General features: G+C 37.2%; 4 protein-coding genes and 1 long non-coding RNA gene across 7 annotated transcripts; 3 read left to right on the forward strand and 2 right to left on the reverse strand.

Annotated features, from left to right (window-relative positions):
* Positions 1 to 2,113: 2,113 nt before the first annotated feature.
* Positions 2,114 to 3,532, forward strand: LOC130988329 (uncharacterized). Of its 2 annotated transcripts, none has more exons than XM_057912143.1 (3): positions 2,114 to 2,435; positions 2,591 to 2,658; positions 3,007 to 3,532. In XM_057912143.1, exons 1-3 carry the CDS (start codon positions 2,243 to 2,245, stop codon positions 3,046 to 3,048), a joined length of 303 nt encoding a protein of 100 aa, XP_057768126.1. In that variant the 5' UTR covers positions 2,114 to 2,242; the 3' UTR covers positions 3,049 to 3,532. The 2 variants fall into 2 exon arrangements, with proteins under 2 accessions (XP_057768126.1, XP_057768127.1); XM_057912144.1 differs by having other exon boundaries at positions 2,132 to 2,414.
* Positions 3,533 to 12,073: 8,541 nt separating this feature from the next.
* Positions 12,074 to 22,639, forward strand: LOC130988332 (protein tesmin/TSO1-like CXC 5). Of its 2 annotated transcripts, none has more exons than XM_057912148.1 (8): positions 12,074 to 12,791; positions 13,682 to 13,792; positions 14,090 to 14,267; positions 14,877 to 15,233; positions 16,342 to 16,445; positions 16,517 to 16,611; positions 17,073 to 17,468; positions 20,886 to 22,639. In XM_057912148.1, the coding sequence occupies exons 1-8, from the start codon at positions 12,493 to 12,495 to the stop codon at positions 21,026 to 21,028; spliced, it is 1,683 nt and encodes a 560-aa protein (XP_057768131.1). In that variant the 5' UTR covers positions 12,074 to 12,492; the 3' UTR covers positions 21,029 to 22,639. The 2 variants fall into 2 exon arrangements, with proteins under 2 accessions (XP_057768131.1, XP_057768130.1); XM_057912147.1 differs by having other exon boundaries at positions 12,075 to 12,791; positions 22,150 to 22,639.
* A 263-nt stretch (positions 22,640 to 22,902) lies between these two features.
* LOC130988331 (tyrosine-sulfated glycopeptide receptor 1-like) lies at positions 22,903 to 25,592 on the forward strand. Its single transcript, XM_057912146.1, is given in 3 exon segments — positions 22,903 to 23,558; positions 23,560 to 24,389; positions 24,392 to 25,592. Coding segments are annotated over 3 exon segments (2,178 nt in total). The 5' UTR covers positions 22,903 to 23,121; the 3' UTR covers positions 25,303 to 25,592.
* A 260-nt stretch (positions 25,593 to 25,852) lies between these two features.
* LOC130988330 (peroxisomal fatty acid beta-oxidation multifunctional protein AIM1) lies at positions 25,853 to 34,388 on the reverse strand. Its single transcript, XM_057912145.1, has 18 exons — positions 34,045 to 34,388; positions 33,876 to 33,947; positions 33,126 to 33,188; positions 32,959 to 33,015; positions 32,805 to 32,872; positions 32,616 to 32,697; positions 32,456 to 32,511; positions 31,070 to 31,372; positions 30,800 to 30,886; positions 29,678 to 29,852; positions 29,423 to 29,544; positions 28,871 to 29,034; positions 28,190 to 28,444; positions 27,865 to 27,986; positions 27,659 to 27,780; positions 27,408 to 27,556; positions 26,765 to 26,903; positions 25,853 to 26,231 (listed from the first exon to the last, which is right to left on the reverse strand). Exons 1-18 carry the CDS (start codon positions 34,136 to 34,138, stop codon positions 26,187 to 26,189), a joined length of 2,175 nt encoding a protein of 724 aa, XP_057768128.1. The 5' UTR covers positions 34,139 to 34,388; the 3' UTR covers positions 25,853 to 26,186.
* Positions 34,389 to 62,061: 27,673 nt separating this feature from the next.
* Positions 62,062 to 63,705, reverse strand: LOC130988334 (uncharacterized). Its single transcript, XR_009090052.1, has 2 exons — positions 62,833 to 63,705; positions 62,062 to 62,424 (listed from the first exon to the last, which is right to left on the reverse strand). It is a non-coding gene; the product is annotated as an uncharacterized LOC130988334 (long non-coding RNA).
* Positions 63,706 to 72,089: the final 8,384 nt, after the last annotated feature.

A 72,089-nucleotide genomic window follows, 5' to 3' on the forward strand; every position in this document is an offset into this window, starting at 1 on the left:
CTTAAAATCTTTGGAGGGAAGTACGCCTTCTTGATCTCCTTGGATTTGTATTTGATTTGATGACTTTAATTTGGCTTTGATGACGTCGATCCAGAGGGCTTCCGCCTTATTTCTGAATCAAACGTTGACTTGTTGAATTTGATGAAGAACTCGTTGACTTCCTTGTAGAACGCCTTGATTGTTGGAGATGACTTCGTTGTAATGAATTACTCCTTCAATGCTTGAGTTCTCAAATGATTTTTGTGTGTGTCCTAATGAGCTTCCTACATCTCATATTTATAGTTGTAGGAAGAGCTAATTAAGGAAGTTTAGGGTTAGGCTTCAAAGCCTGAGCCCGTAAATCTTGGGCCTAAGGCTGAGGTGGCACAACATGATTGGATCTTCTTGATTTATTTCATTTTATGCAGAATTTGACACATGTCAGCTTCTGATTGGCCAATAAATCCACATAATTAAATATCAATTATATATCTATTTAATCTTGGAATTATATTTAATTTAATTCCAAAATATAAAATAAAATATTTAATTTATGATTTCCACATGGCACAATTTAATTGGCCATAAATTTTAATTCCCTACAAATTGCCCCATCGAGACTTGTTCATGGACGCTTTGACTTTGTAAATGGACGAGTCTCGAAAATGTTTTGAATTTGAATTTGTAAATAGTTTATACTCGTATTTAGGAGTTCTTGAATTTGAATTTGTTTTTTGTAAATAGTTTATACTCATATTTAGGAGTTCCTTGAATTTGAATTTAAATTTATAAATAGTTTATACTCGTATTTAGGAGTTTTTTGAATTTAAATTTATAAATAGTTTATACTCATATTTAGGAGTTCTTGATTTGAAATCTTGAATTTGAATTTGACTTTGTAAATAGTTTATACTTGTATTTAGGAGTTCTTGATTTGAAATCTTAAATTTGAATTTGACTTTGACTTTGTAAATAGTTTATACTCGTATTTAAGAGTTCTTGATTTGACTTTAATTGAGATATTATGATATTAATTTGATTTAAGCAGCCCAGTTTCACATTGACCGAATTTTTCATAGCTAAAGGAATGCCCAAAATTTATTTATTTGGACTTGGCGTATGATATGTGGCCCAAATGAATTATTGGTTATTTAAGGCTATGTAACTTAATTAGCCCAAATCCAACGGGTTTTCCTTAGGATGAGAAATTCCAAGAGCCCAAACCTGACACCAATTTTCTTCATCTTTTCGAATTTTCGTAAGGAGCTCGTTGCATGCGCATAGTTTCAATAGGTAAGTTTCCATTCTCTTTGTTTTGCAGATGGAAACTAGATTTTGGCAAAGTATTAATAATCCATATTTACCTTAATCTCTTGAGGGCTGGCAATTTTCGACACGACACGAAAACACGACACGGAATCGTACAAAATTAATGGGTTAGTAACACGCACGATAAGGTTTGGGTCCTTATCGGGTCGACCTGATAATTTCGGGTCGGGTTGGGTTGGGTTCGGGTCGGATTCAGGTAACCCGATAGTGATATTATTATTTTTATTAAATATTTATTTTAATTTTTAATTTTTGATTTCTAATTTTTTATCTTCACTTCAGTTTAGGGTTTCAATATCTTCCATTCTTCCAACTTCCGCCGCACACCCAAGTTTATCTTCACTTTAGTTTAGTTTAGGGTTTCAATATCTTCCATATTTTAACTATTGTTTCTTTTATTATACTTTTATGTTTCATTCTAAATTCTTCCTATGTCGATTGGATATGTTGAGCATATGTGACGAATCTTGTATTTTTTTTATTATTATTATTGTTGTGAATGAATCAAATCAAATTCGTGTTGTTATCAGGTCGTAATCGGATCATGTCGTTATTTTATCGTGTCAATCCGATTCAAATCGTGTTGTTATCAGGTCGTTATCAGATCGTGTCGCTATCGTGTCGTGTCAACCCGGTTCAAATCGTGTTGATATCAGATTCGTGTCGGGTTCGGGTTTAGGTGTATCAGGTCGGGTTCGGGTTGGGTTCGAGCATTCCCTTATCAGGTCGGGTTCGGGTTTGGCCTTATGAGGTCGGGTCGATATCAGGTCGACCCGATAACGACCCGACCCGCACGATTTGCCAGCCCTATCTTGACCAAATAAGAATTTCTCTTCCCCAAGCAACTCACGAATGAAAATTTCTTTCATCTTCATGGCAGCGAATTAAAATCAATAATTTCTTTCCTTCTCACTTTGTCTTGGAAGGAATCGAGATGACAAATTTTGTTTCCATAAGATTTTCTCTCCTCCCCAAGAAACTAAAGAAAGGAAACATTCCATGTGTGAGTAAATTGCTTCTACTATTTAAAGGGGTCACAAGGCTCTTTCAATGGCACGAATTTCAGCAGTGGAGATCGACTTCTGCCTTTGTTTCTCTGTCATTGGGTGTGTTTGACCGAAATCTTGGTAAGCTCAACCCTCCATAGATGCAAGAATTCAGCTTTATGGTCTTGCACACCATATGTTTGCCAGAATGCTTGAGAGACTTTTTCCTTTCTTTTACCTTGCTTTCTTCGACTCTGCTCTTCATTCCTGACCAGGCTCTTTGTTTGTGCTTGCAGGGGATCGTTTGATCAGAGATCGATCGTCATCCTCCATAATAGCTAGAAGCCAAATTCCACACCTTTTGGTATGTGTTTGACAAAGTGTCTGTGAGAGAGTTACTCATTTTGCAGCCTTCCTTTTTTGTTGTGTTTCTGACCAGACTTTGATTTTCATCTTGCGATTCATGTAGCTAACTTCTGGAGTTTATGTGGGTGGAATTCTTTGTTGTTGTTGTTTCCCCAAGGATATCAGCTTCTCTCTTTTTTGCAGGAATTTTTTTGATCGAAGAGCTTAACTTGTCGGCCCAAGCACGACACTTCGAGTGATTATACCTTTTGAAGCTCCCTCCTTCTTTGTTGCACCCTTTCCTTTTTGAATCAATTGCTTTGATTGATGGTCTCAATCCCTCTTTAATCATACGTGTCTTGTGCAGGATACTACTGATTGGCCTTCTCTCCGGAGCACTTTCTTTTAGCTTTAATAACAGAGCAAACAAAAGTTTTTTGCTTAGTTTGTCGTCTGGGAATGAGCCGTCGGACTAGTTGTTGATAGCCCTGGACACCCTTTTCTAAAAGTAGATGAGCTTTGCACAATCTCGGCATCCTGATCGAATCCATCCGAATTCAGCAGCAATGCTTGCAGTATTTTGAAACTCTTCTCCAACAACACGAGAATCCAGAGTCGAAAATCTGGGAGCTGAGACCCGTTTTCTTTTCAGAGAAAAATAGGACGCGACATCAGGCGGCAATTTGTTGAAGAATTCAGACTTCGATTTTGCAGCAGTCATTGGCTTCTTTTTAGCGGGCGCAGCAACAGTCGGAACCGGCTTGGAGCGGGGTGGAGTTTAGAGGCTTCTCGCCGGATTTCAGGATGTGGGGACCGAAGTGGAGAAAGTATGACAGCGAACCATGGCAGCGGTGCGACATCTATCCGAGGCAACAGCGGCGTCGACATATTTTTTTAAAAAAAGGAGAGAAGTGGAGAGTGCAGACTCGATTATGTTTCTATGGCGACCTTCAGTTTGAGTGCGAGCGTTGGAGAAGCAGGGACAACTTGTGGCAATCACCGACTTCTTCGGAATGGGCGCAACAGCAGCAGGAACCGGCTTTGAGCACGGAGGGATGGAGTGGGGTTGTACTCGGTGAGGGAGTTTCTTTGCATGATCACATTCGAGCGTGAAGAGAAGCGGCGGCGGGAGTTGGAGGCAATCTTTAATGGCTCCTCAATCAAATTATGCAGATAGATGACAGCAGCAACAACATGATTATGGTCAACCATCTGTTTCACCATATTCTCAAAGTTATCCTGTGCGACATTCGTCTTCTGTGGGATAGCTACACTCGTCAAGATTATGTTGTGACTTTCTTCTTCTTCTTCTTTTTGTTTTTTTTTTTGTAGGAATTGGTGATTATGCACGCATCTATTGAGAAGCTGTGGAGTTTTTTTTTCATGTAGAAGTTTTATGTTGCCCCAACTTCAACTATTGATCGAGCGCATTCAACCGAGGAATTTTACTGATACAAATTGATGGAATGCATTCAATAGAAGAATTTTGCTGATACAAATTGAGGGATTTCTTCATCTACTCATCGGAGCTTCTCAATATGGATTGGATGATGTTTACCTTGCACCTTTAGGTGGCTCTCAATTGGCATTTATTCAGATTCTGGGTGCGCTCGAATCTGGGCCATTGCGAGTTTGACCTTTAAAGATTGCTTGTTACATCTTCTCTTAGCGTGCTTCTATGTGGACTAGATGACTCAATTCTTTAATAGGTCTTGGGTGCGCTCGGACCTAGGATTGCTCGAGTCTAGTTCCAATGGAGTTGTTACTTTTGGCGAGCGCGTGCTTCCACTCCACTACTACCAGTTCAAGGAGTTGTTACTTTTGGTGAGCGCATGCTTCTACTTCATTCCTAGGCGTCATAAAGCTCAAAGTTTGACACTTACTTTGGAAGCAAGGTGAAGCCCTCCATATCGATGCATACTTTGGAGGCAAGGCGAAGCCCTCCACATCGATGTATACTTTGGAAGCAAGGGGAAGCACTCCGCATCGGCGCATACTTTGGAAGCAAGGCGAAACACTCAGCATCGGCGCATACTTTGGAAGCAAGGCGAAGCCCTCCGCATCGGCGCATACTTTGGAAGCAAGGTGAAGCCCTCCATATCGATGTATACTTTGGAAGCAAGGGGAAGCACTCCACATCGGCGCATACTTTGGAAGCAAGGCAAAGCACTCCGCATCGGCGCATACTTTGGAAGCAAGGTGAAACACTCCGCATCGGCACATACTTTGGAAACAAGGCAAAGCACTCCGCATCGGCGCATACTTTGGAAGCAAGGTGAAACACTCCGCATCGGCACATACTTTGGAAGCAAGGCAAAACACTCCGCATCGGCGCATACTTTGGAAGCAAGGTGAAACACTCCGCATCAGCGCATAAAGCTCAAAGATCAAGTTTAAGAAGATCGAAGACACAACTCTCAAAGGCTGCTCAAAGACCATCCAAGAATCAACTTGAAGATTGGAGAGAGCTCTTTCAAAGTGTGTTGAAGCTAGATATGGAGACGCGGAGTTTAAATTTGATCAAGAAAAAAGCTTTGAAGGTTTGGACCCGTTTTGTCACTTGCCTCTTCACTTGTATTATTTCATAACTTTCAAGCAAAATTCATTGTTTCTTATTAATGTACCATCAACTATCCACCATTCATTTTATTCACCAACTTTGAATGATAATAATCCAACTTGAAAAGATAATTCCAAATCATGACTGAACTTAGAAATATCTAAGCTGTCTACGTACCCTTTTGAAAGGAATCAAGTCAAAACGTAGTTCAAAGATCAATTTGAGTTTTGATAGGGGGCGCCGTACACAGTTTATACTCTTGCGGGCCAGGAGTGACTATTTATTTTACCACTATATAGACAAAGTGGAGTGTATATAGTTTAACCACATAAATTTACTTTTTGGTGGGAGAAGTTTAGCAGTTTAACCACATACACTTTCTTTGGTGGATGTCGTACATAGTTTATACTCATATGGGCCAGGAGTAACATGCAGTTTAGGCTCATGCGTCACGGAGTTGTCTTCATATGCTCCATTTTTTTCTTGCTTTCTGGCTTGATTTTTTCTCTCTATTTTTTTGGCATTTCCATTTTCTATTTTTTTTAAATATGCACATGCTTCAACTTTCACCACCTTTCAAGGATAGTAGCGCTTTAAGAACTTGCCGTTGAGAGTGATGACCATCGATCTCCTTGCACCGAGGACAAGGTTTCCAACTTGAAAAGAGCGCACTCGCGCCGCTTTGTTGAAGGATCTTGAAGGATGAGCTTGATGGTATTCCAATTTCTGTTGTGTTTCTGGTCTCTCCATATCCAGGGTTTCTAGTTCTTTGATGCGCAAGTGCAGATTCTCCTCTCCAGCGACTACTTTCTCGCAGGTGATGTGGTTTGATGTGACAAAGTTTTCATCTTGCTGGCAAGGACCCTTGAAATCAATACACATCTTTATTCCTTTATTTTTCTGGCGTATGAAGATTATATTATCTGCAACGCTTGTTGTGATAACGCCACTTCTAATGAAACTTGTAATTTCTCGGCGAACTTGACTTTGAGAAGTATGAGGAACTGGATTACTAGCACTATTAGTAGTGTAGTAAGATGAAGTTATGCTTTCTCTCTCTTCTTCGTTTTCGAGCATCTTTGAATCGGAAGAAGCCACACTTTCTCTATCTTCTTCATCTTTGATCGTCTTTGTAAGGATAACAGTCTCCATTCTGGCTTTCAATTCTCTCCCACATGTCACAAGTAAAGTGGTACATCTTTTCATATGAGAATGAATCGAACTCCTTAGCTTCTCTGTCACGTGCAGTCCATCACTCCCTTTTGTCTTGCCTCTTTTCCATGATTTGCTTTTGCCAAGTCTTTTAAAGACATATACTCGCTGAACTTCTCTTTTACCCATCCTTTTGAAAACATAAACTCTTTGAATGCTTGAAGATTCCTGGATTTGTTGGGTGCCAGCATAGTTACTAGTAGCTCTTTTGATGGCGATACGAATGGGACTCTGCACTTCATACCCCAAGCCTGCTTTGGGGTTTTGGCTCGTGTTACTAGTCTTTGACATAAAGGTTTCTTGAGGATTGTATCCAGCAGTCACAAGAAGTTTATATGCATTCGGACCAAAGTGCTTTGAAAGTTCTTTATCTGAGAGATCCCCATGCTCTGTGAGGCCACTTTGCTTTTGTCGGACAAACCCTTCAAACGGTTGGAGAATTGGCTTCTTGGCATCAATCTTTGTTAAAGGCATGGTGAATCCTTCCATCTCTAGAAAAGATTCTACCTTCTTCTTCTCCTGGAAAGATCTCGACTCGTCATGCGGTGTATCATCTTTCAGCATTGTTACTTTGATTATTTCCAAATAAAATTTTGCGTCGGCAAAGTGTGACTTTGCTTCCGTAAACGGCTTTTGATCACCAACCACTTTTCTTACAACACCGTTTTGATAATACTTGAAGCATTGATGTAATGTTGAAGGAATAACACCATTCTCATGAAGCCATGGTCGACCGAGAAGCATATTGTAGGAGGTCTTAGCGTCAATCACATGAAGAAGCGTCGTCGAATCCATATCCTACATTAGCAATCACAGCCTTATAGTACCAAGAGCTCTCTGTCCTTCATGGTTGAAGCCTTGAATCATCAATCGGCTATTTAATAATTCGTCTACTTGAATCCCCAATTGCTTCAAAGTCCTTAGTGGTAAAATATTGACCGCCGAACCTCCGTCAATGAGAATTCGATTGACCTTCTGCTCCTGGGTGTAGCAACTCACGAACAATGGTATGTTATGAGGTTCAGATCCAAGCTGCAAATCTTCATCGAAGAATGTGATTGTCAATACATCGTCATCTTCATTCGTATTTAGCTTGAATTCTTCATCTACTTGATTAGATGTATCATACAGAGCTCCAACACCTTCCATTATGTCACTCAAGTCACTGGTGGTGACATTTTCAGCAACACAATCTTCTTCAAGGGATATCTTTCCTTCTCGAGCCAATCGCATGACTTTATCTTTGAAGATGAAGCAATCATGTATGGGGTGTCCAACCAACCGATGGTATTTGCAATATTTTGGGTCATCCGTTCGTCTTGCTTCATTTGATCGCTTCATTTCTGTCAAATCGATAAGTCCTTCCTTGAGCAAGTCATCAAACATTCCTGAAACATCAGAGTCTAAGAATGGGTATTGTTTTCGCTGCATTTCCTTCAAAGTAAGCTTTCTTTGCCCCATATCTCAGGAAGAATTTTGGTTATCCCGGGAGGTGTTTTGGTTGTACTCCTGACTGGTTTCTTTCTTCAAAAATTTCACAGACGTTGCCTTCACTGCCATAGATTCTTTTGTTGGTGCTTTGGCTTTTAATTCTTGCTTAAATTTGTGAGACTCCTGAATTGGTGGCCCTTCGATTCCGCTTGCCGCCATACTCAATTCCATGTCATGAGCTCTAGTGGCTAGTTCTTCGAATGTTCTAGGTTGGATTCCTCGCAAGATGTATTGCAAGCCCCAATGCATCCCTTGAATGCATATTTCAATGGCAGACGATTCAGACAATCGATCCTTGCAGTTGAGGCAAAGATTTCTCCACCTATTGATGTAGTCAATCACTGGCTCTTCTTTAAATTGACGAGAACTTGTGAGTTCCACCATGCTAACAGTTCTTCTAGTGCTATAGAAGCGGTTGAGGAATTCATGTTCTAGTAGCTCCCAACTATCAATTGAGTTTGACTCCAAGTCCGTGTACCAATCAAAAGCATTTCCTTTGAGTGAGCGAACGAACTGCTTGACCAAATGATCTCCATAGGTGCCAGCGTCATTGCACGTTTCAACAAAATGAGCCACGTGTTGTCTAGGATTGCCCTTTCCATCGAATTATTGAAACTTGGGAGGTTGATAGCCAAGAGGCATCTTTAATTGATCAATTCTTTTAGTATAAGGCTTAGAGTAGATCATGGATGACTTGGAGCTGCTGCCACTAGCCTTTATTGTCCCTTCAATGAACTCCTTGAGTTGATCAATTTGAATGAAGCCATCAAAAGAGACTTCAATGTTCTTACGAGGTGTCTTTTCTTCACGGTGCTTCTCGAATGACTCTGAATCATCGCTTTCCTCATCATTTTCATCATTCACTCGACTTCCTTCTCCTTTCTCTGAGATGAGCTTTGAAATCTTAACGTCTTGCTCCATTATATGCTTGTTCATGCTTTCGAGGAGCTTCGCTATGCTAGCAACTTGCTCTTCCAGGGTAGAAGCATTTGTTACCATGACGGGAACTTCAAGGGAGTAGCTCGCGGTTGAATGATTTTCCATCGCTGAAACAGACTTGGAAATCTCCTCCAATTGCCTAGCTTTTCCTCGCGTGATAACACTAATATTCTCCAAAGTGATGTCTAGGTCAGCGCTTGAAGTTTTGTTCTCTATTTGAATTTGCTTGAGTTTTGTTGAAGATGGTAGATGAGAGGTAGAGAGGTCCCACCGAGCGTGCCAAAATTTGTAAACACAAATTTTATTGTATTCAATTTAATGAAATACAAAAAAATGTGTACAAATCCAAAATATATGGATTGAGATGAATTTGTTGCGGGTTGCGAATCTCTACTTGATCATCTGATTATCCTCTTCGAAGTTTCTTAAAATCTTTGGAGGGAAGTACGCCTTCTTGATCTCCTTGGATTTATATTTGATTTGATGACTTGAATTTGGCTTTGATGACGTCGATCCAGAGGGCTTCCACCTTATTTCTAAATCAAACGTTGACTTGTTGAATTTGATGAAGAACTCGTTGACTTCCTTGTAGAACACCTTGATTGTTGGCGATGACTTTGTTGTAATGAATTACTCCTTCAATGCTTGAGTTCTCAAATAATTTTTGTGTGTGTCCTAATGAGCTTCCTACATCTCATATTTATAGTTGTAGGAAGAGCTAATTAAGGAAGTTTAGGGTTGGGCTTCAAAGCCTGAGCCCGTAAATCTTGGGCCTAGGGCTGAGGTGGCACAACATGATTGGATCTTCTTGATTTATTTCCTTTTATGCAGAATTTGACACATGGCAGCTTCTGATTGGCCAATAAATCCACATAATTAAATATCAATTATATATCTATTTAATCTTGGAATTATATTTAATTTAATTCCAAAATATAAAATAAAATATATAATTTAATATTTAATTTATGATTTCCACATGGCACAATTTAATTGTCCATAAATTTTAATTCCCTACACTCCCTATCTCTCTTCCTCCCCGTCACCACGCCGCTTCAGATCAGGCGATCCACACCGAGTTTCCGGCGAGTTCCGCCGCTCCAACACCACCCTCTCTACACCAGCACCCTCGATTAACCGAAAATCGGGGCTAGGGCTGCGATCGACTGCGTGGCGGCTCATTTTCTCCAGCCACACGATTTTGGGGGTTAGGGCTGCGATCGAAGTTATCTCCCGCGGCAATTCTAGCCACGGCAGCGCCGCTTCTTTCGGGCTCGATGAGGACGACATGTCGACATCTGATCTTCAATTTTGGGGGATTTTACATATTTGATTTTGGGAGAAATTTTGAATTACTAGGATTTGGAGATTGAGAGTGGTGGTTGTTGTTTTCAGATTTGAGGGTGGTGCTCTTGAATTTGAGGGTGGTCGGTGGTGGTGTTCCAGTCGCCAGCTGCAATTCCAACCACGGCGCCACCGCCTCCTTCGGTACAATGATTCTTGATTTGAATCGGCTGATTTTATTGAGGAAATCACTGATTTTTCTTGGTTTGCATGTTGGTGAAAATTGGAACAGAAAATGGTTGGAATGGTTTGGCTTCTGGTTTGGTTTGGTTTGGTTTCTGGCTATGCGTTGATTCGTCTGAATAATCTGGTCGCCGACGTCTCTGTCGCCGGAGTTGGCCAAATTTTTGGTGGAGGTTGAGAAGAAGACAAAGATTTAAGTTGAAGGAAATTTTAATTAATTCATTAATTTTGATGGACCACATTTAATTAAACACTAACTATCTCTTTCTTAATCCCATGCCGAAAAGAATGTGGCCAACTTTAATGGGACCGAGGGAGTATTTTAATATTTGCCTCTTTTAAATAATATGCTCTCACACAATACATTTATCTAAATATATACTGCATTGTTCATCAGTATATATGTCTTGTTCATTACCAATTTTTTAAATTTTGTTTTTTTCATCAGTATATACATCTTGTTCGTTAGATCATCTTGTTCATTAGTATTATATGTCTTATTCATTTGTCCTTAGTGTTACACGAAAAATAGGTGGGCAATAACAAAATTTAAAATATTCTGCTCCCTCCATGATTTGAACCCTGCGAAAAAAATTATCCCTCCAAAGTCCAAATACAATATTAGCCATATGATTGATAAAATAAACGCACTAGATCGTGCCCTAGATCTCACTAAAATTAGGGGGTCTCATTGGAGCGCCCCCTTATATATATATATATATATATATATATAAGCGCTCCAATGAGACCTTTATATTTCGTGAGACACTGAGACCCTTATTTTTCAACGAACAAGGCAGTATATACTGATGAATAACGAAATTTAAAATATTTCTCTCCCTCCAGGATTTGAGCCTTGAGAAAAAAATTCGCCCTCTAGATACAATATGAGGCATAGGATTGAAAAATAATCGCACGAGATCGTGTCCAAGATCTTATTAAAACTATGGGGTCTCATTGGAGCGCTCTCCTATATATATATATATATATATATATATATATATCTATTTATAATCGAATATCATAGTTTTCGAATCTTATTTGATAGCTAATTGAATAAAAAAAAATATTTGTATTAATATTTGAATCATAAAATTTTTATATTAGAATATAAAAAATTCGAATCAAATACTAAACCAAATTAAAATGATTTGATTCATTTACATCTCTACTTGTAAATGTTCTAGGACATGGTAAAAGCAAAGCTAATATGAGGGCAACTTCAAAAATTGTATAGTTTTTGAGAAAACCATTTTTATATATTTACACTTAGGTATAAATATATTTGAAGAAAGTAATAAATGACTATAGCAATGATTCAAAATTTCTCCCTATATTAAGAACTACTCCATGATATAGAATATACCTAAAAAAATTATTGTAGTTGAAAATTAGTATATTAGTATTCCCTCCAAAAATGATATACATGATAGTGTCATTAAATAGTTACAGTAATGTTACTAGACTTAACGAGTAAAAAACTATAGATTAACTTCAATAAAAAGAAGAAAAAGAAAGAAAAAGAAAAAGAACCATAGATTAGCTTCAAATAGTTTAGATGGAAGGATGAAATAGTACGTTAACAATAAACATAGGTATAAAGTGAGAGACCTTAAAGAGTGTAGGGGGTGAAATGGTATTAAGCTAAAATAGTGGGGGTAAAGTGAAATTAAATATTTAGAAAATTGAATTTCAAAAGCTAAGCTAGAGAGGGAGGAGAGACACTCTCTCTTTCGGAAAATTCCACCATTTTTTCCCGATTTATGCATTCAGCAGATAGGCGTTGATGCATCTCTGTATGTGTAAAGATTGATTATTTTTTCTGATTGAAGCTGAATAACGGCCACGATTCTTGGCTGTATGATTTTATTCTTTTGTTTGAATCTGAGTTCGTGCATAAATTATTCAGAGTTTTGAATTTCGAATTTCGACATTTATGTATTCATTCATCTTCATTTCGATGCTTCGAGCGCGGAATTAGTTGAATAGGGCTGATTCGTTGAAAGGAAAATCAGTGAATTGGTTTCGTATGCCTGATTTTCATTTTTCTCGGAGAAGTTGTTTGGTGGATTGCTGTCTAGCTTTGGCTCGTGTGATTGTTTTTGTTTCAATTCGAATTTCCTAATGGAGCAGAGAGAGGGAGACGAATTCCCTCCAAATAAGCAGCCGCCTCCTCAATCAGAAGCTTCTTCTCCGGCGCCAGCGGATTTTCCGGCGAGGAAGCTTGTGAGGCAGCTGGATTTTACTGGCTTTAGCGCCTCCTCGAGTGTTGAAAGCCCGCAGTTAGCACAGGCGATGCAGCCCGCGTTACAGCAGCCACAGTTGGCGAAGACGAGCCAGCCGCCGCAGATGCTGTTCATGACGATGCAACAAACTCCGCAGCCAGCTCTGCCGCCGGCTCAACATTCGATACGCCCTCTTTTGTGAGTCCCTTCTGCAATTCTGGAATTCTATATGATTGTTCGTTTCATGAAGGTAGAAATTTTCTGGGGAAACACTAGTCTTGAGAACTGAAGGGATCGGATTTCTGGTAGAGTTTAGGTTTTTGGGCTGGTAATTTTTATATTCCATTAATTTTTTTTATCTTTACATAATTTGTTGAAACGTATAGAAAACATCATGGAATGGTAGTTATCCATCATCCTCTTATACTTTCGTGATAGAGGAAGGTGACTTCACCGAGTGCTCTGCATTGAAATCTGTTAAGTTGTTTATATATGAGAGGCTGAAATGTTAAATCTTAGAAATTCATTGCCGAGTTTTTACAGAAATATTTGCTGTGAAGTTTGAGTAAGTGTAAATGTGGTTAGGTTTGTCAAGTCAATGGCTGAGACATTTATCTAGGGATTAAAAAACGATTAATGCTGCGCTGATCAGCGCTTTAGTAGTGTTGTTTGACATCTTTCTATTCTTGGGGTCTTTGTTCTTGGTGTCTTAACATTAATTAAGTTTTTTGCATGGAGATATGCAAGGTTATTTCTTCTCATTCATTAGATGCTTCTGTGGCCTTTTTGGACTAGGAAAAGATAAATTTGTCAGCATTACTGAGATTGTGTCCATAATTTCTTGCAACAAATACACAAAATAAGGATTTTAATTTGTTAAGTAAATAGAGCATGGCTCCTTTCTCAAGCGCTTATGTATGCAAAGATCCGATGTTAGGTCACACATTCTTCCCTATCTTATTCGTTTCTTTTCTGAGAGTGAAAGTGTCTCTGCATTAGAACGTGAAACAAACTGATGTTTATTTAGTAAATGAATTTGTAGTCCTCTTGCTTCTTTGTATCTAATGATTTAATACTCCTGCTTCCAGGAAACCTGAATCCCCTAGAATGCGTCCAAGACAAAATGTTCCTGAAGTAAAAGATGGCACTCCAAAGAAGCAAAAGCAGTGTAATTGCAAACATTCACGTTGTTTGAAGTTGTAAGCTGCTATTGCACTTCATGTTTTTGTTGTATATAAATTGACTGAACCAGTAGATCCCCCAGAACGTACTTTGTTAACCATGCCAGGCAATTAGGTAAATGAGCAACATTAACAGATAATCTGTAGCTGTGGACAATTTTATGTTATGAAGCGCTTTATATTTTATTTCCACGCACTTGGATTTTAACTACAGTTTACAAATTGTAATCATTCTTTGCCTGGTTGATAGTCCAATGCTTCTGTTTTATATCTCTGGCATGGCGTACATAACACATATTTCACAATTATGATCAGGTATTGCGAATGCTTTGCTTCTGGAGTATATTGTGATGGTTGCAACTGTGTCAATTGTCATAACAATGTCGAAAATGACGCAGCCAGAAGGGAAGCAGTTGAGGCAACATTGGAGCGAAACCCAACTGCTTTCAGACCAAAAATTGCTAGCAGTCCACATGGAGCTCGGGATAGCAGGGTAATCTGAACTCAAATGCCATCTCACCATACTTCTTGTTTTGGATCTAATATAAACAATGGTTTCTATATAATTTTGGTAGTAACATATCTACTTGTCTCATTTTGCTATTTCATCCACTCAACTATCAACTATGTTGCTCCTAGATACTCCTAGTTGGCATTTGAAGTGCATGTTTAACGCCTTTTCTCTAATAGGGACCTTTGATTTTTTTCCGAGATGACAGGAGTTACAGTCTGACTAGTATTGTACATTACTGCAAATGCTTTGGGAAACCTCAAAATTTATTATGCGATTGATACTTGCTCTTTGTTTTTCTGAACGATTCTCCATGCACTTCATTATGTTCTATGGCTGAGTTACATATATTTGTCATATCATAATAGTCCCAATCCCATGAAGGTTGCACTTAATTTACTTAATTTCCTACTTTTTGTGTTATATAATCTCATACCTGTATTTGCATTATTTGACCTGACATATTTGTTAACGATTTTTTAATACCTTTGTACCAAACTCTTCCGTTCAAGATGAACGAGAGTCATGCATGTTTGTCTGTTTGCTACTTATGATGGCATTATTTGATTCTATTACTCTATGCATATGCAGGAAGAAGCTGGTGAAGTTTTAATTACAGGAAAGCATAACAAAGGATGCCACTGTAAGAAATCAGGATGTCTTAAAAAGTACTGTGAGTGCTTTCAAGCAAATATTCTTTGTTCTGAAAATTGTAAATGCATGGACTGCAAAAACTACGAAGGAAGTGAAGAGCGACAGGCTCTCTTTCATGGGGATCATGCCAATAATATTGTATATATCCAGCAGGCAGCAAATGCTGCCATCACGGGTGCTATAGGATCTTCCGGTTATGGGTCTCCTCCATTAAGTAAAAAAAGGAAAGGTCAAGACCTCTTATTTGGGCCAACAGTGAAAGATCCTGCACAACGGCTTGGACAGTTACAACAGGTACTGCTCTGTTCTTATGTACAGAAGTGGCAAACTTTCAGCCAGTTGAAAGGCAAGTAATAGATCTGTTCTTGTTGACAATGTGTGTGTACTTAGTCCACTTCAAGTATAGCTGGACTGGGCCTAGAGTATATGTCGGCTGACTTGAGCTTACGATTAGGTGAAAAATCTTAATCAAATGCCAGTTATGGTTGGATTTATTAGTTTTTCTGGTATCAGGGTTAAACCAAAGTTAGTTCCCGATTATAAGATTTTAGCCCCATTAAGACACTAGAAATTGGAATAGTATGAATGCGGGCATACTATATGGCTTAGTTCTATCTTTTCAACTATAGCTGAATGGTATTCATCAGATTTAATTGTGATGGGAGAAGTGAAAAGGAGTTTCTCTCTCCAAAAAGTATTTCTTTTATGAATCTTGATTTACTTGTTCTTTAATTCAAAAGTTATTAGACTTTTCTGTTATAACTGCTACACTTCCACATTTTTGCATGCTTCAAATATCTCTTCGAATACATCAAACGTGCTGTAAACAAATAAAATGTCATTTGAAGTGAAGGCTATCATTACAATGTCCTAATTTTGAGATTCAGGGCTCCTGAGGCCTGAGGGGACTTGCACTAAACAAAATTTTGCATTTCGTTAGAAGTATTGAAAATCAGAATGGAGTGCCTAGTGAGCACATTTTACAGTAGTTGGCAAAGACATGCTAGGTTGGATGAAGTGGACAAATAACTAAATTTTCGGGCTTTCTTTTTTTACAGACTTAACAGAGATCTTTCAGATGCGCAAAATTTATTAGTCTCTTTCTCATGAAATAATTTCTGGATTTGAGCATAATAACTCCACAAGTTTCTTACTGGATCCTATTCGTTATATTGTTTGCCAAAAGTTTGAACATCAACTAGTTTATCTGTTTGAACATCTAATTATAGGTGTAGTGGTGAGACTTATTTGCTTCCTGATTCAATAAATCTTGTGTACTTAAGCTCATGCTCACCTCTTTTTCCTCATAAGTATCTTTATAGATGGGTCTTTGGAAAACACTTCATTCTGTGCTTTTGAATTGCATGAGTTATATCTGACAGAGCCAATTCGCTAATGACAGGTGAATCAAATTAAGGCTTCTGTGCCTTCCTCCTCATTGCCTTCAGTTCCTGGTACTGGCCCTGGTAATTCGCCTGTCCTAAATCCGTCCAAGTTTACTTACAGGTTACACTCCTTCCTCTCATTTCTTTTTTTTCAGTTTCTTCAGAGAGCTAACTTTAGTGCATTTATTAAAGGTCTCTGTTAGCTGATATCATTCAGCCCCAAGATTTGAAGGAGCTCTGTTCGGTGCTTGTTGTATATTCACGAGAAACTGCAAGAATGCTTGCAGGTATAAAGGGGCATGTATATTTTCATCCAATTTTCTGCATTTTGAAAAGGGTATGCGCTTGGTAAAAGCATATCAAAACCAGAATCTTTGTACGAATTGCTACCATAACGAGTGGTGTAAAAAGATGGGTTGTTTTTTGGGTATTTTGGTTCAATATCAAGTTCACCAAATTTTAAACATGAAGATATACATTTCAAAGTAATGCTATATTATTTTAAAAAATTGAACTAAGTAATTAACAGATAATTCCAGTTAAAGTTCATGCCATGTAAGGTACAAAATATGAGACCATATTTTATGAGAAGTTCATACTTAATGGGCTTTTCACCCAACTCCTGGTTTGTTGTACCTTGAAGTTCTCAAAACAGCTAGGTTCCAAAATCGCAAACATTTAAATGGTGATACTAAAGTCAATGTGCAAATATCTCTTTTTAAGTGAACTTACAAGGATCATGAAACAGAAAAGCAAGAAGAAGATTCCAGAGAAAGCATATTGGTTTCTTCAACACAAGATCAGTCTCAAAGCCAAAAGCATATTTCAGATGAGAGAGCTCAAGCTAAAGATCCCTCATGCGAAAGCCAGATAGAGAGGGCCAAACCAGAGGAGTCTGGTTCAGATGGAGCAGATGTTTCAAGAGGAAGGGCAATGTCACCGAGTACATTAGCTCTAATGTGCGATGAAGGAGATACAATGTTCACTTCCGTTGCTTCCTCTAGTGGTTTAGTGGAATGTAATGAGCCATCACAGTTGCCCGTTGAGCAAGGACTGACTGAGGCTTACGCTGAACAAGAAAGGATTGTCTTAACAAAGTTTCGAGAATGTCTTAACAGGCTCATCACGTTAGGAGAAATAAAAGGCAAGTCTCATTATCTTTCCTTTGCATTATTTAGCTTATTCTGAATTTGAGCACTCATGCTAGTTTGATTGTTTTTGTTAAGACCCATATTGTGTTTGAGAACACCATAGCTCTTTCCTTATTCAAAGATAATATGTTGTATTCGAGAATAATTCCTCAAATATGTAGGAGATTGTTGCATCATTGCATGCAATATCTTTACGAGGTGCCTGGGGGTGGGTGAGTGGATTCAGTCTGGGTTGATAGGACACTATGAATAAATAGGAATTATGCTTTCAACTAGAACAATTCTGGTGGTAGAATATGACGAGCTTTGCTTCCTTTTTGTTGATTACTGTGTCACTTAGGTGTATTAAATTTTACCACAGAGGTGTTTGATTATCTGCAGTTAACTGTTTGTTCGACAATTAGATAGCTGATTTTATTGTGTATGAAAAAAAAAATCCAATTTACATAAGATTTAGTAGAGCTTCAATGGTGGCGTTATACACCCTCTCTTATTCCTTAAGAGTGAACATGTTGAAACTCATGTCTCAGATCCAATTACTTCAAGGAGTACAAAAGGATAGCTGACATCTGCGTAACATCTCTATCTCAAAAAGTTATTGAGAAGAGACCTCCAATGCTTTATACGAGATATATATATTTAGAAATTTGATCTCTTTGAGAAATGAAGATCCAAGTTAGTGGGAACAATTGGCTAAATGAATCAGATGAAAGAGGTCATGTGAAACCAGTCGGACACTCTTGAGATTAGGCCTGCAGGAACCGAACCACGCTGAAAAACCGTCCGAACCGATAGGTTTCGATGCGGTTCGGCTTTTAACTTGGCTGTTTTCAGTTCGGATCCAGAAACACTCGTCCCTCCTTCCTTTCATCTCTCTCACTCTCTCATTACTCTCACAGTTGTCACTGGTGCCCGCCTCCCTCCAGCCTCTGTCGTCTCCCCCTTCACTTAGTGATGCACGACAGCAGTCACAGCACCCCGCCTGCCCCCCCCTTTGCCATCGGCGGTCAACGACGCATGACAGCACCCCACAGTCGTCAGGATTACAGCACTTCACTCTGCTGGTCAGTTTGCAGTCTTTCAGTCGGATCAGAAAACCGACCAAAACCGATTGGTTTTTTCGGTTTGGTTTTGAGTCGATTTTCCAATTGGAGTCGGTTTGGCCCCAGGATTCCCATTTTAGTTCGGGTATTGGTTTTAGAATTCTTATTTCGGTTCAGTTATCGGTTCCGAAATTCTCGTTTTGGTTCGGTTATCAGTTCCCAAATTCTCATTTCGGTTCGGTTATCGGTTCCAGAATTTTGGGTAGTCGGAATCCAACCGAACAGATGCACACCCATACTTGGATGTTGGTGACAGACAATAGCTCCGAAGATTGTTGATGTGCCTAGAAAATAAAGAAAATCACCACCTCTCTCAGCTCCTCAGTGATCTCAGAGGAAACCTTGTGTTGCTACTCTTGTTTCAATGAAGATTTGATTCAGCCAACATCGAGGGAAGATTCCTTGAAGATCCAGTGGGACTCGTAAATGAACAAAGGTAAGTCTAGCTACCTGGACTGAGAGCTTAGTCAAGTCTTTGATGTTGCCCATGTTTGGTTGGGCTTTTTTGGAGCTTGGAAAGTGATTCTTTTAATTGAATTCATTACTTGTTGTTTGGTTTGGGTAATGAGTTCATCATTACCCTTACTTGAGGTAACCCAATCACCTAATTTGTTACCCCTCAAAATAGAGGAGAAACAAAACAAAGGGAATCCCTTACTAATGATTCATTTCCATTGTTGAACCAAACACTCAATAAATAACAGTTATTGTTAGCATTCTTCCCCTTTATTTGATTCCATTCCCTTTCCATTCCTCTACTAGAACCAAACAAGCACTCAGTTCTTACGCATTTGGAGGGAATGTAGATGTGGATGAAACTCTTGCTTGGAGGAGTTGGCAAAGTGCATTCTGTTGCAGTAAAGACTGATAGAAGAAGTCTGTATTGGCTATCTAGCTGAAGGACACAACATGAGATTGCTAGATAGTTTTAGAGATTCCAAAACCTCAGTTTAGTCAATTCCACTCAGCATCCTGAAGTAAATCTTCGATCTTCTTTCGACCCTGCTCAGTCTAAGAAACATTCAATCTTTTTGTGACCATGGTCAACATACAAACTTCTACATCCAGGCACTCCTTTCAAATAACACAAAATCTGCTCTACTGCCTTCCAATTATCAATAGTTGGTGATGATTTATGCTGGTTCACTTCACCTACATGATAAGTCACGTCATGATCATCAAATAATAAACCTGCTTTAGTAAGCTACAAATTTGAAATCATTGGAGTGCTACATGTCTTAGCTCCTAACTTTCCCGTGTCAGAGAGTAAATCAAGCAAATACTTTCTTTGAGACATCAAAATTCCTTTCTTACTCATCACTTGGACACCTAAAATATAAAAACGTTTTTCCAAACCTTTAGTATTGAACTTAGTAGGGAGAAAAGCTTTCAAAGAAGTAATCCCTTTAGTATCACTACTAGTGAGTGATCACAATATCATCTACATACACAACTAATAAAATAATACCACATTCACATTGTTTGTAGATATAGAGAACTAAGATTTACGGGTACTCTGTTTCAAACCATACAGGGATTTACAAAGGTAACATACCTTAGACTCTCCCTAAGCTACAAAGCCGGACGGTTGCTCCATATAAGCATTCTCAATTAGGTCACCATGGAAAAAGGCATTCTTGATGTCTTTCTGGTGAAGGGGCCTGAGATGAGTGGAGGTGAGCACAATGCAACTAGCCAGACAGAATTTTGCATGCTCACATGTGCCGAAAATGCTATCAGGGCTGAAAAATTTTCGCCAGCGTGTGGGACACACATGCACCGATTCTGGCCTCTGGATTTTGGACGAAGGTAGGTCATTGGACGACGCACCTCCCTAACTGGGTGATGTCGACAGGTGACGTGTGGATTTGAAATGGGAAACTTGTCCGTTTTGTTCCAAACCCTTGTCTGCGAATCCTAACCCCAATTTCTATGGCTCAGTACCATATTACTTCGTTGATAGAAACAAGTTGGGGAAAATTCGTTTCTCTATATTCATCAATTAAACCTTATATACAAAACTAATTCTAACAGATAGATAGTCCTGATTTAACCATTCTCTTCGGCAAGGACTACTCTGTCATGCTCCTGCTGAAAGAGCATGTCAGTCAAAATATTGTTTTTTCCATGCCCATATTAGCTCGAATCTTATGGTTCTTTCTTTCCATGTCTTCTCTCCATTTTCTATCAACGATATTCCTAGCCCTTGTAAACAGAAGTTTTATTGGTCTAATTATGTGCCTTTTGAATTATCATCCCCGTTTGTTCTTTCCATTTTAGCAGATTTGACGTCTTTGTTTTCTGCAGACATGTCTTGGCGCAATGAGTGTCAGGTGACAAGTCCGCTCTCTCTAACCCTCATTTTTCCAAGAAAGGGCATAGAGTTTCCTCTTCTTAATAGAAGAGTCATGTTTGTGCTCCTCCAACAACTCAAAAGAAGGAACTTCTGAAAAAGAAACACTTCGAGATTGAAGGGGCCAAATTTGGGCGACCACCACTCCCCCTTCAACGTACAAATCCTTGGCTCTATCCTTAAGCCAGCTGATGAGGATTGTACCTCCTTCATCCATTCTATTCCTCGATTGGAGGACGTACCAGAACATTGACATTGCCTTGATTCGGGACATGATGTCCTCTCTTGCATGTTGAAGTCTTGTTTATTCCACATCCAACTTATATATTGAAAGCATGATCTTTACCAAATAGATGTGGAACAAACGAGGCTTCAATATGCCCCCTCACGTCTAGGCCAATATGATTATCGATTACTACACGTGGACCAAACAAACCCTTGTTCACTTTGGGGGCGTTTGGTTTGGTGGAGGGGATAGATAAGAATCATAAGATTGATAGGATTGGAGAGTGATTAAATAATCTATCCAACTTTGGGGTGATATATAATCACTCAATTGCATGAGAGTGTTTGCCTAGTTATGCATCATGGGCCTAATCATGCAAACCAACACTTGATTAAATTGAATTATTTTATCAATCATGCCTTATCACTCAAAGTAAATGCCTCCTTGGGTTTGCTCTAGGAGACTAGGATTAATCATACTTTTAGCATAGATGCCTATTATGTTTCTTCTAGGGCTTAAAGCAAAATCATGAATTTCATTGCATCATTTGAATTATGATGATCATGTTGCCTTTAAATATTGGCACTCCATTATCACTGGAGCACTTCGCCTGTAAATCTCTGCTGTAGCTTCATCTGAGGGATAAGTTATGTCAACATTGACGGGCTGTTACGTTGTGGTTTGAACTATTTGAACTCGAGTTATTCTAAAAGTACATAAGGTACCATAAATGTGATTCACAATATTGAATTATAATGGATATTGATCATTCCATATTCACCTAGTGGCATGCCCTTAAATTGTATTAGCTGTTGTGTTGTTAGTCCTCTACTGGAATTTATGCTGCTAAAATTCATAGTTTATTTATCAAGCATTAGTTGCAAAGTTACATCGAACTTTTCCCATTTATATATTTGCTTTGCTCTGATTCCTCTGAATATGTGCTCTGTTTTCCTTTTATGAGCTACTGACTCCGACTGTTCATCATACAGAGACAAAGTATTCTTCGTTGGCACGGATACAATCAGGTATAGAAAATGACCCTACGACTAGCAGCAGCTATTCAAATGAGAGCATTGGTAGGAGTCAAGAACCCATAAGCAATGGTGTAGCCGTATTTGCTACTCCTGCACAGAGAACTTCTCCAGTCGTAAATCTATCACTGGATGCAGTCAATAATGTAGCCCATCAAAGAGTAACGCATGCAGAAAACGGTGCTGTAAAAACAAAACCTGAATCTCAATTGTGATGTGCAGTGTGTAGAATTAGATACTTACCCAGATTTGCTGCTGCATCATTTGTAATATTAGGCCGTCGTTGATCTGGCTTTTCTTCGGTGTTGCAGCAATAGCTACATATAGAAGCCATCCTTAGAAACTGATCCAAATGTTATGCAGATTTTCTTTTTCCCATTCATTAAACAGTATCAATTTAAGATATAAAATTCTTGCTTCTTCTGTTATGAGGAAGCATTTGCATTCAGCTTGTTGGCAACAAATCCGGGACAATTGGCAGGATTCAAACTTTTTATTCAAGTCAACTCTATGAACAGGTAAACTCATAACAACTCTTCCTGTATCTTACAACATTCTTTAGGTTGAAGATAGTTTTTTTTTCCCAGAGTTTTCTTGATTACAAGTTTGGCGATTGAGTTTCGATTGAGAGATTGCAGAAAAGGGATCTAAATTGGTTAAAAACCGAGAATAAGAGATCCCCCTTATTTAGATTCATAACTTTTACATGAGTCGCATGCATCATTTAGCTAGTCAACCAGAAGAGAAATCTCCCTATATAGACCTATTCTTAATAAACAATTACTATTACAAGAAGGCTCGCACTCAACTGCTCCCTCTCTTAAATCAAAGACCATAACCAAAAACAAAGTCCACGCATCCTCTCTCTCTCCACCTTTGTGATGTTGGTTTCTGATAGTGGTTGAAGAAACCAAGTGCAGTGAAGCAGCGATGCTTCTGAGTAGTCCCCCTTCTTCCTTCTCATCAAACAAGCAAAACCATGGCGCTGTATCTTTCCATTCTCAAATAACCTTACTCATAATAACAACTTGCTTTGTGCATAACGGCGACGCCTCATGCAGTATACTTGGCCATGATTCTTTATCATCATTTAACATGAGCATCTCTGCTGCACCGCCCTTGAACTGGTCTGCATCACTAGACTGTTGCAGCTGGGAAGGAGTCGGCTGTGATAATCATTCGGGCAACGTAACCACTCTATGGCTCCCATCAAGAAAACTATCCGGCATAATACCTCCTGCATTCTTGAACCTCACTAGTCTTTCTCGTCTCAATCTCTCTCACAATCACCTCTCCGGCCCTCTTCCGCATCGCCTCTTTGCCTCTTTCCCCAACCTGCAATTCGTTGATCTAAGCTTCAACCGTCTGTTCAGACACTTTGCCAACTTCCATCCATACATTGAACATCGCCAGCAACTCTTTTCATGGGACTATCCCATCTTCATTTCTTCAGCCAGCATTCAACTTGAAATTTTTTGATGTCAGCAATAATAGCTTATCTGGATCAATCCCTTCATTCATCTGCGCCTCTTCATCCTCAATACAGCGTCTTGATTTCTCCAACAACGACTTTGCAGGCCCGATTACTCGAGGTTTTGGCAACTGCTCATACTTGCAGAGTCTAAGAGCCGGTTTCAATGCCTTATCAGGAGAGATCCCACTTGATATTTACAAACTTTTAACATTGCAAGAACTTTTCTTACCAGGAAACCATCTCTCTGGGGTCATTGATGAAAGGATTGTCGAGTTAAACAACCTCAAAATCCTCGCATTGTATGGTAACGAGCTGACAGGTAGGATTCCTAGAGACATCGGGAAGCTCTCCATCTTGGAACAACTACAGCTACACATAAACAAGCTAAATGGCACCATTCCATCTTCTCTCACAAACTGTACAAGGCTCAAGATATTGCATTTAAGGGTGAACTCACTGCAAGGCCAACTGTCTTCTCTTGATTTCTCAAGATTGGTTGAGCTGAAATCAGTTGATCTTGGCAACAATATGTTTAGTGGAAGCTTGCCTGCAAGCCTCTTCTCTTGCAAGAAACTCACTGCCATTCGCTTGGCTTCTAACAAACTAAGTGGAGAGATCCTTCCTGAGATATCAACTTTGCAGTTTTTGTCGTTCCTCTCCCTTCCCAACAACAGCCTAACGAATATCAGAAGCGCCATTGGAATCTTGAGAGGGTGTAAGAATCTGAGCACCTAGTACTGTCAATGAACTTCTATGATGAAGAGCTACCTACTGATGAAATGCTGGTTGAGTCCGAGGCCTTTCAGAATCTTCGAGTTCTTGCTCTAGGGGGCAGCAGATTCACTGGTGTTGTCCCATTGTGGCTGTCCAAGCTAGCCAATATAGAGGTTCTCGACTTGTCTTTCAACTATCTTAGAGGCGTGATTCCTGGTTGGATCGGAGAGTTTCAAGACCTTTTCTACTTGGATATGTCAAGCAACCTGCTCTCGGGCAACTTCCCAATCGAACTTACTAGACTAAGAAGGCTAGCATTAAAGAAAAACTCTGATCTCGTTGGGAGAAGCTTAGAGCTACCTGTGTTTGTTAAACCTGCACAAATTTCTGGGTTGCAATACAATCAACTTTCAAGCTTACCACCAGGTTTGTATCTTGGCAATAACGGCCTAAGCGGAGCTATCCCGGTTGAGATTGGTAGGCTGAAGTTCATCACAGCCCTTGACCTCAGTCGCAACAACTTCTTTGGTACCATCCCTGATGCAGTGTCTCATCTCACTAACTTGGAGAAGTTGGACCTCTCACAAAACCTTCTTTCTGGTCAAATTCCAGCATCACTTGGAAACCTGCATTTCTTGTCTTCTTTCAATGTTTCCTACAACAATCTTGAAGGTCCCCTGCCCACAGGTGCACAGTTCAGCACTTTCTCTGCCTCGAGCTATGAAGGAAATCCGGAGCTCTGTGGTCCGTTTCTGCAGCGCGTATGCTCTGATCGTCCGAGCCAATCTGCAGCAGTGAGAACGACAAGGAAGAAAATCATCATTGGACTAGTACTTGTTATATGCTCAGGCATTTTCGCCCTTGGTCTGCTTGCATATTGCTTGTTTGAGACGAGGAGAAGTGTGCGTGCATCCCAGCCTTGAAAAGATCTCATCTTCACATACTAGATAGAGACTTACAGTTTGGACCAATCAAACCAAGCATATCATGCTTAAAAAGTGTAGTTCAATGCTATAGATATAATTTTATGTTTGAAGTAGAAAGCAGCAGTGGGAGTTGGTCATATGAGAGAGGGAAAAGGTGTAGTTCAAAACTGGCAGAATCGGTTGGTTGCTTCTTGTTTATGATTACGTAATTCTGTTATCAGCTGCTCTGATTTATGTTTTGTACAGGAAATTTTTACCCAATATATTCAGGCACGAAGACATATTTTACATGTTCAGATTTGTTTTTTTTTTTTTTTTTTTTTTTTTTTTTTTTGAATGTCCCATGTTCATATTTTTAACCAATATATATTCAGCCTAGATCTCTCAGCTAACGTAAAAGATCTTTACTGGTTTGGATGTCCCCAAATGGAACTAAGCTAATGAGATATATTGACCTTAATATGTCTACTATTCATAAGCACAGATTCACACAAACATAACATGTGTAGTGGATGATGAATATAGCATGTGATGTAACATCTTCAAATGATGAAGGAGATGGGAGTATTACTCTAGCCAACATCAATTTTGCAATCATTCCACACTTACTCTACATAGTATACAATCTGATAATAAGTTCGTACATGTTAGATCAACACATATATCGATGCTTCCATCACCATTCAAAACCAATATTTTATTTAACACCACTACGAAAACATGTAGATTTCTGCTCTTTATTTTTACTATGGGAGTTGGGAGTCGGAATGAAGGGCTGATTGAGGAGGCCATATGTTAAATATTGCTAAACAATGCTATCACTTGATTGGAACCAAATAAAATTATTTTCTCCCCCTCACCCAAAATATCCAGCAGGAGAATCACAGGCGCGGCTTTGCTGCAGAAGATGTTGAGGCGGGTGCACTCTGCATAAAAATTGAGTTTGAAGTCAATATATACATACATATTAGGGCATGAATAAGGCCACAAAAGAATTGAGCACAGCCAAAGAGTTATCCTAGGGAAGTCAGCAATTTGTTTGCTGATCCATCTTTCCTTCTTTGAATACAACTGAAAAGTAAGCATTCTAGACAAATACGAAGCCAGAAAATATTAACATATGCATAAGGATTCTATATACGATGATGACTGATGAGCAAACTAATCATGAAAAGAAGAATTAGATTTGCATAAAAACTGAGTTTCATTGAAGATGGGATTCACTAGTATTCATCCAGGTGAGATTTCCCCTTAGTCATTAGATTCAAGCTCGTTCAGGATTCTAACTATTGAAAACATTGCAAAAAGCCTTGTAAATGTCATATATGAGTTGATCTCCAATCTTAACTGCCTATAGACAACCATGATAAAAGTAATGCATCTTCTCCGTGGACAGAATTTATCGTATAACTAAATCGCAAGCAGAGTAACATGATATTAAGCTTAAAATAATAATTACCAATGGGATGCCTCGGGTCGCTCTTTCTTCCAGATACCTTGATGGTCTGAAGAAGTTACCATATAACTCAGACCACTTCTGAAGACTTTTGTATATGCGATCTGCCCCAATGGTGTCTGCCCAGAAAACAATACCACCGCTGCCACAGAATACAAAAGCTTTCTTCAGTATTATCTTTTTCCAACATAATTAATAGTACTCAATATTTTGTAGGAAGATCTAAAAAAAATAAAAATAAAAAGAATCTTGGAAGATCCTTTTTGGAATTTTCCAAACCTAATAGTACACGGTATTTGCTTGGAAGAGCCTGTTTGGATATGTAACACATGCTTATTTATTGGCCAAATCATAGCCAGCACCTTGACAATTATATCCATAAGTAATTGAGAGTAACTATTTAGAATGTGTAACCAGTCTTTCCCTAGCAAACCGTCAGTTGGCAAAAAAAATAAATAAATCATCAGTTAATATAATTCACTGTCCATTCTCAAATATTTGTTCCTTTGCAGGAAGAGAGAAAACTAGGTGACCTAGCTCTTTAGGTGATTTGATCCAACTACCCATATGAAAATTGAATAGTGAATAAATAGAGATGGTAAGCAATCTTAAATTTGCAAGTTGAAGATTGGGATAAACAACACACCGATAAGATGGGAAACTCATGCCAAGAATAGAAGCAGTATCCAGATCCGATGCTCGGACAACCACCCCATCATCTAATACACGGCATGCCTCATTCACCACTGGAAAAAATATCATCTCAACAATTTCTTCATCGGTAACAGATATAGGCTGCATGGATGATTCCGGAAGAAATTATTAATGACAAACAGAATTGAATGGTGACAAAGGGAAAAGTATTAGAGACAAGGAAACAACAAAATTTGCTTGTACCTTGCCACCGGGCATAATATTTGTAATTCTTCTAGATTCCTCTATTATGGGGAGCACGGAAGGATCAGGTTTGGGCTTGCTTCCTTTCTCATAGATATAATATCCTTTTCCATTACTTTTACCTGCAACGATGTGATATCTGTAAGTATGATTTAAAGATGAAATTAAATCCTTTTATGAAAAACAAGAAAATAATTTATAACTACCATTTCTCCCATTCTTCATGAGAAGCTTGAGCAATGGAGATTGAAAAGTCCTGTCAGAAAATGATAAGCGGAATACTTCTGTTGTTGCAACAGCTACTCCGTATCCTGCAACATCCTGAAGCCTGTAGAAGAATCAGGCACAATCAACAGCTTGCTATCAAGAATCATTGCAATTATACGAGGTGATTGAATATAAATCATAAATGTAATCAATAAATCATATGAATATATGCATCTTCATAACTGGAAAAAATTTCAACCTCAGCCACAGAAGAAAGTTGAAAATTTAGAAGGATGAATATATATTGAAAGGAAAGAAAATTACTGGAATGGGCCAAATGGAAGGCCAAAATTGCTGATAAGCTGATCGATTCTAAAAATATCCACCCCCAACTGTACCAGAAGTTGTGCACTTTGAGAATAGGGGAAGAAGGCTCTATTAACTGCAAAACCAGTGCAGTTCCCAACTACCACAGGAACTTTCTTTATGATCTTCCCAACAGTCATTAAATCAAGAATTACTTGTGCAGAAGTCTTCTCTGTCCGTACAATTTCCAAGAGAGGCATCACATGAGCAGGACTGTCAACAATCGCATCTCAATTAGCAATTGAAGCAATTTATGATAGCAGAAGGTGGTAGTATTTGGCAACACCTTGTTCCAAATTTTATAAGTAGCTTCTTCAGAGAAAATAAAAATTTGCATCCAAGTTGTACATCTTACTACATGGTTTTAGTAATTTGTTTATTAGATGTATTAATCTGAAGAGCACCAGCTGGGATGTCATGATTTTGTATAACAATGCCATTAAAGATTTGCCCAAATTAGGAACCACATATGAAACTGCAATACATTGAAGCACTTTTACTGGCAGTGCTAAATTTAAAAGATGTGATTAGATTGCAAACATGACTAAAGGTCATGAATTCTGTTTAGTTTACTTTTTGCCTAAATGATGCCATAGGAAATGGCAACACGGGTTCTAAATTTATCAAAGACAAGTTCACCTGAAAAAATGTGCACCAATTATCCGATCTTGTGATTTGGTCTTTTCTCCAATTATATTAAGGTCAATAGTAGAAGTATTTGAAGCCAAAATACAGTGGGGTGGGCATGCCTTCTCAATGTCAGCAAAAATCTTCTGCTTCAGAGGAATATGTTCAATAACAGCCTGAAATAAGACATGTGTCAGAAGAATTGCAGAGCTACATAGCAACAGTATCATTGATAAGCCACGTCCAAGAAATGTGCAGATCTAGAGTTGAACCAACTAGGATATGTGAATACATTATGGAGCAGATATCATTTTTTATGGAATCAAAACCCCTGGAGATCAGATGCAAATCAAGAATTAAAGTCTATAATCTATAGAAGACAGTGACTGCATGGAGAGATTTGTTTAGGGAACTACCAGACCTGGACATAGATAAATATTAAGATATCTCAAACGTGTATCATATGAACAACAAAACAAACACTAGTGATGATATCCATAATCTGATAGCGCGGATCTGAACACCTATATTAGAGAGATAAATTGCAATATATTTTCAACTTACCTCAATAACCATATCCACATCCTTGAAATCAGCATAGTCCAAAGTGCCTTTAAGCATCAAAAGGGCTCTCTCTGCTTTATCCTTTGCCAATTTTTTCCTTGATACCAGACCTCGCACATTCCCTTCCAGACAAGCACAGAAATGATAAGTCATAGAACATTCAAGAAAGCAAAAGAACATCTGAGCCTGACTCAGTTGGCCAGGCTGAACAAACATGGGAATTTAAAGATATCTTAATAGCAAGTCTCAACTAACCTTCAATTCCTTTTATCCCCTTCAGAAGATACTCAGAATTGATCTCTTTGAGAATGACATTAATATCGCTCAAAATTAGTGCTGTAGCTATACCAGAACCCATTAGCCCTCCACCAATAACAGCGACTTTGTTTATTTTTCTTGGTTTAAGTCCAATGTCAGTAACATTTGGAACCTTCATCATTAAAAGTTAGATTTATATTCAGCATACCGTAATGCTGTTTTATGAGACTTGATAAAGGACAACTGACAAAGAAAAAAAGATGCAGAATTTTCAAGTGATGGCTTTAATGTTTAGAACCAATAAGATGCAACAAGGCAGCCCTTTCATGAAAATTTTTAAGGACTGACAGAAATTTTGTAGACATAACACAGCCGATGACTCTATATTATACAATACTTCACCTGTTTCCTTTTTATTACTATATAAAAACTTAATATTTTCTGATTCTAATTCCATCAAAGCCAATATTTTCTCTTGTAAACCTAAAGTACTTTCTTTACAAATAGGAATGAAGCTAATCAAAGAACCTAAATGAGTCCAAAATACTAATCTCATTTAGTAGAAATTTCAAGAGGTGTTTTCAGCTGCAGACTTCCGAGACACTTTGTAATGGATCCTCACCCTGTAAAGCTACAACTGAAGAAAGGTGTCTACTGTAGGCAAATGTAAATTTTTTGGGAATCAGTTTCCAAGTACCAAGAAATTTTGGACAAGAAAAACTCCACCCGCGCACACACACACATCACTACAGTACAATAGTAAGATATAGCACAACATTTATTCTGGAGCAGGGAGGTGGTCACACCATTCAATTAGGAACAGGAAGAATAATATATATTCATTCAAGTAAAATCCCTAATTGTTAAATGTTATAGCTGATTACAGCTATTCCAGCAAAAATGAATACCAAATCATGAATACTTTATTTCCTTCGGTGAGTTATAGCTGGTGAGATAAATGTATCTTGCAGGATGTTACTCAGACATACTGACACTTGTCTGGACAACCTTTTCTAATGAAACCTCAACATGGAGCAGTTACATATGTGCCATTCCCATTCTTGCTAACATTAAACAACAAAAGTAGGTAACAGAAAGTGGTTTGCTGGGCGATCATACCTTACTTGTTGCCCTTTGAGAAAAAAATGCATGCACTAGACCTTTTGATGTGTCTGTAGAGATTAGCTCTTTAAATACCCGTGACTCCTGCAAAAAAAATATGTATGCTGATAAGTTGCTAAAGTGCGAGGAGAGTAATTTCCAGAAATCCATTAATCTATCTTGCAATAATAATGGCCAAACAAGAAGTATATATTCTATAAGAAGTATTAACTAAATTGTGTAAGTCTGTAAGATAACTTTGAAAACCCAAGTTAGAAGTAAAATTACCTTCAAAATTCCATGATAACCACCATGAATGATTCCTTCCTCAATTACATCAAGGCATGCCTGGTGCTGAGGCAAATTTTTAAAAGTCTGTTTGGCCTGTTGCCTTGCAGTTTTTATAGTATCAACCGCTTCTGGCAGGGAACCAAGTTTGTCTATCCTATGAAGAGAGCGCATCCATGGTTTGCGCCTCTCAATGATGTCTAGTGCCCATTGGCAGGATGCTTTTAATAATTCATCAGAAGGAACAACAGCATCAACAAGGCCCAGATCTTTTCCTTCTTCTGATGTTATCGGTTTAGAAAACTGCAACCAGTTACATCACCAAAGAGCATTATGCCAATTAATTGTAAACACATTGCATGAAGACATGCGCATCACTCTCATGAAAGATTGTGAAGAAAAGCTATATACATACAAATATTATTATAGCAAAGAGGTGACAAAACATAGAAAGACAATTTTTCTGCCGAAATTCACTCTCTATATATGGAAAGGAATTATTATTATGCCGATTAACTTTCAATATATTATTATATCATCTTCGATATTATTAAAATAATATTATACTAACAAATGAGAGTAAGAACTGTAGTTAGCCAATCATTGAAAATTTTCCTATACCAGCAAAAATGATATTTCAGCCCAATTAATTTTCACTAGAGTTTTGGAAGTGAACTAGTGCGATTTAATGGAATCCATTCTTTTCAAACTGCATACAGCTGCAACATTTTCACCAAATAATAGTATCTAACTTATCACAACCTGAATTGCAATTACCTATACACAGAGGTGTCCTTTAATATCAGTTTTTAATTACTCAAAGCGAATGACCTTCATAAACTTCAAAGAACCTTTCACACACAGCAGATTCACTTCAATAGGACATATTATGTCTGAAGGAAATTGAGAAAGACGTTCCTTTGACATGCCCTAGTTTCTAATAGAAATAAGCTTTACATGCTCAAATAAACAGGGGGTCTAAGGACAACAAATATAAAAGATTGTGTGAGGTATAATCATATAGAGTTGATGTTGGACCTTTAAGACATTTACAATGAGGATTATAGGATATGATTGCAACGCAGATTAGGCATAGAAATTCATAGTGCTTAAAATGAGATATTTGAAGCATATCAAACAGCTATGAAATGACAATTTCTCCCCTTTCTTTCTCAAGACATAAAATGCCATTGGTCGTACAAACTGACATGTGAATTTCTTTATAAAGAAATGACACTTCATATCACCAAATGAAAATTATTAAAGCTAAGAATGAAGAGGTATGTTGAAAAGAACAAACAACAGGTTTTTTTAAAACTTATAAATATGATCGAACAGTCGTGCACCAAGTATATTTTTGGACAACTTATGGAGATGGAGACCTACCAGCATAAGTTCAAGTGCTTTAGGCAGCCCGATAAGCCTAGGGAGACGCTGTGTGCCTTGAATAATACCATGACCAAGATAGCAATCAGTTGGTGAAAACTGAAAATTATCTGCTTTGAAATACTGGTCAATTAATAAACACTATTGCAGGAGTTCATACCTCCTGAACCAGGAATAATGCCAAGAGTAAGTTCAGGCAGACCAAGTAGTGTCTTTGGTGCAGCAATTCGTGCATGAGAAGCCTGAAAAATATTTACCAATACAATTGATTGGAAATAAACTTCACCATATATAATGAACTGACAGTAACTTTGGACACTTTTAAGCATGTCCAGAGAAGGTCACAAACCAAAGCTAGTTCCAGTCCACCTCCAAGTGCGAGTCCTTGCAGAGCAGCAACAGTAGGCTTCTTTCCATCTAATGAAAACAACATTAAGAATCAGATAAATAAAGTGTTAAAAATAAGTTTTCAATATTCAGGAAATGACAAATTAGAGGAGGACCTTCTATTACATTGACTAAGATGCTAATAGATGTCTCAGGTAAGACGGAACTATCTTCTGCACAGTTGGAAATTCAATTCATTCTCGAGCGTTAGGTGCAGGTTTATAGCATGACAAAAAAAAAAAAAAAAAAAGATAAGTGCATAAAAATATTAGTAAATTAAAACCTGTTCTATGCACCTTCCCAAACACATTTATGTCGAAGCCACCAGAGAATTTTCCAGAATCACCTAGAAGTTTATTACACTTACAAAATCAGTTAGCAATTCAACTAAGAGGCAAAATATTCTCTAAACAAAGACAGAGCTCATTATAATCATAGCCATCAATCCAACCATGGCACATAAATGACTCTAATATGGCAAGCTTTGATCCTTACTTATAACTAATACTCCCTCCATCCCGCGAAACATAAGTCGTATTTCTTTTTAGGTCGTCCCACGAAACTTGTTACGTTTCTTTATATGGCAAAAAAAATTCTCTTTATTCACATTTTTACTTTTTCACCTACCACATTTAACACACTAAATACTACTTTCTCAAATCCGGTGCCCAAAAGAAACGACTCATGTTTCGCGGGACGGAAGGAGTAAAAAGTATCACGACACAGTCCACGATAATCTAGAAAAACATTCACACATCACAGCATACATGCACCTAATCACTGAAATTATTTGTGCGGCAAACACACAGACTATGCAGCTGAACATGAACTTTCACTTGGTTTTCAGTAGTGTCTGCGAGCCTAACTATTCCGCTATATCCTCTATGCTCTAACAAAACCTCAAAATATAGAAAAAGAAATGAATAACAGACTGATCCAACTGAAACCATCAGCCATCAGTTTTATCAACAGCGAAACTAAAAATCACATGGATCAAGGAAGCAACGAATCAATAAATAACATGGAGAATTACCGGTAAGAACAACAGCTTTGACATCATCTCTTCTCATCGCCTCACTATACTTCTCCTTCAGTCCATCAAAAACTAGGCAAAAGAAAAAAAGCAACGATAGAGAGAGAGAGATCAAAACAGAGCATGCCACAGCTCCATTTTAGCGAGTGAGAAGTTGAGCGAAGCTTACTTGTAAGTGCGAGAGCATTGACGGGAGGGTTGGAGATGGTGATGATCGCAACGCCGTCGTCACCGACCTCCATGATAACTCGAGGCTGTCTCATGTTTAGCGTGTGTTTCTTCGAGATCGACGACAAAAGGAGAGAAAGGGGGGCTGTGAAATTGAAGGTGAAGGGGATCGGGGTGAAATCGACTCTATTTAATATTGGGCAAGTAGAATAGACAGAAGGAGAGTGGGTAGAAATGAAGTGAAGCGGGGAGGAAACTGCGCCGCCCACATTGGGTGAGTAATTTCTCAGTTGACTCCATTGCTTGGTGTGTTTGCTACACTGGCTCAGTAATTTTCTCAGTTGACTCCACCCCCTACCGCTCAAGGGGGAAGGCATAAATTTTATGCCCTCGAGCCACCAATTCGTATCTTAGGGAAAGAAATATGAATTTTAAGAAAAAAAATGTATTCTTTATTTGTTTAGTGGAGAAGGATGCACGATTTATAAGAAAAAATGATTTAGTACTATTTATTAAGAAAATAATTACCAAAAATAAATAAGATACGAATTGGTGGACGAATGAAGTATTTATCAATTTATACTTTTTTTGCTTTGATGAAATAAAAAAAATTGAATAAATGGTACTATGAATTTTGGGGCAACACCTTTTGAATTGGAAAAAGAGTAATATATCTAAGAGAGGATGATATAATTTTATACCAAGAGTAGATAAATATATTATCATTCAAACCAAACAATATAAAATGTGCTATTCACTTTAAGTTATAAATTTATACATCTTTATATTATCTCTTTATTTAGAGTAATAAAAAGCAAACACACCTTTACTGTAATTTGTGATAGTGTTAATAGTTTTAAATTATCATTTTACTTATTAAATACTCGGTTCGTCCCACTTTTAATGATCCAATTTCTATTTTGGGTTGTACCACTTCAAATGACCCTACCCAAATTTAGAAATAACATTAGGCATTTAACACTATTTTTCGCGTTGTCCCGTCACCACTTTACACCTTTATCATGTGCCCAATTTTTTGGTTGTTTTGAAGCGGGACGAAGGGAATACTAGATTATGTTACTCTTAATGAAGTTATAATAAGATTAATAATAAAATTGAAGGAAAAAACATAAATTGAAAAAATAAAAAATTCTAAAAATCATCAAAACATAAAACAAGAATGAGGGGATCGGCGATGACGGCGGTTGTCGAATGTCGAGCTAGTTCGAATAGTGAGGCCGGATGTGGAAGGTGAGTAACGACTGGATGGTTATTTCTGTTTGGCTAAACTGTGGTGGTTGGTTGTTTCTATTCGGCAAACTATGGTGGTTTGTAGACAGTTATAGTAGCTCTCGCCTCTAGTTATGGCAAGCTAACTTTACAAATAGATTCTACAATCTCACAATAGATTGCATATACTCCCTTCGTCCCAACTATTGATAAAGTTTAGGGTTTTAACTTGAGTCAATCCTCAAGTTAAAGTAAAATTCTGAACGATTAATAATGAATTATTAGTTTATTTCTTAAAAAGATGAAACCTTTTTTTTAAATGCACAAGAGTATGACTTATTATGCTTTCAAAGTACTTATTGTTGGACTAATGGAATGTGAATAGCTATAATGAATGGCTTAATTTTAATCTTAAATCCATTAAAATTCTACTTAGACATAAGAATAAACGGTACGGAATGCTCAAAAAAATAATATAAAATATCAAACACAATTTGCAATATAGTTTAATAAATAAATTAAATAGCAAGAATATGCGACAAAATCATAATTCTCATAAATTACATGTTAAGTTAATTTTAATAATGAGATTAATTATAGCTTGATTAAGACTTTAACTACAATTTATCTACAATTATGAATTTATTAAACAAAAATAAAAATTTATCAATAAACTAAATGAAGACGTTGGTTGGTTTAAAGGATGGAGTACATTATTAGCTTATCAATAATTATGAATTTATTAAACAAAAATAAAAATTTATCAATAAACTAAACGAAGACTTTGGTTGGTTTAAAGGATGGAGTACATTATTAGCTTATCATCGTTCCCACATCGATCTTTTAACATTCTCGCATTAATTTTTATTGAACTTCACCTTGAAAAAAACGTAAATAAAAGGATACTTTTGAGATGTATTTTAAAAAAATAAATTATTTTATTTAATTTTATCATGAAAAATAATTTCTAATAAATTATTGTTCCCTAATCGATCTAACGCATTCTCATATATATTGAATCTATATTGAATATCACAATTCAAAATTTAAATAAAAATAATTTCAAATCAATTATCATTCCCGAATTTGATCATATAAAATAAAATGATACTTAGATGTATTATAAATAAATAATCTATCTACATTATACACTCTCAATTCTACATTATATGATATTTTTACATTTGTTTTCATCTATCCCACATTAAATTTATATGAAATTTCATTAATTTATAGCCTAAATAAAAGGCTCAATCTCCATGAATATATTAGCTCATCTATCTTTCCCACATTGATATTCTATTAAATTTAATCATGGGAAAATCTAGATAAAAAAATACTTATAATATGTATTTCAAATAAATAGTGAGTTATGTTATTTAAAGCATCAAATAGTGATGTTCAAACAATTGACACATAAAAGTCAGATATAATATTAAGGGTCCAGACGAAATAATGCTCATAAATTTGACGTTAAAAAATAAGATGTTGTCTTTTGAGTTCTTGATGGTCATCTATGACGTTCAAAAGTCAGATATCGTCTTTCGAGTTCTTGATGATCATTTGATCTTACAGAGTTGAGATGAGATGATACTTAGATGACAAATGAGATCTTAAATTAATTTTTATTGGTCAATATAAAAAAGTTGTATAATATTTACATAAAATAGTATTTTTATTATTTTAACAAAAAATTAACATTTAATTGACGAATATAATTAAGATTAATCCAATGTGAACTCTATTACATCAAATTAAATTAATTAAAAAATAATTATATTATATAAATATAATATAAATAATTTAAATCACAATTTTCATTGAGTTCCACAAGTTATACACTGCAATAAACAAAACCAACACGTTGGTTGGTTCGAATACGTGAAGCACGTGGACGGAGTACATTATTGTGGGCGGGTAGGGGATGGGGTCCTTCTTTTCTTTTTCTCTTTTACTTTCTCAATAAATTATTAATTATTAATGTGTATATTGATCAAGTAATAGGATATTACTAATATTTAAAGCTAATTATTTTGGGTTTAAGTTGATTGTGGTGTGGTCTTTATATTTTTTTATTTAATTATTAATTTATAAATGAAAAAATTGAGACGATACATATCATATGGATATAAAACTCGAAAGCTGCACAAAAATGTGAGATACTCAGTTGTTATGACATAATTGTCACCTCTATTTAGGGGGGTGTATTCGTTGTGAATTTCCACAGACTTTAAAAAGTCCATGGAATTTAAAATCCATGGAATTCACATAGATTCCAAACGACTTTCAAAGAATTCGTGGTTGGATTTTCACTGATTTTCGAAGACTTTACGGGATAATTTTGGAATTGAATTCCATGAAACCAGCACCCGCGGAGAACCAGCGCTCGCTAGAAGAGACCCAGCGCCCGCGGAGTCCCAGCACCCGCTAGAAATCCAGCGACCGCTGAGTTCCAGCGAGCGCTGGAAACCCATATCTGCTGCTGAAAGCATAACATATGATGGTTGTGTCCGAGAGTCATTGATTGATTTATGTGCAACGTGAAAATAACCTAACTACATGTGCAATAATGATATTACAAACAAATATGTGAAAATTTGATAATAATAAATGGGCAAGGTTCTTGCCGAACCTTCAGTCTAGATAGATGTAGACAAAATTTTAACAACAAAACCATTAAGATTAATAATTAGTACAATATATTCTCTAACCTTTTACTTTTGGGTCGAATTAACCTTCTGATGTTTTGTGTGAGATGGCCTGACGAGTTAATAATTACACTATCCCATCCCATCTTTCAACGGCGATATTAAAGCAGATGCTTGAGATGCAATTTGCCTAGAAGATTATGAAAAGTGGAGATATTAATATTCACGTGGGCTTGATTTGTCGCGGGCGCTGACTTCCAACGATGCTGAGTTCCAGCGCTCGCTTAAAACTTCATGGATTTCAATTCTCGTGGTTCTTGGCCGGATTTCGTCGTGTGTATTTTTTGGATGAAATCCATGAAAGTCATTCCGAATTTTAAGTCAATGGAATAACGAATACACCTAGATTTGTATGGATTTTAAAAAATCTTGAACGAATACACCCAGATTTATATGGACTTTTAAAAATCTTGAACGAATACACCCAGATTTCTGCAGACTTTTAAAAGTCTTGAACGAATACACCCAGACTTTTAAAATCTATATAAATCCATCAAATTCCACAACGAATACACCCCCTTAGTTTATTTTAAATAACATAAGAATTAGTTGAACTCGATTTTATATTAAATAATTAAAACTATAAACGTTATTCGTTAATAAGGTGTTCGCCGATGGTTCACTATAGGGTGGAAAACTGGAAATATTTCAGCCCAATTTTGATTGAAGTATATATTAAAATACCCACTTTAGTAATAATATATGAAATCTATTCATTTTTATCGGTTACAATTATTGACGGTAATAAAATTGAATTATCCAACAAAATTGCAATTATTTCGTCACATATCGACGGGATAATATTCGTTAGGATAATTGGATTTGGTCAATTGGATAATGTAATAATCTCGTCGATGAGATAATTTAGTAATCTCATCCCATTAATGGGATAATACAGTTGTCCGATGAGATAATTCATTTTTTCTTTTATTATCAACAAGTATGATCAGCCAAATTGGATATATTTCAGTATGTTTTTATCAAAATAAATATTTTTGACATAGTACACTTTTCGTCCTACAAGAATGTTCATTTTTTGTCATTTTGGAACATTTCACAAGAGTGTGCATTATTCAAAAAAAAAATTACCCTTTTTCCTCTCTAATAAAAATAGACTCCTTCTTCCACTAATAACACGCCCACCTAACATTTATTAAAACTCGTGGCACCAACAATCATGCACATTTTTATAGGACGAAAATATTATCTAAGGTGGGCATATTTGTGTACTCACTTCATTATATTTAGAGCTCATGGTTTATAGCTCAAGATTTACATCTTACAATTTAGAACTTTAACAGTTTAACTAAAACTCGTGGCACATCACTTTTTTTAATAATTACGTTAATAAACAAAAAAATTTAAAGATCGCACCACGGTAGACTTGAATTTAAGACCTCAGACCTTAAATATTGACCACATATATATCGTTAGACTAACACATGCACACGGACACATCCAATTTTTAATTGGTTAGTTAAACGTGTTAAATGACGATACACTTTTTAGAAGATGGTGGAAAATAAATATTTTTTCATTTTTATAATATATATCTTTAGGATGAATATTTTTATATAAAAAATATCAAATTTATTTTAACAGTCCTTTTTGTTCATTTTTACCAACTATGGCGGGTAATTGATATTTGGATTGCATCTCAAATCATTAGATTGTTTCTCAAACCAATATCAACAAAATTAAAATACGTTATTAATTTTTCGTCCTCAAAAAGACATTCAAACAATATGAATTACTATCGGTAAATAACAAAGTCTACAGTTCAAACTTCACTGTGTAAATTAAAAATAAAGGGGTTAATATGCAAAAACATCCCTAACGTTACCACCTTGGCTACACTTAACCCCCTAACCTAACGTTGATAGCAATTAACACCCCAAAGCTCATTAAGTACTACAATTAAATCCATGAACAAAATTTCTTTCACAAAATTAAGAAATTCATTTTTTTAAAAATTTATATAATATATAAAAGGGGAGTTTTGTCCCTCCCTTTTTTTCACTATTTTTTCTCTATCTTCTCCCATCAATTTTTTCATATAAATAAATATTTTTATACACAGACATAAATGAAAGAATTGTAAAATTTTAACAAAGAGAAAGAGAAAGAAAATAGAATATTTTAAAATTTTAATAACTTATTTGTTTTAAATTTATTTTTAATAATTTTTATACCATATTAAATATTTTGTTATAAACTTAAACATAAGAGATGCTTATTAAATATTTCTTCATAAATTAAATTTGATATTATTTATAAAAGTATTAAGATTGTAAAAAAAAAAAAAAGAGGTGAAAAATAATGAAAAAATTATGGGAGAAGAGAGAGAAAAAATGGAGGGAGAAAACTCCTCTTTTATATATTACTAGTATATTTGCCCGTGCGATGCACGGCGAACATAGTTTTGCATCAAAATTAAACGATGTAGTGTGTGTATGGGTTAAGCGATTAGGGGTTAATGTCTAAAACCGAAGGTCTTAGGTTGTCACAGCCCGCCCTAACTAGGGATAGTTAGGCCGAGTGATCCACGACTAGGGATGGGGTTAAAGAAGAAGGGGAAGAAAAGGGGCGTCATTTATAGCCGTAAAACTTACTCATCTTAATAAAACTCGTCATTTTTATTCATTAATACTCAATTGAAAACAGTCTATGAAAGACTGCATAAAAGTTAATTAATATCATTAATCAAGTTATACATCATATGCAACCATTCTCTTAAGACTCAAAGTATGACATAACATACTATAACATCAACAACATCTTGCAGCGGAAAGTAGCTAGACATATGTATGAAGACATATTCTAGACAGGTTAACTATTTATTAACAACCCTGGAGACTCCGCTCATTGCAGCACCATCATCACATCAGCTCAACCTGCACATTTAGAAAACATATGCAGGGCTGAGTACAAAAGCACTCAGTGGGCACGTATGCCTAGGTATAAAAATACATGCTTCAAAACTGTAAATTGTCATGCCATCATAAACAGTACAGCAAGGGAGTTTTTCGCTAAAAAGGCCCAAGCTTACTAAGTTCATTTGTGATTCTTAAAGTTCGTCTGATCAGACTAAGTTCTTTTGTAATCTATCATATCTGAAACTGTGTGCCGGAGAGGTGGCCACCTCTCACGGTCACTTGACCGGCCAACCCGCTAGATGACTCACGGTCACTGGTGTACACTAGCCCTGGCAGGATAGCTATCAACTGCTCAGGACCCGAATTCGATTGCATCATTGGCAAAGCCAAAGCAGATAGATATCATACTAAAATTTAAACATTTTATGGCAAGACAATACTTGAAATAACTTTAACTCAAATATTTAGTAACGAAATAACTTGCTCAAATGTAACATTAAACTCATTTGATAGATATATATAAAACTGAAATTAACAGTTAAATCATCTCATGCATTCATTCGTATAAGAGGCCTACGACACGCAGGGGATCTCTATATACGTATAGTAAAAGTAATGCCCACCTCGTTGTGTCTCTGTATCAATGAGTAACGTCACTCTCTCCCTCAAGTCGTTACTTCCCAAAAGGACCTTCATCGTTATGAAGAATTGGTGAGAAGTTATAAAAGAAACCTCGATTAATAATCTAATCTCTTTTATGAAACATTAGTATCTCTAATGTCCATCTCTCTTGATTGTTAATCAATATTACAATTATTATCTCTCGTCATTACTCATTAATTATAACATCCTTATGTTATAATTAGCAGCGCTTCAATTAAAAGAAATATTTAACACATCGAAAAGTCCACTTTCTTAGCAGATCTATTCGCTCTCATCTCGTCTAATTAACCGATTAGAAAGTTAAACTTTCCATTAGGCATGTATTTGAGTCACGGGTCAACAAGAATTGACTATGCTCAAATTCTAATTTCACTAAAAATTTCGGCATGACCTATTCATATATAATGTCAGCCACGAGATTTCAACGCGTGAATCTCACTACGTGAACTCGTCTCTCGACTCAAAACTTAACATCTTGACATCTTTTCAACGCAAACCAAACAATTCAAAATCATCAAAACTCTTTATCAGTAAACTATCATTTATACTCGACACCAATTGTTCGAGTGTCAGATACCAACATTTATGTGCGTTAATCATAACTCTCACAACTCACACCATTTAGTCATATCGTATCATCCATCAAAACAAATATAATCAAGTTGTTTTCTAGAAAGTTTTGCTGTTTTTGTGTCATCTTTAAAAATTCATAACAACCAACTCAATCATCATAAACTCTCATACCAATTGATCTCAAAAACTTCATGAAGTGTAGTTCACTCTAAAAATGGTAGTTAACCAAAAAGGTTAAAGGTTTTTGGAGATATTGCTCTTTTAGTGCAGGCTGTCAAAGATTGACAGTTTCTGCCAATTTTGTTTAGGCCATTAGAAACCAAGGCAAACCTTAATAAAATTCCATCAAATTTAATCATCCAAAACTAAAGGTATCCTTGAAGATTTGGTTAAAATTTCACAAGAGAAAACGTTCATATGATCTGCCAAATAAACAATGAAACTCATACACTTTTACTGTTGGACAAATATGACAGCAGAACAGGGCATTTTTGAAATAATAAACTGCTCTGTTTCAGAGGTCATAAAAATTGAAATCTTATGTTTTTAGAAAAGTATTGAAGTCTAGTTTCGTTTAAAAAAAACGGTGATGCAAAATCCTTCATGGATTAATAGATATAAACGTTTTTGTGAAGTCTACCAATAGTTGACAGATTCTGTCAAGGATTTTTCAAAATATCTTTAAAATAGCAAACATCATCCAAAAGACATGAAATTTTGCAGCAACGAAATACACATATCATAGATAAACATACTAAAATTTCAGAGCCATCAAGCAATGAAAACTCATCGAAACATAAGCTTGAAACTGCTGTAAAATTTTGACAGAATTCCAGTTTTAATTTCGTTCAACAATTATCATCCATAAATTGTAAATCAATTAGCATGCTCATGTGATATCGTAGAACACATATACGCAATAATATTCATTATGCAACGTCTCTAACTTCACGAATTTAAATAATCATACTCTAAAAATTTATACAATTTTCGTGCTTGGAAAAATACGAATTTAATATATATCGATTCTAGCATACCCCTAAGCACAAATATCAAGTCAAAACGATCAAACAAAAATCGAAAGACAAGCTAATATGTGAAAAACGGGGCTGCCCTCATGGGTTTCATAGCTACGGTTCGTTCCGTTCTTACTCCCTTCATTAAACATGCTCAACATCTACTCAAGAACAACATACTAAAATTTCACGACGATCCGACGTCGTTTCAAAATAAAGTCGAGAATCGACGTTTTTCGACGTCGACGAAAATCGAAAAGAAAACCATCAAAACGTAGGTAGAGATCTTACCTACTTAGATACGTGATCGAAAAGATGATCGGCGCTCGTCTCGGTGCTCAAATCGGAAGTCAAAAGCTCTAAGCTAATGTTTTCGTATATTTTCATATATCGATTCGTAAGACCAAGCTCCCTTATTTATAAGCGAAGAAGACAATTCTAAATTGTCTTGTCTTCCTTAGTCAACAATTACGACTAAGGAATTCACACTTGAGTCAACAATTACGACTAAGAAATTCACACTTGAACTGTCTTACTTAGTATTAGAATATATCAAATATATCCTAATCTAGTCCATAATATCTTTCAGTTTTGGTGGGGTAGCCTTAGATATTTAAGATATTAACCCGTTAGTCGTTAAATATCCCGTTTCGTCTCGTTTTAACGACTAATTACCCACATTCTTCGTTACTCACCCTCTTAACTCCTACTCACTTTCATTACACTCGTAATTCTATATAAATATAGAAAACGCAAGCTCGTTCTCGAAATTCTGATAAACGAGCTCGGTTCGTTTATCGAGAAATCCCGATTTACTATTCACTCGTCGTCCAAAAATAAAAACTTTCATTATTGGACTCGTATCGAAAAATTAAGAATATTTCTCGACGACATGCACGTAAGATTTTGAAAGTCGACAAAAAGACGAAATAGCAGTATTTTACTATTCATCGTCAAAAAGTCAAAAATTTCAAAAACGTCTTAACGGACTCAGATCTCACTTCCGAGTTCACCGTTCTCATTCAAATAATTATCTCGAATTATTCAAATACTCAAACTCAATTACGGATATAAAATCACACATCATCCTCACATCATCAAAAGAACATCTCAACATCTTTAAAATATAACAACAAAACTTCATATAACTCCTCATCTCTATACAAAGTAATCAAACAAGGGATCTTATACCCTACTTACTCAAACTTAAGCAATTAAACACGTCATCAAAAGCCCGGGTATTACATACCTTCCCCCTTAAAATAAATTTCGTCCCGAAATTTGTACCTCTTGTAAATGTATCGGGTACTTCTCTCACATCTTATCCTCAAGCTCTCTTTCCACTTCTTTCTTAACTATCATATCTCCATTGGACCTTATCCAATGCAATCGACTTATTACTCAATTGCCGAATTTTATGATCTAACATCATCTGAGGTCTCTCTTCATAACTCAATTGCCGAAAATATATATCCTCTCAATTGTGACACGTGAAACACGTTATGCACATTTCCAAAGCTAGGTGACAAAACCAACCTATACGCTATTGGACCTATCTTTTGCAATATCTCGTAAGGACTTATAACTCTGGGTCTAAGCTGTCCTTTAACTCCAAATCTATTCATCCCCTTTGAGGGTGAAACCTTCAAGAAAACTTTGTCTCCTATCTCGAAACTTTGTCTCACGTCTTATATGCAAACTCAATTAGTGGCAACACATTCTCCCGATTTACTCCTCTATCAAGGATAGTAGTTCTTATCATATCTTCTATCGTCTGCTATGCTAAAATTCATCCTTGTACCCAACTCTTTCTGTAACTCATCCAAAAACGTGATGTAATTTTTTTTTTTTTTTTTGAGGTGATCTACACTGGTACTCAATGCAATCTTATAATGTCACGAACATACAATTGTGCTAACTTATCTGGTCCATACGCGATTAGGATCGGTATGAAATGTGCATATTTTGTTAGTCGATCTACAATCACCCAAATTGCTGTATTTCCTCTTTGACTTTTCGGTAAAGCTATCACAAAATCCATCGCTATGTGATCCCATTTCCACTCGGGAATCTCCAACGGTTTTAACTTCCCATAGGGTCGTTGGTGTAATGCTTTCACTTGCTGACAAGCTAAGCATCGCTCTACAAACGAAGCTATGTCTCATTTCATTCCGTCCCACAAAAATCTATTTTTCACAACCTGATACATCTTTGTGCCTCCTGGGTGGGCGGTGTAAGGCGTGTCATGAGTCCCACTCATGATCGTATTCTTAAGTTCATCATCGCGGGGAATGCATATTCTCCCCTCAAATAAAATAGCATTGTCTGATGCTTTTTGGTAACTCTTGAGATCTCATGCTCTTATCCTTTCTCGTAACTTGTTCATTGTCTCATCTTTCCTTGTGCTTCAATCACCATTTTCCTCAAACTAGGCATCGTCGCAACAATACTCGCTATCGTCCCTGGTGGTTTTATCATCTCTATTCTCATCTTGTCAAAGTCCTTTATAAGCTCATTCTCTCTCGTGAGAAGACATCCAAACTTTGATGAGACCTTCCGGCTCAATGTATCGGCTACTACATTGGCCTTGCCAGGGTGATAATTAATGTTGCAGTCAACATCATTTACTAATTCGAGCCATCTCCTTTGCCTCATGTTAATATCCTTCTGCTCGAAAAAATATTTCAAACTTTTGTGGTCCGTGAAAATCTCACATCTAACTCCGTAGAGATGATGTCTCCAAATTTTCAGGGCATGCACAACGGCTGCAAGCTCTAAATCATGCGTTGGATAATGTATCTCGTGGAGTCTAAGTTATCGTTATGCATAGACTGTAACTCTTCCTTCTTGCATCAAAACACATCCTAGCCCATTCTTTGACGCATCTGTGTAGATGGTATACTCTTTATCCATTTCCGGGACTAGCAGCACTGGTGTTGTAGTCAATTTCCTTTAAGCTCTTAAAAACTCTCTTTACACTCCTCTTTCCAATTGTACTTAGCTTCTTTTCTCGGTCTTGCTATCATGGAAAATCCTTCAATAAACCTCTGATAGTATCCTGCTAAGCCTAAAAAGTTGCGAATCTCGTTAGGCGTAGTTGGTGATCTCCACTCATGTACAACTTGTACCTTGACGGGGTCAACTTTAATTCTTTCGGATGATACAATATGTCCTAGAAAAGTTACTTCGTTCAACCAAAACTCGCACTTGGTGAATTTGGCAAAAAGCTTCTCAACTCTTAGCGTTTCCAACATCGTTCTCAAATGTTTTGGCGCTCCTGCTCATTCTTCGAATAGATGAGAATATCATCTATGAAAACTAGGATAAATTTATCCAGTTATTGATGGAACACTCGATTCATGTGATCCATGAAAAACTACTGGTGCCTTCGTCAAACCGAATGGCATAACTATGAACTCATAGTGCTCATACCTCATTTGAAAAGCTGTCTTAGGTATATCATTCTGTCAAAATTTGAACTGGTGGTAATATGATCTCAAGTCAACTTTCAAGAAAAACTCGCTCCTCGTAATTGATCAAACAAGTCATCTATCCTCGGCAATGGATATTTGTTCTTCAGTGTCAATTTATTCAGATCTCGATAATCTATGCACATTCTCAACGTGCCATCCTTCTTTTTGACAAAAATGACTGGTGCTTCCCACGGGGATACACTATGTCTAATAAAACCTAACTCGAGCAATTCTTGTAGCTGAATCTTCAGCTCTTGTAGCTCCTTAGGCGCCATTCTATAGGGTGCCTTCGACACTAGTGCTGATCCAGGTTCTAGGTCGATAGTGAACTCCAACTGTCTTGTTGGTGGCAATCCTGGTAAGACCTCGGAAAATACATCTCTATATTCCCTTATCACTGCTACATCCTCAAAGTTTATTTTTTTTACTTGATTATCCTTCATCATTCAAGTAAACTAGGTAAGCTTGTGCTCCTTTCTTCTTTACCAATTTCGACGCCTGAAGTGCCGAAACGATTGGAACTCTCTTCTTTCTATCAATGCCGTGAAAACATGTCTGTTCCTTCCCAGGTGGTTGAAAAGTTATCTGTCTCTTCTTACAATCAATCGGGGCAAAGTTCTCTGCTAACCATTCCATCCTTAGAATAATGTCTACGTTCCACATAGGCATTAAATACAAGGTTCTTGCTTTCATCTTTAGTGATCCTAACTCAAGCTCTAAGTTAGAAATCATGTGAGAAACTGTAGTAGCTCTTCCTACAGGAGTGATTACTCTCAACTCGGGACTAGCTTGTTTTTGGTTCGAGTTTGAAGGTAACATGCTTCAACCAATTAAAGAATGCGAGGCTCCTGTATTAAACAGGATTCTAACTGGTGCATCCAATAACTTGCCCATACTACCTTAAAGTCCTGCCTTAAACCGGCACTTAAAACTCAGACATCTCTTCATCAGTATCCATCTTCTGATGAGCGAACGTGTTAGCTCACAGAATTCTCGATTATACTCTACAACCGATTTCTTTCCTTGCATCAAACTTCGATAATCAGCCTCTCGCTGCTTACTGTACTCCTCTGTACATACTTCTCAAGAGTAGTGTTCAATTGTTCTCAAGTGTAGTTTGCCAGTTGCTCAGGTGTTAAAGTCCTCTGACGTGCCTCTCACTAGTCTTATACATCAAAAGAATCTACTAGGATAACTCAAAAGTTGTAAGGGTTCAACCCTAGAATGACATCAAAACAAATTGTTCAAGAGACTCAAATGAATGACCAGAGGGTAGAATGAAGTAACTACCAGGTCGAACAAAAATGACCTAGAGTAAGAACCCATCTGGCTTTTCAACCGAAAGTTGAAACACATGGGTTTATAAACCCAAAACACGTCTACTGAGATTTGGATCATGCGGACTGGCCAGGTCCAACATAATCACTCCCCAGTCACACGGGATATACTATCCCGAACTTGGAAATTCTGTGTCTTCTAAACCCTCAACATACTATACATAACAAAACTTAAGTTCACACCAGCAAGCTAAAAGCTTAAACTCAGGGTCCTATGTTCTAGACTCTTGTTTCGAAAGTTCAATATTTTTTTACTCTCCTCTCATGTTGCGGTGGTGGTGGCGGAGTATTATCCCGCTTATCCTTCACATCACACTCTTGATGACATCTTTGAGGCATTTTTGAAATCACAAAAGGAAAACTCAACTCGACCAACGCTCTAAGCATCCTCGAAACTCAAGTTCAATTTACTAACTCAACTTTAAGGAAACCCTCACGGTCACCTTAACATTCATCTGTAAGGCAATAAGCACTCACGAAATACTAACAAAAAGACCACTCTGGTCAACCTAATATATCCATCAGTAGAATGCCTCTTTTTAGAGGGCTTACATAAAGAGGTTATTTAAACCCTACAAAAACTATAGTATCTATCGTAATGTCCCTTCTAACCGACACCATTAATAGTACTATGTCTCGGTCTGGACCTCCTACAGTAATTGCTACAAGTTAACTCATCTAGTTGCTACTTTAGCACACTAGGAACATCCATCTATTTAACATCAGTAGGGTACTATATTCGCATGCTTATCTATCATCATGTCAAAATCTCAAGTACCAGTATCTCCTAAGTAAGTTATATACATCGCAATGTAATTGCAACTAATCAAAAACGAGGGTGTACCGCGCATACTCTCAAGATCATCCTGAGCTCTAGCATATATCGGTTTCTCTTCTCATCCTCATCAACTCTAGCCCTCCTCGGCTACTTCTCATCCTTTCAACCCTAGCCTTCCTTGGCTCTTTCTCATCCTTTCATAGTCTATGAACATGTGTTTGAAAATCTGTTAGGGTATCTCTATACCACATACTGTACGCCTCATCCTCGTATTCGATCTTCCCTGAGTTCGATCTCACAACAGTTCACTTTCGTGCAGTGCCAACAGTCCTGGCCAACCTATAAGGAGAACTTAAAGGTAGCTCTAGGAACTAACTCTACTTGGCTCCAGCAACAGAAATAAACAAAACATAACTTAGCAAAACTCCTACTAAGTAGTACTGTTATCTTAAAACTCAAGCTCAAAACATCTAAATTCTCATCACGTCCCATCTTTACTTAGTAGGGAATCTCTCTAAACAATGATATTAGATCCCTTAATCTAAATTATCGTGACTCAGTAAGACAACTCAACAATTCTCTCTCAAAGCCATCTCCAAAGACTATGGCTCATGATACCTCTTCAAGTACCATTAAGGTTGCGTGAGCAAAACTCGCGTCACAAAACAACTCAACATATCGTACAATATCTCATTGCAGCATGCTAATAACTCATCATTAATCATGCTATTATACTCAAGCTCATACTCAAACTCATAACTCAAACCAACAAGTACTTAAAGCAATTGCTAATTCTCTCAAGCTTTAGCTCTAAGTTCTCATTTCATCCTTCTACTTAGTAGAAAATCTCTCTTAACAATGACATTAGATTCCTTCATCTAAATCATCGTGACTTATCACAACTGCTCAAACAATTCTCATCACAAAACATCTCAAATACATCACATCATAAATCATAATTATGCATCTTCAATCATATAACATCATATGATATAAACGCTCTCATGATTCATCATGTAACGTCAACATATGCTCTTACAACATAATAACTCATTATTAATCATGTTGTCATCCTCAAACTCAAACTATGCATCTTCAAAGCATAACATCATAACTCATCATATAACCTCAACATCGTGCTCTTCAAAATTTAACGTCAAATAAACTTTGAAATTTTACATACCTCGTTGAGCCTGGTGTGATGGTGCGCTGAGCTCACGGTTGTTAATAACTATTAGTCTAGTGACTCATTCTAGACTAAACTCAAGACTTCTAATTCAGAGCTTTCCTTCGCTCTGATACCACTCTGTCACAGCTGTTTAGCCCTATTTTGTGATGAATTTGTGGGTGTTTACGTCTTATATTGACTTTTATTTTGGTCTCTTTCACTTAAGAGTTGAATGATTTGAGCTTTTGTGCTAATTTTGTTGTCTCAGGATTTTGTGCTCAAATTGATTGATATGTGGACAAAAATAAAGTCAGAATTTAGTTGATTGGTTTGAAGAAGAATCGAAGTTCGTCTCGATACGAGTTCGTAGGCGAAAACGGATCCAAAATCCGACTTGAAACGAGGGAGAACGGGCCAAAACAAAACCGCTGCGCATTGCAGTGGACGGCGGGCGCCGTGTGACGGCGGCCGCCGTGCCCAAACTGCGAAGGGGGCACACGGCGCCGCCGTGTCACGGCGCCGTCGCCTCTGTGCAGATCCGACAGCATCTTTTTTTAGTTTAAAACCCCTTTCTAGGGTTTTACTTTATCATTCTCGTCTCCAGCAGCCTCCATAGGCGATTTTCACCTCTTTCTTAAGGTTTTTAGAGTTCCACAACACTTATTTTCAATCTTGGATTCATTGGATTGCTTTGGATGTCAATTAACACTTCATCGGATTGGTTTTCCTTGGATTGCTATGTTTTGTAAGAACTCCATTTGATTCTCTTTGTTTATGAATCCCTTGGTTATTTAAGTCTTTGTTTCTTGTCTTTAATGAATATGATGATTGAAGATTATTGTTGTTGATTCTATATTCTCTTGGTTTTATGAATCTTTTGGTTAATTGAGTTTTGTGTTTTATGTATTTGATGAATGTGAAGATTGAAGTTCATTGTTGTTGATTCTAGATTCTCTTGGTTTTCTAAATCCTTTGGTTTATTTGAATCTTTATTTTGTGTTTTGATTAATATGATGATTGGAGATAATTGTTGTTGAGTTTAGATAATCTACGTGATTCGTAGTTTGTTGCTATTGTTTACCCTTTTCCTTTCTTGTTGATGAATATTTAGAGATTTCTTTTATGGAGATTAGGATTTTCTTGCATTCGAATCTTATGCTTGATTGAGTTTCTTGCCTAGGTAGTTATTAATCTTTGATGTTTACAAGTTTATGATCGTTTGGTTTAGTGTTGGAGTTGGAAACTCTAGTTGATTTCGTTAATGTTCAAATGCCATGTTCTAGTTAGTTCGTCGTTGAGTTGCTTGTGAAATTCTCTTTGATTGTGTGTGTTTGCTTAACATTCATTTGATCAAATGTTAATATGTTATTTCGCCTAGATAATCGTTGTTTATGGTGTTGAATTGATGATTGCTTTCTAGATTGCTAGTTTAGAACCCTAGCTTTGTTTGCCTTCTTGCATTCTTATTGGCTTTCTATCTTTTGCCTAGTTAACTTTATATGCTTTATTTTAATTACGCATTAGTTAATCGGAGAGAAAGTGTCAGACCCAAACTTCTGATTAGAGTGTTTAGATTTCTTTTAAGTTTCTTGTGAGCAATACGATTAGAGCCCTGCTAAGTCTTCCTTGTGAGACGACTTGAGTCACCTTACCACCCTAGGACGACCTCGTATAAATTCGAGTCCATCCGTTAGGTGTTTTTGGATGAGTCAAATTTTGGCGCCGTTGCCGGGGAAGGCTTTAGGCATTTGATTGTGTTGCATTGTTTTCCGTGTTTATTTTTGTTTATTTCTTTTGACTCGGTTATTTTCTCCCTCCGGTGCGTTTGATTTGTTTGTTCGTGTTGTGTATGCAAGGACGTAGAAGCTTGAAGAGAAAGCTTGCACCTTACTACGACAACATTCATCGACCTCGGGAGGTTCTTTCAAGCCTGGAGAAGGAGTCCGAGTCCAGTTCGAGAAGCCTTGTGGAATCACAGTTTAGTGAGGAAAACTGTGAAGAGAGAATTGCTTCCAATCCCATTCTGGAAGCCGTTGAGGAGACACTTTCCGTGCATTCTGAAGAAGAAGAAGAAGCTCGGCCCAATCCTGACCAAGAAGCAATGGCGGAGCAGAATGTCCAGTACATGGGAGATTTTTCCAGGCCAGTTATTGGGACCACTAGCACTTCTGCGATAGTGTTTCCCACGGCGGTCCGGAATTATAATCTGAAGCCCAACGACTCAAACCTGCTGCCGCTCTTTCACGGGATGCCCAGTGAGGACGCCTTGCAGTTCATCCGTGATTTTTGCACCCAAGTGCAGACCTTCCCACTGCTGGAGCTCACCGAGGATCAGTTGAGACTCAAGTGCTTACCTTATGCACTCAAGGACCGGGCGAGAACGTGGTTATTGTCCTTGCCGCCGAACTCCATCACCACATGGGGAGAGGCAAGTGAGAAGTTCATGCTCAAGTACTACCCTAATCACAAGACTCAAGAGATTAGGAGCCAAATAATGAACTTCATGCAAGGAGCTGACGAGCCTTTCCACGAGGCTTGGGAGAGATTCCAAGAGCTCCTCCGCCAGTGCCCACAGCACCAGTTACCACCTGTCATGTTGATGCAGTTCTTCTATGACGGATTGATTCAGACGGCACAGTTTATGGTGGACAGTACAGCAGGGGGCAACATTGCCCGGAAGACAGCTGATGAGCTCAAGGAGATTTTCAACACACTTGCAGCGAGTTCTCAACAGAAATCAGCTAGAGGAAGGAGGGTTGAAGCCAATGCAGTAGCTCCCAACAATGAGCTTCAGAAGCAAGTAGCAGAATTGATGAGGCAAGTTCAGCACCTCAAGATGAACCAGGCAGAAGCCCCACCAGTTCACGCGCCACCAGCAGAAGGATGTGGAATTTGTGGCGATTTTGGTCATGGAACCAACGCGTGCCATCGCATGGGGGGATTCACACCTGAAGGAGAAGCAGAGGTCTATGCTGCTCAGAGCTATCCGGGGAGGCCTCAATTTGAACAGAGGCCTATCTTTAATCAAGGGCAACAAAGCTCCAATTCGGGTTGGAGAGCTCAGCAGCAGAACTACACTCAAGCTTATCAGCAGCAGCAGCCCCCGCAGTATCAGCAGTATCAACAGTTCCCTATGCAACAAGGGAATTTTCAGCAGCAGCAGCAATACCAGAATGCCTCCCAACAGTGTCAGAAGCAAGCTCAACCGCAGAAGCCGTCTCTCGAGGACACCATGCAGTCCTTCATGGAGATGACCAAACAGAACATGGAGTCTCAGAGTGCTACCATCAAGCGCCTCGAGACTACAGTTGGGCAACTTACAGGAGCCCTAAATCAGCTGCAGCAAGAACAGCCAACTGGGAAGTTCCTAAACCAGGACAAACAGCCGCGTCAAGCTCATGCCGTGGCGGTAATCAAGGAAACTACCCCAATAACCACGGGGAAATGGAGAAGCAGAACCGTGCAAGCAATCAAGGCAACCCAATGCCCCAGTGAGCCACTGCCACCTGTCACTGTTGCACCAGACCAACCACCACCCAAGCAAGGAGATCCAGGTAGCTTTATCGTTGATATTAGCTTAGGAGGGGTTGAAAAGGTCTTGGGAATGCTTGATTTGGGCGCGGCAGTCAATTTGATGCCGCTTGATATTTTTGAGAGGTTGGGAAATAAAGAGCTGAAATGCACGAACATTAAGATAGAACTAGCTGACGGCTCCATTAGCAGCCCACGAGGCCTTGTCGAGGATGTTGAGGTAGTCGTGAGGGGGATTAGTGTTTTAGCTGACTTTGTTGTACTTGATGTGGGAAAAGGGATTAGAGGCGAGAATGGGCATCTCGTGCTACTTGGCCGACCCTTTATGGCTACCACCCATACTCGCATCGATGTGGGTACGGGAACTGTAAGTATGGTAGGGGCAGGTAGAGCGGTAACATTCTCAGTTTTTGATAAAAAACCTACTACCCCCACTTCCTTAATTCAAATCTGCTCTTATGTTGAAACATTTGATGTTTTGGATGAGGATTGTATTGTGCAGGAATTCCTTAATAAGTTTAAGGAGGAGGACGAGATTGTGGAGGAATTCCTTGCTACCTTGCAGGATGAAGCTGACATTGAGCAGGAATCTCTGGATAAGCTGCACGAGGAAGGTGATATTGAGCAAGGCTTTCTGTGTGCCTTGCTCCTAGAAGAGAAGCTTGATGAGGTTGGGTCATTCAATCTCGTGGGATGTGTGGATAGAGGGCCATCCCAGAATACGAGCATGGAGGACTCATTTAGAGGACCCGCAGCTGCAATTCAAGAAGATGTGTTTACAAGGGCGCTAAGGCAGCTGGATCTTCAATCAGATTTTGGTTAAGAGGTTCTCTTAGTCGGGCTGGCGACTTAAAAACTAGCGCTGCATGGGAGGCAACCCATGTTTTCTTGCTTTTTCTTGTTTCGTTTTTCTTTCGTTTTGTTTGTGTTGTGTTTTGTTGCTTCTGCTGTTTGGTGCAGGTTGTTGCGTTGGAGACTGCTTGTTCTATGGATGAGAGAGAGGCAGACATCGTGGGACACTACAGACTCACCACTGGATCGGTATTTAGGGAAGTTTCCTCTTTCACCTCTCTTTTTGTTGCACTGAGGACAGTGCCAAATTTTAAGTGGGGGGGGGTGTTTGTTGGTAGTTGTGAATCCTGTGGGTGTCTTTTTGTTGTGTTCTTGGGCTTTCTTGTGTGGGGCGAATGGTCCCCTTGTCTTGTTTTCTTGCTCGTTCTTAAGTGCATCGCATGTTGATAGTGGTTCATTGGCGATTCTGGACTGTGTCTGTGTTGTTTGTTATCCTTGTCTTTCATGATTGATTTGTTCCCAATGAAGTGTAATTAGTTTAAGGTTTTGGTGAAGCACCCTGATGAGCAACTTTTGACGTGATTTGTCCGGTAGATGCTAGGGGGAGTGTTTTCAGTGCAAATTCCTAATATCATTCTCTGTGTTGAAGTGTTTGGTTGGTTGTTGAGTTTTTGATAGCTCTGGGTCTCTGCTCCCCTGATGGCTTCATTATGAGCATGAGAAACCACACGAGAACATTTTGGATCACCTTCAAAAGTTCAATCTCGTGATTTTCGGCTTATCTATTAAGAGCGAAAACAACTTGACCCAAAAAAAAAAAAAAAAAAAAAAAAAAGAGAAGTGAAATGCGAAAAAATGAAAAAAAAAAAATGTGAAAAAGGATGGAGATATGATTATAAAGGAAATTGCATTAGGAAATTCACCCCTAGCGGAGAATTGGGTCTGATCGGATCGAGTGGTATCATCTTGTTGTTGCATCTTAAACCTTAACTTTGAACACTTGATTGGGGACATTGATATCTTGAAAGACTTGGATTGGTTGGTGTTTTGCTTGGTGAGAAGAATCGCTTGTGGATTTTCTTTCGATGTTGTGATTGTTGCTTGAGGACAAGCAAGGATTTAAGTGTGGGGGGGTTGTTTAGCCCTATTTTGTGATGAATTTGTGGGTGTTTACGTCTTATATTGACTTTTATTTTGGTCTCTTTCACTTAAGAGTTGAATGATTTGAGCTTTTGTGCTAATTTTGTTGTCTCAGGATTTTGTGCTCAAATTGATTGATATGTGGACAAAAATAAAGTCAGAATTTAGTTGATTGGTTTGAAGAAGAATCGAAGTTCGTCTCGATACGAGTTCGTAGGCGAAAACGGATCCAAAATCCGACTTGAAACGAGGGAGAACGGGCCAAAACAAAACCGCTGCGCATTGCAGTGGACGGCGGGCGCCGTGTGACGGCGGCCGCCGTGCCCAAACTGCGAAGGGGGCACACGGCGCCGCCGTGTCACGGCGCCGCCGCCTCTGTGCAGATCCGACAGCATCTTTTTTTAGTTTAAAACCCCTTTCTAGGGTTTTACTTTATCATTCTCGTCTCCAGCAGCCTCCATAGGCGATTTTCACCTCTTTCTTAAGGTTTTTAGAGTTCCACAACACTTATTTTCAATCTTGGATTCATTGGATTGCTTTGGATGTCAATTAACACTTCATCGGATTGGTTTTCCTTGGATTGCTATGTTTTGTAAGAACTCCATTTGATTCTCTTTGTTTATGAATCCCTTGGTTATTTAAGTCTTTGTTTCTTGTCTTTAATGAATATGATGATTGAAGATTATTGTTGTTGATTCTATATTCTCTTGGTTTTATGAATCTTTTGGTTAATTGAGTTTTGTGTTTTATGTATTTGATGAATGTGAAGATTGAAGTTCATTGTTGTTGATTCTAGATTCTCTTGGTTTTCTAAATCCTTTGGTTTATTTGAATCTTTATTTTGTGTTTTGATTAATATGATGATTGGAGATAATTGTTGTTGAGTTTAGATAATCTACGTGATTCGTAGTTTGTTGCTATTGTTTACCCTTTTCCTTTCTTGTTGATGAATATTTAGAGATTTCTTTTATGGAGATTAGGATTTTCTTGCATTCGAATCTTATGCTTGATTGAGTTTCTTGCCTAGGTAGTTATTAATCTTTGATGTTTACAAGTTTATGATCGTTTGGTTTAGTGTTGGAGTTGGAAACTCTAGTTGATTTCGTTAATGTTCAAATGCCATGTTCTAGTTAGTTCGTCGTTGAGTTGCTTGTGAAATTCTCTTTGATTGTGTGTGTTTGCTTAACATTCATTTGATCAAATGTTAATATGTTATTTCGCCTAGATAATCGTTGTTTATGGTGTTGAATTGATGATTGCTTTCTAGATTGCTAGTTTAGAACCCTAGCTTTGTTTGCCTTCTTGCATTCTTATTGGCTTTCTATCTTTTGCCTAGTTAACTTTATATGCTTTATTTTAATTACGCATTAGTTAATCGGAGAGAAAGTGTCAGACCCAAACTTCTGATTAGAGTGTTTAGATTTCTTTTAAGTTTCTTGTGAGCAATACGATTAGAGCCCTGCTAAGTCTTCCTTGTGAGACGACTTGAGTCACCTTACCACCCTAGGACGACCTCGTATAAATTCGAGTCCATCCGTTAGGTGTTTTTGGATGAGTCAACAGCCCGCCCTAACTAGGGATAGTTAGGCCGAGTGATCCACGACTAGGGATGGGGTTAAAGAAGAAGGGGAAGAAAAGGGGCGTCATTTATAGCCGTAAAACTTACTCATCTTAATAAAACTCGTCATTTTTATTCATTAATACTCAATTGAAAACAGTCTATGAAAGACTGCATAAAAGTTAATTAATATCATTAATCAAGTTATACATCATATGCAACCATTCTCTTAAGACTCAAAGTATGACATAACATACTATAACATCAACAACATCTTGCAGCGGAAAGTAGCTAGACATATGTATGAAGACATATTCTAGACAGGTTAACTATTTATTAACAACCCTGGAGACTCCGCTCATTGCAGCACCATCATCACATCAGCTCAACCTGCACATTTAGAAAACATATGCAGGGCTGAGTACAAAAGCACTCAGTGGGCACGTATGCCTAGGTATAAAAATACATGCTTCAAAACTGTAAATTGTCATGCCATCATAAACAGTACAGCAAGGGAGTTTTTCGCTAAAAAGGCCCAAGCTTACTAAGTTCATTTGTGATTCTTAAAGTTCGTCTGATCAGACTAAGTTCTTTTGTAATCTATCATATCTGAAACTGTGTGCCGGAGAGGTGGCCACCTCTCACGGTCACTTGACCGGCCAACCCGCTAGATGACTCACGGTCACTGGTGTACACTAGCCCTGGCAGGATAGCTATCAACTGCTCAGGACCCGAATTCGATTGCATCATTGGCAAAGCCAAAGCAGATAGATATCATACTAAAATTTAAACATTTTATGGCAAGACAATACTTGAAATAACTTTAACTCAAATATTTAGTAACGAAATAACTTGCTCAAATGTAACATTAAACTCATTTGATAGATATATATAAAACTGAAATTAACAGTTAAATCATCTCATGCATTCATTCGTATAAGAGGCCTACGACACGCAGGGGATCTCTATATACGTATAGTAAAAGTAATGCCCACCTCGTTGTGTCTCTGTATCAATGAGTAACGTCACTCTCTCCCTCAAGTCGTTACTTCCCAAAAGGACCTTCATCGTTATGAAGAATTGGTGAGAAGTTATAAAAGAAACCTCGATTAATAATCTAATCTCTTTTATGAAACATTAGTATCTCTAATGTCCATCTCTCTTGATTGTTAATCAATATTACAATTATTATCTCTCGTCATTACTCATTAATTATAACATCCTTATGTTATAATTAGCAGCGCTTCAATTAAAAGAAATATTTAACACATCGAAAAGTCCACTTTCTTAGCAGATCTATTCGCTCTCATCTCGTCTAATTAACCGATTAGAAAGTTAAACTTTCCATTAGGCATGTATTTGAGTCACGGGTCAACAAGAATTGACTATGCTCAAATTCTAATTTCACTAAAAATTTCGGCATGACCTATTCATATATAATGTCAGCCACGAGATTTCAACGCGTGAATCTCACTACGTGAACTCGTCTCTCGACTCAAAACTTAACATCTTGACATCTTTTCAACGCAAACCAAACAATTCAAAATCATCAAAACTCTTTATCAGTAAACTATCATTTATACTCGACACCAATTGTTCGAGTGTCAGATACCAACATTTATGTGCGTTAATCATAACTCTCACAACTCACACCATTTAGTCATATCGTATCATCCATCAAAACAAATATAATCAAGTTGTTTTCTAGAAAGTTTTGCTGTTTTTGTGTCATCTTTAAAAATTCATAACAACCAACTCAATCATCATAAACTCTCATACCAATTGATCTCAAAAACTTCATGAAGTGTAGTTCACTCTAAAAATGGTAGTTAACCAAAAAGGTTAAAGGTTTTTGGAGATATTGCTCTTTTAGTGCAGGCTGTCAAAGATTGACAGTTTCTGCCAATTTTGTTTAGGCCATTAGAAACCAAGGCAAACCTTAATAAAATTCCATCAAATTTAATCATCCAAAACTAAAGGTATCCTTGAAGATTTGGTTAAAATTTCACAAGAGAAAACGTTCATATGATCTGCCAAATAAACAATGAAACTCATACACTTTTACTGTTGGACAAATATGACAGCAGAACAGGGCATTTTTGAAATAATAAACTGCTCTGTTTCAGAGGTCATAAAAATTGAAATCTTATGTTTTTAGAAAAGTATTGAAGTCTAGTTTCGTTTAAAAAAAACGGTGATGCAAAATCCTTCATGGATTAATAGATATAAACGTTTTTGTGAAGTCTACCAATAGTTGACAGATTCTGTCAAGGATTTTTCAAAATATCTTTAAAATAGCAAACATCATCCAAAAGACATGAAATTTTGCAGCAACGAAATACACATATCATAGATAAACATACTAAAATTTCAGAGCCATCAAGCAATGAAAACTCATCGAAACATAAGCTTGAAACTGCTGTAAAATTTTGACAGAATTCCAGTTTTAATTTCGTTCAACAATTATCATCCATAAATTGTAAATCAATTAGCATGCTCATGTGATATCGTAGAACACATATACGCAATAATATTCATTATGCAACGTCTCTAACTTCACGAATTTAAATAATCATACTCTAAAAATTTATACAATTTTCGTGCTTGGAAAAATACGAATTTAATATATATCGATTCTAGCATACCCCTAAGCACAAATATCAAGTCAAAACGATCAAACAAAAATCGAAAGACAAGCTAATATGTGAAAAACGGGGCTGCCCTCATGGGTTTCATAGCTACGGTTCGTTCCGTTCTTACTCCCTTCATTAAACATGCTCAACATCTACTCAAGAACAACATACTAAAATTTCACGACGATCCGACGTCGTTTCAAAATAAAGTCGAGAATCGACGTTTTTCGACGTCGACGAAAATCGAAAAGAAAACCATCAAAACGTAGGTAGAGATCTTACCTACTTAGATACGTGATCGAAAAGATGATCGGCGCTCGTCTCGGTGCTCAAATCGGAAGTCAAAAGCTCTAAGCTAATGTTTTCGTATATTTTCATATATCGATTCGTAAGACCAAGCTCCCTTATTTATAAGCGAAGAAGACAATTCTAAATTGTCTTGTCTTCCTTAGTCAACAATTACGACTAAGGAATTCACACTTGAGTCAACAATTACGACTAAGAAATTCACACTTGAACTGTCTTACTTAGTATTAGAATATATCAAATATATCCTAATCTAGTCCATAATATCTTTCAGTTTTGGTGGGGTAGCCTTAGATATTTAAGATATTAACCCGTTAGTCGTTAAATATCCCGTTTCGTCTCGTTTTAACGACTAATTACCCACATTCTTCGTTACTCACCCTCTTAACTCCTACTCACTTTCATTACACTCGTAATTCTATATAAATATAGAAAACGCAAGCTCGTTCTCGAAATTCTGATAAACGAGCTCGGTTCGTTTATCGAGAAATCCCGATTTACTATTCACTCGTCGTCCAAAAATAAAAACTTTCATTATTGGACTCGTATCGAAAAATTAAGAATATTTCTCGACGACATGCACGTAAGATTTTGAAAGTCGACAAAAAGACGAAATAGCAGTATTTTACTATTCATCGTCAAAAAGTCAAAAATTTCAAAAACGTCTTAACGGACTCAGATCTCACTTCCGAGTTCACCGTTCTCATTCAAATAATTATCTCGAATTATTCAAATACTCAAACTCAATTACGGATATAAAATCACACATCATCCTCACATCATCAAAAGAACATCTCAACATCTTTAAAATATAACAACAAAACTTCATATAACTCCTCATCTCTATACAAAGTAATCAAACAAGGGATCTTATACCCTACTTACTCAAACTTAAGCAATTAAACACGTCATCAAAAGCCCGGGTATTACATAGGTTCGAGCCCCCTGTGGCGCGGCCTTTAAATTTATTGAGTTTTATAAATACCCTTTGATTGATTCTTTAATTACACTTTGCCACAAACTGTGTTTTCATATAATAAATAGATATAGTTAAAAAAAAATGAATTTCTTAATTTTATGAAAGAAATTATTTATTTATGGGTTTAATTGTAGTACTTAATGAACTTTGGGGTGTTAATTGCTATCAACGTTAGGTTAGGAGCTTAAGTGTAGTTGGACTTGGAGTGGTAACGTTAGAGGTGTTTTTGCATATTAACCCAAAAAAAAAAAAAAAATACCAACCATTCACTTTTCAAAACTCCTAATGTTAGCCATAAACTAGCTAGCCGTATAGGACATGGAAAAATAGCCGAAGAGTACCGACTTTCTGGCACTGTACCCTAACTCACTTTTTGGGCATCCCCCATAAATTTAAACTTTGTAACATTACTTAGTATCAATTTAATTAGGTTTACTCATATTTAGAATTAAGTTGTTAATAATCATACGAGTAATTAGTACCACTACAAATGGTCTAGTGGCGGAGAGATATTTTGGAGGCCAAATATATTACTCCCTCCGTCCCACTCCAGGCTCGTTTTTCTTTTTAGAACGTCCCACTCCAATACGTCCAATCTAAAATTAGAAATAATTAGGGCTCTAATTAAAATTATAACTACTTAATTAAAGGGGACATGCTCCCCTAATTAAAACCCTAAAAACTCTCATTCACGTTTTCCTCCCACCTCTGCTCAAAATTTGTCGCCGCCACTTCCCAAAATCTGGCGACTGGTCGCGCCTCCGCCTTCAACGGCTCTGCCCTCTTTCTTCCTTCATTTCTCTAGTAACCTCAAGTGTAGTAGCCCGCTATTTTATTTTATAATTAAGATTAGTAAATGCGATATTTAAAATTATTGCATCCTCAGTTATTTTTAATCCAGTGATTAATTTCCTGTTAAGTTAGCCTAGATATTTGAATTTAATGCAATTGCATGTTATGATCGCAATCGAATTATTGAGCCAGTCAATAATTTATAATTTTAGATTTATAACTGACTTAGTAAAGTCAAGTTATTTTTTTTTTACTTGCAATAGAAATATCATTTCTATGTATTTACCTTTATCACTCGAGTCGTGGATTTATTTCAGCTTGTGAAGTGAATTAAATCTACAGATTTAATTTAGATTTATTCTACAAGTCACGATGTTAATGGATGAGAAGTCAATAATCAAAATATGAGAATTTTTAGAGTATTTTGTATTTTTAGCAAGACCCGAGATTAATAACATATATAGATTTACCAACAGAGAATGATTTATTTTATTCATCACATCACAACTTTACAACTTATTATTCACTACATCCCTATTTCCTACCTACTACATCAAGAAAACAAACCAAACTTCCTACCTACTACATCAAGAAAAGAAAAGGGAAGGCATGCGTGTGGGAACAAAATCAGCCATTTTAGTAGACTACTCAAGTATAGCCATTAATGCACTCCTTCAAATAAACATATCAGCCAACAACACTCTTCATTCATTCCCTTAGACACCAGATTTTAGACACCAGATTTGAGAGAGAGTAAGATGATTTCTGCTGCCAAACCTTGAGAGGTAAGTCTTGATTCGAATTTCCTCCATTCCTCTTTAGTACCTCCTGAAATTGTCAAGAAACAATATTTGCTGTTTCAGCTTTCATCTCATTGAATCCAATCAACAACATCAGCTACCAACACAAAACAATTGCAAGGTATCTATACTAAGCTCCTTTATTTCGAATCCAGTTTGCATATCATCCAACAAGTATGTTATTTTCTAAAGAATTCAGAATAAGCATAAATAACATAATCATTTTTCCCATATAGAAACAACAGACTTCACTAACACAAGATTATAGAAAAACAAGAGCTCACTAGACTCATGAACAATAGCTTTAGAAATCTCTTTCCCTTCCACGAGAATCATGAAATCCCTAAGGTGTGAAGATGATTCATATTGCATAATAACCATAGCGTTTGAATTGACTTAGCATTTTTGGGGAAAGGGGAGAGGTATTTTACTGTACCTGATTCAATAAATCGAAAAGGGGGCGACTTGTCTGTTCCGTTGAACCAGAGGGCAGACGGCGGTGACTCTCTCGCCTGAGCTAAGAGGACTGAAGGTTTGGCCTTTCCCTCGTTCGTGTACGCGAGTGAAAAGGGGGGGAGCAACGGACGCCGCCCTGCTCTAATTAACTGCCTCGCCGGAGGAGACCAGGCGGCGACGGCGATTTCGCCTGAACCTAAAGAACTAGGGCTCAACCTTCCCCTCGATTGTGTGCGCGTGAAAGAGAAGATAAGGCGGACGAAGGACACGGCGTCAGGAATGAAGTGGAAAGTCGACCGCTCGCTGAAAATTGCAGGGTGGCGGTGGCATGGTCTGTAATGGAGAAGAAATTAGGGCTCGCCCTTGTGTTGAGCTTGTGCTGATTCAGAAAAGAGAGGAGAGGGAAGAAGAATGGTACCGATGCCGGAGGAAAGGCGCCGGCCTCGCCGGTGGCGAAGGCGACCAGAGAAGAAAGCGGCGCTCCTGTCTTGGAGAAAAAGAGAGACGAGAGAGGGAGGATGGCTTGGACCGTGAGTTAGGGCTGGCTGATATGGCGAACTGAGGAGAAAGTGAGATGAGGGGAGAAGGTTCGTCCGGCTGTCGACTCGCCGGATTTCGGAGCCGCGGCGGCAAGCCCCTCATTGGAGAGAGCTCGACTGAACTGAAAGTGAGGGAGAGCTCGGCTGATTTTGAGAGTATAGAGAGAGAGATCGATTTTGAGAGTATAGAGAGAGAGGACCGATTGGGAGGGGAGGAAGAAAGTTGGGCTTCTTTCACTTATTTCTCCCTTGGGCTTTAATAAATTCATTGGGCCTATGTTATTTATTCAAATTGGGCTTTAATTAAAATTGGGCCTTTGTTATTTATTTATTTGGGCCAAGATTTATTTAATTACTTAAGCCAATGAATTATTTCAATTGGGCCTCTCATGTTAATTATTCAAGCCCATTTCTACTTAATCAATTATTAGGCTGCCTTATGTTGAACCTTTTAATTATTTAATCTTATAACATTACTTGTTCCTATTTATTAAGCCCGATTAATTATGAGGTTATAAAGCGAATAAGCTGAAATATTTATTTATTTTCTATTGACTACGAGGAGTGGGGTTTATTTAATTGACGGATTAGAACACCCCGAAGAGAACAGATTAATTTTTGTTAATTATCCGGCTTCATGAGACGAGACTTAGCTTTTGTTTAAATCCGATAGCCTGGATTAACAATAGAAATTCCCTGATTTTTATCTCAGAATAATAGTTCATGCATACGAGATTCATGCATAGTTAAATTACGCATTCTCATTTAATTGAGAATTTTCCCTCGATTAAAAGTCTTACGTTATTTTCTCGGATTAAAGGTCGAGCGCAAGAATAAGAGCTCGTCAAGGGGTCACTAATCTGTAGTAAAGCTTTGCTATCAGGTGGGCATTACTTTCATATATATCAAATGAGTTTAAATGTTACGTTCAAGCAAGTTATTTCATGATAAAATCTTTGAGTTAAAGTTATTTCAAGTATTGTCTTGCCATAAAATGTTTAAATTTTAGTATGATATCTATCTGCTTTGGCTTTGCCAATGATGCAATCGAATTCGGGTCCTGAGCAGTTGATAGCTATCCTGCCAGGACTAGTGTACACCAGTGACCGTGAGTCATCTAGCGGGTTGGCCGGTCAAGTGACCGTGAGAGGTGGCCACCTCTCCGGCACACAGTTCCAGATATGATAGATTACAAGAGAACTTAGTCTGCAGACGAACTTTAAGAATCACAAATGAATTTAGTAAGCTTGGGCCTTTTAGCGAAAAACTCTCTTGCTGTACTGTCTATGATGGCATGACAATTTACAGTTTTGAAGCATGAATTTTTATACTTAGGCATACGTGCCCACTGAGTACTTTTGTACTCAGCCCTGCATATATTTCTAAATGTGCAGGTTGAACAATAGCTGATGAAGATGAAGTGATGAGCGGAGCTTTTGTCATAAGTTTAATAAATGGACTCTTGGATACATGTCTTCATACATGTAATCAGATTATGTTATTCCGCTGCATACTCTCAAGTAATATGTCTTTAAGCTAAGTCGGGTTCATCCGAACTTACGAGTTAATCGAGTCCTTGCGACTAAACAACAGTTATCTTATGATTGTCCCTCCTTAACAATGATTTGATTTCGAGCCTTCATTATTTATTCACCCATTTCTATTCCCGCTTCTAATCTCCCTCCCTTAGTCATGGTTTCCCCGACTTAATTATCCTTAATTAGGTCCGGTCGTGACATCAAGTGGAACTCAATTTGGAGCCCTAACTCTCCGAGCCTCTCTCTTTCTTCCTGTTGGTTCAGGCAAAGTCGTCTCTGTAACTTCGGACGAAGTCGACGCCGCTCTTCGGCCATCGTTCTTGAATTTAAATTATAATAAGGGAACACTAAAGTGAAGATACAGACTGTTGAATTATCCAAACTTTCGTTGATTTTTGTGAAATGAGTTCTTGTTGCTTGATTAGTTGATTTCTTGAGTTTGAGTTTTTGAGATTTTCGTTGATTTTTGTTGATTCTTGAGCTTGATTTTCGCTGATTTTTGTTACTTGATTTTCATTGATTCTTGAGTTTGAGATTTCCTGCACATTTTTGTGAAATGTGCATACTATTGATTCACTTTAATTTCTGCATTTAAATGAACAAGTAATCAAATGAGATTAAGAAAAAAAGAGAGAAAACTTAAAATCTTAATTGTTGGTGGACCACACCATTTACCCACCAAAAAGTGAGTTTCTTAATCTCGGTGCCGAAAAGAATTGGACCTTATTGGCCTAGGATGGAGGGAGTACAAGCTTATCATTACCTAATTTTCTAAGTGTTATTTACTCGTCTTGTGTGATTTATAAATTACGTAAAAACGTGGAATTAGTCTGCATGCACTCAAGGTAGCAACTGAGAATTTTCGTAGAAAAAATAAAAATCGTAGGAATAATTAATTGTTGAAGTCGCAAGTAATTTCAATTCAATTAACGACATAATCTATATAATCTATATATCTATAAAAGTTCAACCTGAGCCAATTTGTGCATTTTGGCGGGAAAATGAACAACCCATTTATCCAATGTGTAATCCAAATTTGTCTAATGTATAATGTAAAGTGAAATCTGATTTTCAAAATCAATTCAAGACTTGGACCCCAAGCTTGACATATATCCAACAATCTTTTGGGTAAAAATAAAATTAATCTTCACATATAACAAACCACCGGATAAACAAAAAAATCTATATATCTATAAAAGTTCAACCTGAGCCAATTTGTGCATTTTGGCGGGAAAATGAACAACCCATTTATCCAATGTGTAATCCAAATTTGTCTAATGTATAATGTAAAGTGAAATCTGATTTTCAAAATCAATTCAAGACTTGGACCCCAAGCTTGACATATATCCAACAATCTTTTGGGTAAAAATAAAATTAATCTTCACATATAACAAACCACCGGATAAACAAAAAAATTGATGGTTAATACAAAATACTGATTTGGAGTTTGGCTTCCAAAATCAAATTCAATGCTTACCCTCCAAGTTTCGGCCCCTATAAATATGACTTCTTCACTCCCACATTTCACATTAGTTGTTGGGCTGCAGATACGTCATTGGCTTCTACAAAGTCGCTGGCAGATGGGCCGAGGCCGGAGGAAGCAAGACGACGACAAATAGAGTCGCTGGCAGATGAGCCGAGGCCGGAGGAAGCAAGACGACGACAAACAAATGATGGGCTTCGCAGTGACACACTGAAGCGGGGCGCAGGCTGCTGCAGAGATCTTGAGGTGAAGTGAGGCGTATGTTCTGCCTCTATATCATTGCGATCTTCTTCTTTATCACCAAAGTATTGTGGGATCAAAGTATTGTGGGATGGCATGGTTGAACTCCCAACGGCTGTTGCGAGCTCAGTATCCTCATTCATTGTAGATTTCCTGATTTTTTTGTCTCTAGACTTGAATCTGTAAGGGTGATGAATAAGACTTATGCAGAATTAATATAATGAAATTAATAGTTATAATGAAATACTCCATAGATCTAGAGCTTACCTGAGTCAGTGGAGGCGGTGGTGCGACGGAGACGACGGCGGAGAGACGAATTCCAGAGGGGAAGAAGGGAGGTAGAAACCCTAGGAATTAGATTTTATGATTTGGGAATTTAGATATAGGGAAGAAATGGAAGGGAAGGAAGGGGGGAAGAGAAGGGGCCGGCCTCGCCAGTGACGACCGCCGGAGAAGGAGGGAGAGAGAGAGAGGCGATAGGGAGAGAGAACAGAGAGAGAAAGAAAGAGTATGCGTGTGAGAGGAATGGGAAGAATTATTAATCTGATTCTTATTTTGGTGTTATAAAATCTGAATTATTAATTTATTAAATCTGAATTATTAATTGGGCTTGAACTATATTTGGACCAGCTAATTCTGATGGACCTGATAGTTTATTTAATGGGCTTAATTTGAATTAAATTAATGTTGGGCTTTGAGTTAATTAACCTAATAATTAGATTGATTTTCACATATTATATATATATATATGTATATATTATAGGCAGTATGGTTTATGATACTCTTATGTTAGAAAATATTTTTATTATTATTTATATTATATAATCGATATTAATTCAAATGTCATATGAAATTTAATAATTTAATCAATGCATTATTTTATTTAGAGTATATAAATAAAATAACAAAGTTTATATATATATATATATATATATATATATATATGTATGTGTGTGTGTGTGAAAATAAATAACAAGTTTATTTATTTTAATAAATAAATTAACTTGATTTCTCTTAGGATGTGTTTGCTTTTTATCCTCTAAATGAAGGGATAATATAATGAGGTATAAATTTATGAGTGGATTTTGAAAATGACCACTTTCATATTGTAAAATTAAAATCTAGCCTATGAAATAAAAACATAAAAAAATGGCCACTGTTACCAAAATACCCTTCCACATTAAAAATTAAAAAAATGGCCACTTTACACCACCCCTTTAAAAAATCCCGCAATTCACAACCAGTGTGAATTCACAATCACAACCAAAATTTTTTGGTTGTGAATTCACACTGGTTGTGAATTGAGAATTCACAACCAGTCGAATTCACAACCAGAATTTTTTGTTTGTGAATTCACAACTAGTCGAATTCACAGCCAAATTTTAATTCACAACCAGTCGAATTCACAACAAAAAATTAATTCACAACTAGAATTTTTTGGTTGTGAATTCACAACAAACGAATTCACAACCAAAATTTAATTCACAACCAGATTTATGTTGGTTGTGAATTCACAATCAGTAAAATTCACAATCAGAATTTAATTCACAAGTAGAATTTATTTTGGTTGTGAATTCAAGTAGTTGTAAATTTGAGTTTTTAAAGTTTGAATTCACAACTAAAACTAAAATTTATTTTGATTGTGAATTCGAGTTTTAGTTGTGAATTAATAGATCTGATTGTGAATTCAAGAATATTAAGTTGTTGATTGTGAATTCGAGTTTTAGTTGTGAATTAATAGATCTGATTGTGAATTCAAGAATATTAAGTTGTGAATTCATAGATGTGGTCGTGAATTCAAAAACATTAAGCTGCTGTGAATTCATAAATTTGGTTGTGAATTTAAGAACATTAAAAAAATAATTATACAGCTCAATCAAATTGCTGTACAACACCAAAATACAACAACTCAATCTACCATCAAAATACATCAATTCCTCTAAATCAAACTAAAATTAAACTCTCGTACAAAGGTACAAAATTTCAAAATAATGACAAAAGTAAACAAGGATGAAAAACTTAATTTGGTTCAATTCAAATGCAAGCAGAACTGCAAAAGCACGATTTGAAAACAATCAAAACATTTTCGTAGAAGAGCTAGTTATTTTCCAAGAATAAGTCGCAACACAGAACTCTAAACCTTAACCCTAAATCCCCAATTTGGAGTAATTTTCGTTGCAAATTCCTCAATTTGCCGTCTTCGCCGCCTTTGACTATAACCAGCAGCGGCAACAACTCGCTGGTGTAGGTGGAAATGGAACAGATTTGCAGCAGATGAGCAGATCTGTCGTCGCAGCCGGATGAGGCGGCATGACGGCAATTCGCAGGCGGAGAAGACAGCGCGAGGGACGACGATGAAGAAGCAACCGGAGGCGGCGGCGCAACGGAGATTCGAAGTTGGAGGAGGCGGCGGACGCAAAATCGAGCTCCAAAATGTCCAGATCTGTCGACGGCAACAAGAGAGAAAGCCGACGACAGCAGCAGCGAGGGGATCGGCGACGCGGCGTTGGAGGTGGCACGACGGCGGACGATTTAAAGAGAGAGAGAGAGACCTGGAACCCCGGCGGTGCCACGACCACAAGCCACCACCGTCGGGATTAGATGCGCCGCTAGAATCTGGATGGGCGGCGTTGTTTTCGGCGCTGCTATGGGCGGAGACGACGAGGCTGGGGCGGCGGCGCTTCGCCGGAGGAGAGAAAGAAGGAGGGAGGGAGGTAGGGGGAGAGAGAGAGAGCGAGAGAAGTGAGAGAGCGCAGAGAGAGAAAGCGAGAAATAGCAACTATTTAAGGAGGGGCATTTTAGTCTTTTCACGCAAAAACTGGCTAAAATTTTATGTTTTTATCCTATAGGCTAAATTTTAATTTTGCTATATGAAATAGGCTAGTTTCATATATTGACACTAAATTTATCACTTAAAGTGGGGACTACATTTATTATATCTTATTTGGTTTGAAGGATAATATATTTATCCACTCCTTATAAGGTGGTATAAAATTATATCACCCTCTTTTAGGTATAAAATTATCCATTTCCCAAGGGATAAGGTGCTGCCCAAAAAATCATACAACCTGCCAGAATTTTTTTATACATCAAAGTAAACGAAGTATAAGGTGGTAAATGTAACTTATCCCTCCCTTATACCTCAAAGCAAACACACCCTTAAGCTATAATGTTATATTGGATAGGAATCATAAATTTCATTTTTTATTTTGCATAAATATAATCGTCTAATTCATTATATTTCACATTTAACTTTTTATGTAATAAAAAATATATTTTTTATTCCATATGTTACTGATTATTGATTATTTCATAGGTTGGATTTGTTTTAGGTTCCACATTGATTATTGCATTGGCTGGATTCATTTTATGTTCATATATATATATCAATGATTATTAATTATTGATATTTGAAACTTTAAAATTTTAGATTCTTGATAATGTTTTTTATATGATACTCTAAAGTTTTGATTTGTATAAGATATTTTATTGTTTGTTATACATATATTTTGCTTTATTTAATATTATATTCCTTCTTATATTTGTAGTTATTTTGCATGTATTTGTGTAATTTGGTACTCGTGCGTATGCACGGGTAAAATCCTAGTAGTATATAAAAGAGGAGTTTTTTCCCTCTATTTTTTCCCTCTCTTTTTTCTCTCTCTTCTTCCACCAAAATTTTCATTATTTTTTTTTTACTTTTTTATATTCACCAAAATTTTCATTATTTTTATTTACTTTTTTATATTTTATAATTATTTTCTAAACGTCATCAAATTTGATCATGAAAAAATAAACAATATGTATCTTACATTTAATATAGTATAAAAATCATAAAAAATGAATAAGTTATAAAAATATTAAAATATTTTATTTTCTTTCTCTTCATTAAAAATTTATAACTTTTTATTTACGTTTGTATAAAAATATTTATTATGATGAATAATATATGCATAGTGAAAATTTTCAATATCGAATAATTTTTAAATTTATTTAATACTCCCTCCGTTCCATGAAGCGTGACCCATTTCTTTTCGACACGGGAATTAAGAAATTGGTATTTTGCGTGTTAAGTGTGGTAGGTGAAAAAGTGAAAAGGTCAATAAATGGTAATTTTTTTACTATTTTTAGAAACAGGTCAAGTTTCGTGGGACAACCCAAAAAGGAAAGTGGGTCACGCTTCACGGGACGGAGGGAGTAACTTTAATTATCATTACACTTTGTATAAATTGAATATTTACAGTTTTAAATTAAGGATTTTATTGAGTAATTGATGTGAACTATTATATTTTATTAAAATATATTTTGTATTTGTTTATATTTAATTTTTTTTATTGTTGAAATTTATTTATTTAAATTTATCGTTTAATTTTGATGTCGATTCGTGCATCGTACGAATGGGCGTATACTAGTGATATACTAAAAGTAGAATTACGAAGACTTCATGGCTCTAGACTTCTTATTTACGAGTTTAGCTATCTTGAGAGTTGAGACTTGTTCCTCAAACATTATACTTGGATATACTTACTAATGGACACATGGGAAGCCCAACTAGCTGAATATCTGCTGAAATAGAAATTTTATTAAAAAGAAAAGAAAAAAGAGAGACCAGAGACAAAGGAAACAAGCAAAAGCACCCGCAAGAAACCCCGGGTAACCAAAAAAAGAAACCAAGACTAAGAGAACATTTTAAGAGGGTCGTCCTCGTCTAAAACATCGTCATCTTCATCGTCCAACATATCGCCCCATTTTTTAGAGGCCACAATCGACATAGCATGGGCTGCATCGGAAGAGTTATCGGAGTTGATCACAAAGTTTTGCAGAATCTGTCCTCTAGACTGAGCATACTTCACTTTATTCAGGAACTCCACAGGTGAAGAAGTGTCAAGACCTGGGCCCTGCATATCATCACGGCGTGCTGAGTTTTGGAAATCCGAGGACATGCCATTCATTATGATACGACGGAGCCTGTGCTTGATAGAAGAATCAGAAACTCTCCCCTTCTTGTTGATAGCCCCTTTCGGACGCCCTCGTCTACGAGAAATGGGTCCTGTCGTCCCAGTCAAAGTGAGCAAATCGTTGTTGTCAGTCATCACAGCAAGCGGCTGAACAACCAAAGGTGCAGAAGTCCTCTCGTGTTCCTGGTCCACTACCTCAATTTGGTTCTTTTCGTCATCTGACTCAAGCTGTTCCAAATCCTTTCTATCCTGATTGTCCTGATAGATGCAAGCATCTGAAGCTCGGCCTCCATCAGATGGCGGCTTTTCCATGTTATCATCACAAACAAGTCTATGTTCATCTTGCAACTCTAGAGAAACCAACACAGCAAAGGGATTGGATGAGGTAGGAGAGTCTGAAGAAGAGTTCAGTTTCTGTCCAACCTCAACAAAAGCCTTTCCAGCCCTTGCTGGAGATTCCTGATTTCCGGTGTAGGGAC

Source organism: Salvia miltiorrhiza, chromosome 6 (genome assembly GCF_028751815.1).
Source record: "Salvia miltiorrhiza cultivar Shanhuang (shh) chromosome 6, IMPLAD_Smil_shh, whole genome shotgun sequence".
In the NCBI taxonomy this organism is placed as follows: domain Eukaryota; kingdom Viridiplantae; phylum Streptophyta; class Magnoliopsida; order Lamiales; family Lamiaceae; genus Salvia; species Salvia miltiorrhiza.

Bases quoted from the DNA above. Each gene is read 5' to 3' on its own strand.
- LOC130988330 (XM_057912145.1), bottom strand. From the start codon at position 34,138: ATGAGACAGCCTCGAGTTATCATGGAGGTCGGTGACGACGGCGTTGCG. The intron at 32,873-32,958 runs GTCCTCCTCTAA...TGTTTTCATTAG, and splicing joins CTTAGTCAATGTAATAGAAG to ATGGAAAGAAGCCTACTGTT. The intron at 29,035-29,422 runs GTAAGTTGAAAA...GTCTTATTTCAG, and splicing joins ATGTGGATATGGTTATTGAG to GCTGTTATTGAACATATTCC.
- LOC130988329 (XM_057912143.1), top strand. From the start codon at position 2,243: ATGACAAATTTTGTTTCCATAAGATTTTCTCTCCTCCCCAAGAAACTA. The intron at 2,436-2,590 runs GTAAGCTCAACC...TTGTGCTTGCAG, and splicing joins TGTGTTTGACCGAAATCTTG to GGGATCGTTTGATCAGAGAT. The intron at 2,659-3,006 runs GTATGTGTTTGA...TGTCTTGTGCAG, and splicing joins GCCAAATTCCACACCTTTTG to GATACTACTGATTGGCCTTC.
- LOC130988332 (XM_057912147.1), top strand. From the start codon at position 12,493: ATGGAGCAGAGAGAGGGAGACGAATTCCCTCCAAATAAGCAGCCGCCT. The intron at 12,792-13,681 runs GTGAGTCCCTTC...TCCTGCTTCCAG, and splicing joins CATTCGATACGCCCTCTTTT to GAAACCTGAATCCCCTAGAA. The intron at 14,268-14,876 runs GTAATCTGAACT...ATGCATATGCAG, and splicing joins ATGGAGCTCGGGATAGCAGG to GAAGAAGCTGGTGAAGTTTT.